Source organism: Pogona vitticeps, chromosome 4, assembly GCF_051106095.1.
Source record: "Pogona vitticeps strain Pit_001003342236 chromosome 4, PviZW2.1, whole genome shotgun sequence".
Lineage (NCBI taxonomy): Eukaryota > Metazoa > Chordata > Lepidosauria > Squamata > Agamidae > Pogona > Pogona vitticeps.
Window position 1 is genome coordinate 43,668,160 of NC_135786.1, and position 72,089 is coordinate 43,740,248.

The window sequence follows — 72,089 nt, forward strand, 5'->3', positions numbered from 1 at the left end:
AAAGTAACCAAAATCAGTTAATACATTAAAATGAAATAATTCTGAGGTACACACTTCTAGGATTCCCTTGTTTGAGTCAGATGAACCCCTGAAATTCAGTCTCATCTGTGACCTGCAAGAGACCCACACATTGGGATCATGTGTGACATCTGCTAGAAGCTTAAAAAGGAGATGGGAAGCTTCAAAATGTTGCTGAAAGGATTTGCTCCATATACAACAAGTGCATTGCATTTTGGTGTATCACACAATCATCAGAGGCAAGATCTTATTCTACTTATTATCCTGTAATAGGAAGAAATTCCTATTCTCCTTATCATAGCAAGGAAGGAAATATGCTGAAATGTATCAGGCAAATTCACTGAGAATAAATACATTGAAAGTTATTTTGCATTCTGCAGCCTACATTGCCTACAGTCATTTTGGTGACCTCCTTCTCTTGCTCAGCTACAGGTCTTGGACTAACAGTGGGTAGAAAGATTATCATTTCTTCTTCTGTTACTATGATTTCAGTGTCATGGAAGCACTCATTTGATGTTTTTCATCTCATATTTCCAGCTCCCATGCATGTTTGTCTTTCTCTTTGTGCCCCTGATCTCATTATCCCTTTTCTCCTTCTAGGGATCTATGGACGATGAGCACAACATCAGCAAAGCCACTTCTCTCATTGAAAGTCAGCATCACCATCTGCTGCACTGCTTGGAAAAAACAACTGTAAGTAGCAACCGGGAAACATCTCACTTTGAATCTCACCCTCTGTATGGATGGATGGGCTTCAGTGGAAGAAGACAGAGGGATGCTGCTGAGTATACCAAGTAGTCAGAGAGATTTATATATCCTTTAAAGACATAAATGTAGATACTATGGTATACATGGCCTTATGAAGCAAACTGTGTTGCTCCAAGAAAATAGGTTTTTCAAAATAACTCAGTTCAGCCAGCCAGTTGTTATGCTAAGGCCTGATATAATTAACCTGTCCTGATGATCTATATTCAATCTACATTTTGGTTATTATTATCATCTTACAAAAGTACTGTATAAAATTACCATTACAAGATTAATGACCCAAAAAAGAAAAAGAATATCAGATCAAATTTTAAAAAAAACTATTTGAGATACATAAAGCTACAACTCAGTTATAAGACCATAACGCCATCCATGTTCCATCACTTGTTAGACTTCTGGTGTGCCAGTTCATAGCATCCCGGGTATATGCTACATTTTGTTCACTTCTCCGAACAACAGAGTTAAACTCACACATTTCATTCTGCTTGCACAACAATCTCAGTTCTAGTCTGTGACAATGATTATTTTTCCAGTTCTCAAGGTGTCTTTTGGGCATGTGATTTTCAGACTCTTGCCTTAAAGCAAAACAAACACACAAACAAAAACCCATTAGCTATAATGTTTAATGTCTAAGGGAATATTGCTACTGAGAATTAAAGGAAGAGATGTGAATTTGTCTTGACTGCCAGTGTGTTTTGGGTCAGCATCAATTCGAGATGCTGACCTGTATTTGCTACAAGATATTAGAGAACACTGGAATCAGAGCAGTGTGCTCTGCTCAACCTGAAGACTATACCAAATAGTACAGGGACAAGCAACTTTCAAGAGCTGTGGGGTCCCTCTCGAATATGTCTAATGTGCAGACCTACCCAAAATATTTTATAGGCCATCAAATTGCAAAACCCATCCTCCATGAACTTCTGGGAAGGTATAATTTGAATTGCAAACAGTTTCACACCCACCCACTCACCTGTGCCCTTGACCTGTTTCAGCACTTAAAAACAGAAACAAAATGTGTAGGAAGAATCATTTTTGTAGGGGGACAAAATCCTGGCCATGGAGGCTTTCGGGACTGCAATGATTTTTTTGCTATTTTTTTGAGAGCCACATTTTGTTCAAGGTTCAGAAGGGCTCCTTTGTCAACTCCTAATCTAGAAGATCAACTCCTCTATTTCTGGTTACTCTGCTGCAGGGAATAGAATTTTTTAAAAATGAAAAACTTGAGCTTGGTGAAGCCCCAAAAGATCTGCCTGTGGATCAGACTTTCCTGCACAGAGCCTGTGGAAATACACCTCTCACTGCTAAACATACTGATCCCCACTCAACTGTCTAGCTGTGTCATCAAGATGCATATCTCCATCCAGAATCCCTGATTGTTGCCCATGACTGCTTGCTCAAAAACTATCTTAGTTATCATGTCTCCAAACCCCCACCCTCCTCTTGCTTGAAAATATGAAATTATTATTGTCTGTTTGCTGCCTGTGCTTCTGTTTGTGCAGTGCAGCATAATGCCCTAAGCAAAAAGCAACATACTTGAAGACAGCCCACTTCAACTCAATGGTGGGTGCAGAAAACACAGTTTATTGTTATCATTACTACCACCTATAGCAACAGGTAGAAGGCCACAATAGCCAGAAGGCATGGCACATGAGGACTGCAGAGACTGATATGTTGCATGAGCATGTTCAAACCTCCTGAAATAAGGACTGCAGATATGCCTTGAATATCATCTCCCCAATGAGACGTAACAAATTTCAGGAGACATTTCTTCATAAACAAAGTTGAATGGTGCAGTTGAAATAATGTATGTGAAGTCACTTGAACACAATGTCAATGCTTTAATTCATTGATTTTAAAATAGGTAAACTATGCTAGCATATCATGCAAAAACAATAGAAAAAGCATACAATAACATTGTGGCACCTTAAAAACTATTATATTTTAATGTGAGCTTTAGTGGACATGTCCACTTCCTCAGATATAAGAGTGAGAATTTAATAGACCATTTATATCCTGCCTAACTCTAATGAGTCCAGTGCAGTTCATCTCCTCCTCCTCATTTTATTCTCATGACAGTCCTATGAGGATGGCAAGGCTACCTGGTCAAAGTGGCCTAGGAGGTTCTGTGATGCAGTGGGATGTAGAACCTGGCTCTCCCAAGTCCAGCACCTTAAAACTATGCCACATTGGCTCTGAGTTTACACTGAATTTTGAAAAACTAGTATCCAGCAAATAAGCAAAAAAATATATTGTATTTCTCATTGCATTCATGATATTTATATCAGCATTTCGCATGAAAATGTAAATGGGCTATTCCCCAGGTTTTGCTGTTGTTGTAGAGAATAGAGCTCAAATTCTCCTCCAGCCATTAATATTGCTAGCTGACCTTGTACAAATCATCCACCTGGCAGCGTCATTGTGGGGATTAATTGGAATGTCTTCATGCATGCGCTTCTGAACACAACGAGACAAAGATGGGAATAAAATGCTGATAAAGAAAGGGGAATCTTGTTCATATAAGCACTTTGTAGATAACGAACATATGCATGTGATCTTTCCCCAGCTTCTAGTCATTGACCAGGACTTCTGAACTTAGATGACCATGCACTCTGTTCCAAAACCTTGACCGTTGGTTAAAGTTAGCAAGTGAGGCCAGTGGGCAGAGTATTCCTCATCACTCTACTTCAATTCTGTTTCTATTTGATGTCTAAAAAGAATATATTCTCAAAGCACTGTGAAACTATTTAACACATTAAAAAGGATTCAAATAATTATCTGTTGGATCAGTTTCACTATAAGAAATAAGAGGAGTACTGAGGAAAATTTCTAGTGGCTTTTAAAACTGATTGGTTGAAGAACTAATTGATACCAAGGTGTACAGTATATGGCACAAGTTGATTAGGAAATTTTCTGCCATTTATCTGGAATCCAAAGAGAAGCAAAATTAAAAAGAATGCTACATCACAAATTTGGAAACTTGGGATGGGTTAGAGTGTGGAATTGGATTTGGCTCACTGCAACCTCAACCAGCAACAAATGGCTGTTTGGCTATTGGAAAGGGTGTGCTGCTGACCTAAACTCATCTCAACAGAGAGGCTGTCAATTCCTGGACTGACACGCAGCATGCTCACTGTGGGCTTTTCAGTGCACCCATCACAACAGTTTAATCAGCATTTTTGCTGGAAGTGCATGTATTTCCATCATATTTAACCAACTAACAAATGCATCATACTAACAAAAAAAAAAACTTCTCACCATAGCTTATGAAATCTTGAAATACCAAAGAGTCATTTTGCAAACTCACAGCATTGCCAGTGGAATGAAGAAATGAGCCATACATAAGTTACCCACAGATTTCAATGGGCAAGTCACCTTTCTGTAAACCAGAAACTATTTTCACAGTATCACCTATGTCAGTTGAAATTCAAGGTTAAAATGTGACAAATCCTATCCAGATTTAGCAAATTAACTAAAGCAAAGCTGGGATGGATTGGTTGCTGACTAATAAATAAATAATCATATCCATCCAAAGTTTGTTTAATTCTCTATTCCATACTAATATGCATGCCGCTTTTTCTTTAGCTTCTCCAATTGGTTATACCAACTGATTAAAACAATTATACAGATTGCTCAGGTGCCTTCTTTTGAGAGAATCTCAGTTGAACAACTAACCGTTTGTTTTCCCCTGGGCCTCATATCTCTCAAAATAAAGCCACTGACACTTCCAATAACTTTGGGATTGTGCCCTTGTTTGAAGAGATAGTACACTGTGAAATCAGTTAAAGGAAAGGCTTCATTGCCCATTCAAATTTGTGTGGTGCCAGGTGAAATGTTGGAGCTGAATTTTGGAATGCTGGAATGGACAATCAATGGTGTTTTTATCTTTTGTTGACCTGTTGTCCTTTAGGGGTTGTCCTATCTTGTGGATGATCCCCTGTTATCTGTACGAACTTCCACATTCAAGGTATTTCCTTCTTAATTCAATCCGTTTACTGCAGCCTCTGTGCCATGTCCTGAGTGTTGTTTTCCTCCTTGTCAGTGACCCTCTCCTTAGCAAACTGTGCATGTCAGAGCTCTTTGGCTACCTAGTGGCGTTGAGTGCTTTAAGACTGTTGGATAACAAAGAGTAACTGGTTTATGTATTTCTAAAACACTTTCTTGCTCAAAAAGGAAGATGCTAAATGTGAATTTCAAAGTATCTGCAGTGTTTCTGGGGTCTTGGCTCTTCTGTGTATGCTGAGGTTTTATCCCCTTTAGCTACTTCTATGAGTACAAAGTACTAAATAACACAAAACTGTGATTCTAGTCTAGAGTATTCTTCATATGCCACTGCTGTACATGAAACAGTAGTGGCATATGAGCCACTTATTCCAGTGTCAGTTTTACTTTGTATAGTATTTTTGGGCATTCCCAATGTCAACTTCTCTTTGGGACTATAGCTCTCACCAGCCCCAGTTTGCAAGGCTAATAGCCATGAAAAGGTAATCCAAAATTCAAAAGGGAGCACCATAGGATGGAAGACATTTGGAAGCCATTCCATCAGATTGGCACCTTTTGTTCTTGAGGGGATTCTTGCACAGGAAGGACTTAACAGATCCCAAAGATGTTTAAACATTGTGGTGGCACTATATGGTGAAGTCACAAATTAGAATTTGCTACAACGTATAAAGGACACTGGTTACCTAGCATATGAACGCTAGGCTGAATTTTCTTTTTCACTATTTGTCTGTTTCATGCTTCACTGTAAAATATCTGTATCTTCCTTTTCCTGACCATGTTATTTTCACTTACATCCACCATTTTAACCACAATAACACCCTGCTTAGACCTCATCCTGCCTCATACTCTTAAACCAGTTGCATCATAGTACATTAAATAACCAAGGTACTCGTGTTGCAGGAGCTGAATTTTCCAACTGGGTGACTGAATTCCCTCACACAATGTACCATGTTACAGCCTACTCAAGCTGGAGGCAGCTTTGCACTTTCAAAAGAGCAGTAACAGAGAAAGCATGGGTGACTCAGGCTTCCCCTTTCTGCGCTTCCCAGTCCAAGAGGCAAAGTGGAGAGATATATCCACTCCACATATCTCCATAGTTCATGAGCTCTATATATATCTATAATTCCCCCATCACACCATGCAGAAAATATAGCAGATTTACTTGTTACAGAGGAAATGCAGTAAAAGGAAGCACTACTTGCTCATGATTTCTCTATCCTCACCATTCTCTGACTATGTAAATCCTCCTTGAGTGAAAAACAAAAATGAGATGTGAGTTGCACTGCAAAATGCTTAGTTTGTATCATCACTGTTGCGTTTCTTTCATTTCACAAGGATTTCAACCTGTGTAACAGCTTTTGTGTTGCAGAGTCCACATCTATCAGTTTCTATTGCACTTCCTGGGAAAAATTCTCAGGCTGTCCCTTTTCCCACTCCTTAATTTACTCATTTGCCCTTTGTTAGCCTCTCTTTCCCTTTCTTCTGACAAATTTATCATCATTTTCTTTGTTCCTAGATATTATCAGTTGATTTAATACCCCACCTCTGCACTATGTAAAGTGGACAGGACACTTCAGTGATTTGCCTATTACTGTGTCCTTATTTTAAAATGGAACCTAAATAGAATAATTGCACTCGTTTCTCAAAATTCTTCTTTTCTTATTTTGGGAAAAGCACCTCAAATGTACAGGTGCTACAGTGCACTCTGTGTTTATTCACATTTGAATCCCATAATACTCTGATGTGCATGTTTTTGTCTTAAAGATATGCAAAAAGATTGTTTGGATCTATAAAGGACAGAAATGAAATGAAATGTAATAAGAGTGTTCTCCCAGGGAAAGCTGCTCATCTCTCACTACTGTACTTATTTTCACACATTTCCACACATAAGTACTTCCCCATCTCCCTTAGGACTGGAAAAGTCACAGACCATCCCCCCCTCCATCTTAAAAAAACACAATAGGGGGTGGAGAGAGATAGCAAGGAACCTTTGGTTAATGTGCACCAAACAAACAAAACAAAGACAAAATACTAACTGATTTCTCCCTCAATTGGGATGACAGTGATTTCTTCAAATTTCTTACGGAAAGCTCGGTAACTCTTTTAAAAAGGACTTATTTCATGGACCAGGACAGGGGTAGCCTTCTCCAAAAATTTGTGAGAAAAACTCCCCATTCCCCACACAGGAGCTGCCTACACAGATAAGAAAACCTCAGGGCCTGTTTATAGGGTCATCCAAGGACACCTTATCCTCTCCTTAAGGTGAGGGGGGTGGTGAATAACAGTCTTCAAAATAAGGAAATCACAGCTCCTGTTGAGCATGCAAACAAGGGATCGGGTGAATAGCAGTGCAGAGAATGGTCACTGGTGGATGAAAACATAGAAGCTCAAATGTTTTGAGGCAAAACAAGGGGCATTCTCGTAACCATAAATAGCTAGTCCAGGAAGAGGAACAAATAATCCCAACTTTGGTTGTTGTGGGTTTTTCGGGCTTCTTGGCTGTGTTCTGAAGGTGGTTTTTCCTAACGTTTCACCAGTCTCTGTGGCCGGCATCTTCAGAGGACAGCAAACTGTGCCCGAAAAACCCACAACAACCATTAGATCCCAGCCGTGAAAGCCTTCATGAATACAAATCCCAATTTTCTTCACTGTGTGTGTCATGCCACAATCAGATGTTCTTTTCTCAGAAAAACTAGTCCGTGTAGTCTTTGGCAAGCTATGCAAAGAGCATCCCCAAAAGAGGAGAAAGCTAAACCACTTCTGAGTATTCTGTATGTAGAAAACACTAGAAAAGAGTTGCTATAAGTCTGAATTAATGGCATGTTATTATTCTGATGTACGAATTATGATGTATTTTACAAAATTACTGTTTGAAGCTTTGATGTTCTCTATTTTCAGACTGTGAAGTACCTTTCCATGTTATTTTTCTACCAAAAGTTTTTTGACAAATCTAGTAGTCTGAAGCTTTGAGAAAATGGCTTCACAGAAAACCATAAACGGATGAACAGAGGCAAGACCAGAGGAAGGAAGGAAAGGGGGCTGTGGGCTGGAATGCAACATGTTACATCCAGTATGAATGGTGGACTCCCAAAACAATCCACAATCCCTGTGTGAGCACTGATTGTGATTTCAAATGTAACACAGTCTGCAAATCAAATTCAGTGTAGTCACATCTCTAGAGAGGAAAAACTAGATCATTTCCTCACCATTGTTCCTTTCTCCATGTGAAGAAAGATGGGTCTGAAGAGGAGAAACTCCTCCTCATTTGTAGGCTCTACATGAGGACAGGAATACCAGTCTTTCAAGATGTGGCACATATTGTATCTATTTCCAGAACTGTCTAGTAAAGAAGCAGTTCTGGCATCCCTTCCAACCTTTGTATGCTCCACTTTAACAACACCACAAGACCCCTCCCCCTGTTTCAGGTTTTGACCCTAAAATCTCAAGGAGTCAGATGTTGATGACCTGGTAACCTTAGAAGATACTGACATTTATTGATGTTCTCCCTGGCAGAACCATGAATTCATTGACGAACAGCTGTTTGAGCAGAACTGTTTGGAGAGTTCAATGCAGAACTATCCATCCACTCGCAGCCCTTCCCTTTCAAGTCACCATGGGTTGACCACATCCTGTTGTTCGCGACGCAGCAAGAAGACGACACACCTTCCTAATTCCAGTGTGCCAGCAACCCGGCTACGGAGCATGCAGGAGCTCAGCACCATACACATCCAGTGCAGTGAGCAGCCCTCACTCACAACCAGGTACAGTGGCAGTCATCTGGACAAGAGGACTTTAGCATATGTGCTACTAGCAAGGATGGGAACATTTGTCAGATTCATTTTCCTCTGCATTTGAATCTTTTAAGCCTCCTATTTTGTCTGCAAATGCTTGCCAATCTATAAAAAACAAACTGAAATAGAAATTCCTCCCGTTTCCATAGGCCAGATTCCATAGGTACAGCTATTTTTGGCTTAGGAAGGAGCATGTTGCACTTTCATGCCATGCATGTGTAAAAAGATTGTGAATCCTTCTGGGGTGAAAAATTAAGAGGGGGAGCAAACATAATTCTAATCTAACATGGTTTTGAATACAAAGAGATTCAAGTCCAGATTTTTACGAATCAATATCCAAAGTCCAGCATCTATAGAGACTAATCATCAAACAGTACAAGCCAATCTACATAACCCCAGAAATAAGAAAAGCTTGTGACATTCACATTAGTTAGGCATGTTCCTTTTCCATTCATAGGCTATCTCTAATGTCTGTTTCTGGCTAACTAACACATTAGATAAAATGTCAGAAGCAACTCTAGGATTTGTATAGTTTTTGCTGCATTGCCCAATCAGGAGTGGAGTTGTCCATCTAGATGTGCATTTCTTGCAGGTCTCCTCTGTAAAATGTGAATAGTAATATGGTCCTAATTTAACATTGTGACATGTCCCATCGCTTACTCTGGACATTGAGGTTGCTGTCATCCCTCAAATCTGCATCTAGGAATGGAAAAGAAGCTTGGTGGGTTCAATAGCCTGAGCAAAAGTAGCATTTTCACACCTCTCAAGGCTTGTTGCAAGAGGAGACACACCTTGCCTTGAGAATTTTCACACTTCTACGCTTTACACAGCATTTTGAAGGAAAAAGTAGGCATAAAACAATATGCTTACTTTAAAATGCAAATCATTAAAAAACATACTTTTCAAAAATAAGCACAAACATGTTTCAATCTGTGAGAGGAATATACAAATTAGATAAAATGCATAATAAATGCCTACATTAGGTAAAATGTGTAAATAAATGATTTATTTAGGTAAAGTACAAAAAGGGGGAAATGCATACAAATTTCAGTATAGGAAGGAAGAGCAAACTCCTGCAATCCTGTATGAGACTTTGGTGAGATGTGAAGAAATACAACAAAATCAGAGATTTTTTTTAAAAAAAAATTATTCCTAGCTGCACCTATTCTAGAGAACCACAGAGGATCCTACCAGTATGCCTAGATTGGTTCTGATTTGGGTGAGGGGGCTCTTTATGAGTCATGTTCTAAGATTACAGTCAGGATTTCAACTTTAGTAAAGGCCAATGCTATGCACTGAAATGCTGGACTCCAGCAGCCAGGTAGTTCCCTGGAGAGTAACCCTGTCATTCCCGCCAGCACCACCCCATTATTAATTATAGGATGCAACTGGTGCTAATCTAATAGAAATGATTCTGGCTACCAAGTTCTCAAAACCAGTACTGAAAAGCTGGTTGATGAGTTAATGTAAAGAAGAAGAGAAAGCTACAGTGAAGTAGCCTAGGCTGATCTGTGGGTAAGCATATTACAGAAACACAAGGATTTCTAATGCTGAACAGATTATCAGGGTAAGTGTTCAAGCAGTAGACTTAATAGGACTTGATTGGTTGCTGTGGTTTAACTCCCAAAGCAGAAAGAATCTGTGTTGCTATCTGTTTAGATCTCCCTTTATCACAGGAATGGGAACCTCCAGCATTAGTTTGAATCTCTTCCTCCTGGGACCCCAGAATAGCCTCTGAGATTCTAGAGGCTCAGGGCCCCTTCCACATGACACCTTCATTTGATGGCTTTCCAGCTTTTGTAGACATTTCAGAAACTGCCTCCCCACTCCCCGACATTTTAGCATGCGTATTTTCCATTCTAAAATGTTGAATGCCACTAAATGGCCAGGAGCCTATTGTTGTTCAAATAAAGTTTCCATGGCTAATTGCAGCTAATTGACAAGGTGCCCAGATTCCTTTTAGCTGCACAGTCAGATGTCTGACCAGGCACATGACAGAGATATGCCCCGGCATCTGATCAATTAGCTTCAGTTAGCCGTGGCACATTATGCAAATCTTATACAAGCACCCGCAGGATTATAGCCAATTATTCTCATGCAAGGCTTTAATGTAAAATATGCTGGGGTGGTTTTTTTATTCTATCTTTTCTCCTTTTTCCTTACCCATCAATTGAACATGGTAATTGAATTTGAAAGTGAATTCAGCCTTCAGTCTGAAATAATGTTCCCTGCTCTTACCTTTAGAGTATTTCTTCAGGACACTTATGTGTCCTTGAATAGTCCTCACTTAAACGAAAACACAGTCACTTATTTTACAGTACAGGAATTTAGGCTGTCCATTTTTCCCCTTGTGTCTTTTATACTTTTCTGACCAGCAGAAACACATTCAGTGCTACTTCTCCCAGAACAGGCTTTTCCAGTCTCCAGCCTGAAATCAGAGAACAGAAAGGAGAGGAAGACCCTGAGATGTTGGTTGTTATAATTGACATCTGACTTCTGAATGCCTGAAACCTTCTACTGCCAGTTTATTAAAACACGAAGGAAGCTTTGCCACCTGAGTAGCCTATATTCCAGGGATGATGAACATTTACCTGGCCAGATGCTTCAGCCTAAAACTCCCAGGGGTAGGAATACGGGGAGGGGAGGGACAAGGAAATGTGGGATTTGCAGTTCAAACATTAGGAGGACAAAAACATTTCCTGTTCTTGATATATTCCTGTGTGGCTCACTGCTAGAACTGAGAAAAAAGTAACACTTCCCCTCTCTGTTGGCCTGTTCAGATTAGCATATAGATAGGTATATGGATCACTGCTGGTATGGTTTGGTTCAAACCAAATGTTGGCTTCCACACATTTCTACTTAGATTGGTCCATCCTGCCCCTTTAAGAGACGTCCTACTCCTTTCTGGCACAGTGCTAGAGCAGTGGTTCTTAACTTTGGGTTACTCTGGTGTTTTTGGACTACAACTCCCGGAAGCCTTCACCACCAGCTGTGCTGGCTGGAGTTTATTTATTTATTGGACTTATATACCGCCCCATAGCGCTATAAGCACTCTCCGGGCGATTTTACAATTTAATTATACAGGCTACACATTGCCCCCACAGCAAGCTGGGTACTCATTTTACCGACCTCGGAAGGATGGAAGGCTGAGTCAACCTTGAGCCGGCTACCTGGGATTTGAACCCCAGGTCGTGAGCACAGTTTTAGCTGCAGTACAGCGTTTTAACCACTGCGCCACGAGTTTCTTAGAGTTGCAATTCAAAAACACCTGACTAACCCAAGGTTAAGAACCACTGTGCTAGAGCATATATTCTTTTTGTCAGGATTCAGCATGATTTAAATTAGGTAAACATACTCTTGAGTAAACTGGGTGCACATACACACAAGTAAACCAGCAATGCAAAGACTTATGTGGAGCGTTCTCAGGGGAAAATTAACATCTCCAGTATGAACAGAAGGATTGCCCAAATGAGAGATAAAATAGGTTGCACTGAAGATAAGAACCTTCTAAAGTGTGAACCACTCCAAATTCCCCCCTCTGGACAGGTGCTAATTAATTTCGTTTGTACAAAGGCATATATTCGAATATCCAGACTTTAGTATGAACAGCCACTCTTGTCTTTTCATTTCTGCTCCTTTCATATTTGAAAACAAACCAAGATTTATGTTTGTTTATTTGGTCTTCTAGTCGCTCCAGCCTAAATATGAAATCAGATGATGGTCTGAGACCGAACTGCAAAGCCTCCCAAATAACGACAGCAATCATCAGCATCCCAACACCACCGGCGTTGACCCCAGAAGGCGAAAGCAGGCCTGCCCCATCCAGCCCCAGCCACTCCACGAACATTACAAGCAGCAACATTGTCAAGGTTTCAGCTTTGTAAGGCTCTATTATTAGTGAAAAGAGGTGGCATGAAAGGTCCGCATTTCTCTCCCTTTCCCCACCTCAGTGTTCCTTCTTTGCTGCAAATTGTGCCTAGTTGGATGGTTGGAAGGGCAGCTGAAGCAACCTGACCTTCGTCTAAGAATTAACAGTGGGAGCCTAGTAGAGGCTGCTTCCCTCAGACTCATGTTCATGCTGCAGAGTGAGCTCAGAAGAACTGGGAAGCTGAGTACGTGTGTATGGAGGGGGAGTGGAAGGAACTGTGTTTGTCCATGAAGAAAGGCCTTGTTTGTTCCATGATATGGGCAAATAGAATAGTTTCCCGAAAGCGGAAAAGAAGTCCTGTCATAAGCTACAAGTTTGAAGTCAATAACGAAGCAGAATTATAACACTGTGTATCTCAGCACCTTTAAAAAGTTTTTTAATGGATAATATTTATTCATGAGGAAATGACTGAAAAAAAGGTGATAAAAATGGATTTTGTGATTTTTTTTCCTTCATGCAGCAGCATCTTTAATCAACCAAAACTACACTTTCCCACCCACGCCCTTTCGTTTATGGCTGAAGGTTGAAATGAAGAAACCATCTTGTCACAGGAATTTAACTTTGATCCTTGTGTGCATGTGTGTGTGAGGGTGAATGAGTGGGAGAATCACAGAAACTGCTACACATAAACTACAAAAGACCTGAGCACACTTTCCTATTCCCAGGCTCAACCCTGCAAAGATGTACTGCCTGCATGGGCCACAACATGCTTCTAGTAACGCCTGCTGGAACCGATGGTTCTGCTCACTGTGCATCTTTTTTTGCATGAGTCTGTCTTTGCAGGCTTCAGCCTTTTATAGTGCACAGTAGCAAAGAAAAAAGAGACAGCTGCATGCAATCACACACAAACACACATGCACACACCCAAGAAAACTTCCATTGTGGATGGCATTTATTTTCTTAAGATGGTTTTTGTAATTGCCTTTAATTCAACACAATTTGCAGCTGCAAACAGTGTATTTGTCTGCTAATTATTGTCTGTAGGGAAAAATCATATTTGTAGTGGAAAGACAGGCTTTGGTAGTCAACCACAAATTTTTTGTTGCTTTTTTAAGAAATTATTTTATTATCACAGGCTTGTATAGAGTGTGACTAGATTAACCAGTTCTATACTTTTAAAAGTCTAACAAAGTGAGCCTAGGGGAAATTTTAATTTTTTTTAATCCTGTAAACACAAATTTCAAAGAGAACAAATTCAAACTGTTCATAAATATACAATAATCTAGGCCCATGCTTCTGTTTTCTGCTTTATATGTGTTTCTTTAATAGTATGGAAGAGTCTCCCATTGTATATAGTAGCCAGATAGTCAGTGGATCTGTCCTTGATAGGATTACTTCAGGAGCCAACCATTTTCCATGGACTGATTGTGTATCTCATTTTTAAATACAGTCCTGTGGCTCATAGTGACAGTCTCTCCGGTTACATTGACTTGATGGATAAAGCAATTTAGTAATATTTGACTTTCCCTTGTTAAAGCATAATCTCCTGTAAAAGAGGAGGATTGCATCTAGATTTTGGGGAGGGGTCTACTTTATATTAGAGTAACATTTCTAATCAATTTATAAAACACTGTTAATAGATGGTTTAATAATGTGTACGTTTCAGAATAGCTCACCAACTGTTAAATATTGTTATACTGTTTAGGAAACATAGAACTATAAGTTGCAACCATCTATAAGGTTTTATACCAATGTTCTCCTAGTGTTACCTCCCTTGGGTACAAACCTGTGGGATCTCCATCTATGTCAATAAGACTTACACTAATACTAACTCTGTAGGACTGTGCCCTTCTCTTGTCATAAAGTTTGCACAATTTCAAAACCTGTTCTGACTCATTTAAACCTTAACACATTTATGTCTTCCATCTCAACTCGTTTTATATTCTACACACCATACTCTCTTCTGAAGCTTTCCTTCTCTTTCAAAAAAGTGTCAACCATGTATAACTCAGACCACTTAACTGGGCATTGTGCTGGGGTTTTTTTTAAGATACTCTTTATAATTTTTTTTGGAAAATAAGCTGCTTAACTAAAAATGAACTCTTATTTCAGGCACCCATTTTTCACTTTTTACAGTAAAGGGTTGAGCAAATAGTTGTTAGAAGCCACCAGAGTGCGAAAAGGAAAAGTTAGCCCATTCTAAATCTACAAACTAGCCTCGTGGCGCAGTGGTTAAAACGCTGTACTGCAGCTAAAACTGTGCTCACGACCTGGGGTTCAAATCCCAGGTAGCCGGCTCAAGGTTGACTCAGCCTTCCATCCTTCCGAGGTCGGTAAAATGAGTACCCAGCTTGCTGGGGGGGGGGCAATGTGTAGCCTGTATAATTAAAATTGTAAACCGCCCGGAGAGTGCTTGTAGCGCTATGGGGCGGTATATAAGTCCAATAAATAAATAAATAAATGTTGAAGCAACAGTTTAGCCAATCCAGACCTAAAACTTTGAGTAGCAATTTTACCACAATCCCGTTTATTATTTGTTCTTTCCTGTTTTCTCTGAATTCTCATGCCAAGATGTTTCTTGAACTTCCTATTTTCTAAGAACCTAGTCCATTTTGAACTATTGAACAGGAAATTCCTGCATTGCCCACAGAATCCCCTGTGCATTGACTGAGATACAATATCAATTTGTGCAAGGTAGCAATTAAGCTGGCTGAGATAACCAAAATAATTGAGCACTATTTAAAGAAAACTCACCTGTATCACTGTCTTGTGGTAATGTTTGGTAATGGTGGCAATAACTTGCTTCTCATAATCAGTATACCCATTCATGAAACTCTGCATGGAAGATCTGCAAGAGTTCATGGAACAGAGTTTAAAAAACAAACAAACATGGTCCTAGGAAGATCAGATAGGCCTTAATTTATCCCCTTGCTTTGGTTCAAGTAGCATATTTCAGTGTTTCAGACTGTCTTAAAACAAATGAGGTACCACTGAGAAAAGGTATATTTCTGAGTCTCTGCAAACACTCCCCTTGCTGCCAAGTACCAGATGCTTAAGATTAGGGGTAAGATGTCTGAACAGGAGATACAACCAGGCCAGAACCCAGAATTCCAACACTTCTGATTTTAGAAATTATGCACCCCATCATTCTTGAATGCATACCTGTCATAATGGCACCAGTGCCCCTTAAGTGAGTTGTGTTGCATACACATCTTAAGTGACAGTAAGCCACTGCTATGTATCCTGTGATGTTGGTGCACATTCTTAAAAGACTGACCATTAAACTCTCTGTGATGCCTAATTTAAATTGTTATTGCTTCATTAAACTTTATTACATCTCATTATACCTAACTGATCAGCTCCTGCCCAGTCAATTTGAAGCTTGATCATCTGCTGCCCTCAACATATTGTGTCAGCTTTTTACTTCTGTGCAAAGGAAGAGTAAAGAAACAGATTCCACACACACACACACACACACACAGAGTACACTGCTCACCATGTATAGCAACCTACTTGGTGTGGTTTAAGATGGTGGCTTACGTCAAACACTGAGAAAAAAAGCTTGAGCTTATTCCATCACAGTTCAATCTTGCTGCATCCGGCATTTCCATAGAAAACCTTTCATCCAACTTTCCTGCAGGCCTTCCAGGAATGTTACCATAGCAAATGTGTTACCTTTTGCCTCTTTAGAATCCCATTGTTCAGAAAAGTTCTCACTAAACACAGCTTTGCACAAATGGTACATAGTCTGGCTTGGGCAATGCTCAGTGCTATTGTCCAATATTTGTGAAGACATCACCCAATGCATGAGCTTCTTTATCAGCATAACAACCTAGAGTATACCCACAGAACCATAGCTGTCCATCACCAATCTAAAATATACCAGGTAGGCTTGGTATTGAATTGTAGCTAGGTTAGCCAAAGGGAAATTTGACAGTGGCCCTGTATCTTTCATAGTTCTGTAGCAAAATAACAGTGAACCCAGATTTCTTTTTCATCTTGGTATCCTAAAGATGAAGTGTGTTGTTACTTCAAGAGTTGCATATGTCTTCCTTTTTTGTATTACTCTGACAAGTTAGAAGACCAGAATGTGCAAATATTTACTTCAATTTGCAAAGCTGAAAGTTATAATTTGGCTCACATTTACGGGTGCTTTATTTTCAACGGCCAGACCTGCTGATATTTGCATAGGTTGGTGTAACTTTCCATGGCTAATTGCAGTCAAGTGATGAAGCATTTTATACATTCATTCATTTATATTATTTATATGCTGCCTTTCTCCCCATGGGGATCCAAGGTAGCTCACAACAATTAAAACTGTGCAATAACAACAAGTTTAAAATACTATACAAAACTATATTTTTAAAAAATGAAATGTTAATCAAAATTAACTGCTATTTTACAACTTTTAAGAATCTAAATGTCATAGATAAGAGTGTTTCCTATATTCCCAGTTATTGTTTAAAAGTCTGCCTTGAAAAGGGGGGGGGTCTGTGCCTGATGATGGAAGGGTAAGAGGGAGGGGGCCAACCTGGCTTGCTTAGGACAGTATATAGAAAGCCTGGGAGCAGCCACAAGGAAGACCTTTTCTCATGTCTTCACCAAAAGAGTTTTGGAAGGTGGTGAAAATGAGAGAAGGGCATCCCCAGAAATTATTAAAAGCCGAGTAGGCTCATAAGAGGTGATATGATCCTTCAAATAGCCTGAACCCAAGCCATATCGATCTTTATAGTTCAGCATTTCAAATTGGGCCTGGAAACAAACGGGGAGCCAGCAAAGCTGTTGTAATAAGGAGTTACATGCTTCATGTAACCAATGCCTGTCAATATTCTGGCTGCAATATTTTGAACCAGATGAAGTTTCCAAGCATTCATCAAAGGCAGCCCCACATAGAATGCATTGGAGTAGTCCAGATATGATATAACTAAGGTGTGCGTCTCTGAAAACAGATCAGACATCTCAAGATACAGGAACAGATGATGCACCAGTTTTAACTGCAAATGCACTTCTGGCCACCCCAGAGACTTACGCATCCAGGTTAGAATTGAATCCAGAGGCTCACCCAAACTGCAAACCTGATTTTTCAAGGGGAGTGTGACCCCAAGCAGTACAGGCTGGATCCGTATCCAGCATTTGAGTTGCACATCTGACCATGCATACAATTGCACAACCAAGATGCACCACAGCACTTTGTCAGTTAGCCACAATTAACCATGGCAAGTTATTTGAACTATGCAAATGCCTATAGTATGTCTCCTGATATTCTTTGGCATTTTCTTTCAGGCCTTCAAAACTGATTTTTGGGAACCATAAACACATTTAAATACAAATTCTTAATGACTGTTTGAGTATTTGTTTCATTCCCGGTACTGACTAACAGCTCTTTCTTAGGACTTGACTATAACATAATCTTTGCCCATGCAATGGCAAAAGCACTTAGGCTGGAATCCAATGTTCTTCTTCTTGGTCTCTGTGAATGCACACTAATGGGTTTAATCTGCACCTGCGCAGAGATCTCCGGAATATTCTAGAGCTCAAACACGCATTTGCCAGGACCGCCCCCCCAACACGTGGTCCGCCCATCCTGGCAATTGCCTCGGTTTCTTTTTGCCACCGCTGAGGTCTCATCTCTTGACGAGCTCTCCATTCACGTTTCTTGGTTCTTTTCTCTAGAGAAATAAATGACAAAAATGATTCTATAGAAGAATAGACTTCAATACATCAAATCTGTAAGAGACTTGATCCCATTTTTATTTGTAGAGACTTGATCCCATTTTTTCCTACCACCCCTTTTCTGCCCTTTATGGCCCTCCACAGGACTGTTTAAGAGGTGCATTTCTTGCCCTAACAAACTGCCTCTCACAGACGGCCACAGTTCTTGTTTGTTTTGTTTGGGAGAATCTCACCAACCAATTACTTGCTCCTTCTGTAAAAAATTCACTAAACAAGCCATCAAACTTCGTCAGCAGCGACTTAAGTCAATTCCTCTTCTCTTATGAACCATCATCAAGCTACAGCAGGATCGCGCAAATGCCATCCTCATAGCCCCATGGTGGCCAAGACAGCCATGGTTCACCATGCTTCAGTCGATGGCATCCATCACCGTTCATCTCCCGCTCATACCCTGCCTTCTCATTCAACACCAGGGACAGGCTTACCATCCCGACCTTCAATCACTCCACCCTACAGCCTGGAGGATCTACCCTCCCTAAACAGTATTCTGGCTCATGAGAGGAAACCTTCTACTCAACACCTTTATGAGTATAAATGGTCTGCATTTGTTAAATTTGCACATTAGAAGAACCTTCTTATGAACCCAACTACTCTTTCTGCAGTACTGGCTTTCCTTTCTCATCTTTTTGACTGTCACCTTTCATTATCTACGCTTAAGGTTTACCTATCAGCAATTGTAGCACACCAACCCAGGGACTCAGGATGCTGCCTCGTTATTCAAACATCTGACCTTAAAACAATTTCTACGAGGTGTGGTAACTTGCAACTGATCAGGCATGTTCCACTGCCACAATGGTCTTTACATACCGTTCTCCAACACCTTACACTACCACCCTTTGAACTTCTTCCAACCTCATCTGAACGACTTTTCTTGTTTAAAGTTTAATTCTTGGTAGCTATCACATCAGCACGTAGAGCATCCAAACTTGCAGCTCTTCGAGTGGATCCTCATTCTTGCAATTTCACCCAGACAAAGTCATGCTCTACCCCGATATTTCTCCTCCCAAACTATCTCATGTTGGATTGTCCACATCATACATATTGCTTATGAACTTGCAAAAAACCCGCTACATCCTGACATTAAGGCACACTCTGCCAAAGCAGTGGGTACTTCTGCTGCCTTTCTCAAAGGTGTACCTGTTCCTGACATATGCAAGGCTGCTACTTGGTCCACTCCGTCAACTTTTGCATCCCACTATCGATTGGATGTGCGTGCCAAGTTGGATGCTGCCTTCGGACAAGCAGTTTTATCTTCTGTTCTTCCGTGACGTCCCTCCCCTGTAAGGTAAGCTTGCTAATCACCCATTAGTATGCATTCACAGAGACCACAAAGAAGAAAAAGAGGTTGCCTGTAACTCTGGTTCTTCAAGTGGTCATCTGTGAATTCACACTTCCCGCCCATCCTCCCCTCTGTCCGTCACGCCTTTTTATTTTATCCAGTGGCGGGCTGTTTGGGAACTGAAGCAATCATCAGGACGTGTGGACCGCGTGTGTTAGGGGGCAGTGGTAAACACATGTTTGAGCTCTAGAATATTCCGGAGATCTCTGCGCAGGTGCAGATTAAACCTATCAGTATGGATTCTCAAATGGCCACTCGAAGAACCAGTTACAGGTAAGTAACCTCTCTTTTCTGTAACATTTGCCAAAACTAATGGCAGACAATGGATGACTTTGGGGGGGGGGTGTCTCAGTTGTGTGCCTCATCACTACCTGATTGTGTAACTGAGATGTACCCTCAGTTACACAATCAGTATATTCATCACTACCTGATTGTATAACTGAGATGTGACATACCAAGTTCTTCTCTGTAATCAGAAGAAACTTCCTTTCACAGAATAATTGCTGTTAAACCAAGGGATCTGTATTTCTCCACCCATGAATGCAAGCTCCTTCCATTCAGGGAGCAAAAACATTGGCTACCAGTCAATATCCAGCTACTGGAGCTCCATAATGAAAAACAAAAAACAGCCACAATTCTAAAATCTGCTGGTTGTGGAAAGAAGTGTGCATTCCCTGCTACCCACCATTTTGGATCATATATTTAGTTAGAGTGAACATGCTTTCTTGCTTTCCATAGGCATTGGCTTGTAAGGCTAATGAACCTATGCATCTTCCATCCAAAACACATTCTGAAACATTGATTTCTTCATATCCCTTGGAACCATACCACTCTTATTCTTCATAAGGAAACTTGCACAAAAAGAAAATAACTGGATTGGATCCAAAGTCAGCCATCCTTAGTTTCTTTAATATCAGTCTGAATTAAAGGTGAAGACTACATAAAACTAAAGAGTAAAAAACAGTGTTGCACTTTAAAGACTAACTTTTACATTCTTTAATGTGAGCTTTCATGGACACATTTTGTTTTCACCTATAATGCTTACAATTTGACCCAACTCCGGGAGGCAATGGAAGACAGGAGGGCCTGGAGTGCTCTGGTCCATGGAGTCACAAAGAGCCGGACACGACTTAACAACTAAACAGCAACAACATAATGCTTACACAGACTAACACGGCTACCCCTTCTACAATTACTCATGATAATTGTTAGTCATTATTAGCTTGAGTCTAATAGATTTCAGTAGTAGAGGCCACCAGACTTAATCTGGATCCAAACTATTGTCCATAAAATAACTGTGGTAGAAGCTATTACCTGGTGTATATTTCATCCGAGGCTAATAATGTAACACTAAAAGCCAAATATTAATACATTACTGATTCTAAAATAATCTCACTGAGGTTAAGATCCAAAGCTTCATTTCACTTCTATAAAGACACAAAAGTACATGTAATTCCATTTTGCAGGAATAAAGTGACTCTCTTCTGCCAACAGAGAGAAGATATCCTTGAAAAATATCTGGGATTGATGGGTTAGAAACAATGAGCACAGTCCAAGCACTTTAAATCCTATTGATTTAAATAGGATAGATTTAGATAGGTGGTCATTTCTGATTGAAATCAAGCATACTTAACTTTGTGTCATTTGGAAACTGGATGACTACTGAGCATTCTCTCCCTAGAAGATCACTGTTGCACATGATGTCTTAGAATCTGGGGGATGTAATTTAAGTCTTACCTAAATCAAGAACTGTAACTCTTTTAACAATATTTGAAGCTGTTTGTGCTACCAGGAAATAGTGAAATAGATAAGATTTTAATTTGACCTACAGTCAGACACGACTTAACGACTAAACAACAACAACAGTTCTGCTGCAAGTCTGTTCTGTATCTTTTATTGCACTAAACGAATATAATTATTATAACCAGTTAATCTGACACAACAGAGTAGAGCAGACCCCAACAAATTAATCTTCTCCATGAAAATAAAATAAAAACTGTACATTGTGTGTTAAGATTTCCAACAAAATTTCCCTTTTCTCTGTTTTAAAAGAATGCAGTTCTATATGTGCAGGTTACGTATCACTGCATTCAATGGTGTTTAATGTCCAAATAAATGTGTGTATAGGACTGCACCCTAAAGGAACAACAGTTAGGATGGGATCACCAAAAAGAGCAAAGCAATAAAAAGAGCTGGAATTAAAGTTCTGATAAGTATTTTTTTTTAAGTACAAACTTTTTCTATAGGAAGGTGTGTCTTCTCCCCCCCAGTGGTTTTAACTGTGTATAAATTCTTGGTTGGTTTCACCTTCTTGTAGGAAAATGAAATCTTTTTAAACAAGTGAATAATTGACTTATTGCTCTTTTGTCTTACGAAATCTGGTTAGTCACAGAAAATTGAGCTGCCCTCTTGTAACTCAGGTTTTCAGCCATACACAGATGTCACCTCCAATGGAGAATTCTAAGATTCATTGCTAGGGCTACAGATCCTCTACACGCTTATGTAGAAGAACCCACTGGACTCTGTGGGCTTTCCTTCTAACTAAAGATAATTAAGACAGTGTTGTAAATCTATTAGCCAGAGCTCTCTTGAGTCCTGCTCACAACTCACTGTGTCTTCTGGAACAATCCACTGTGACTTTTTAATATCCCAGTTTACATACCTGTAAATCACCAGTTCAGCTGCTACATCCATAAATATTTAGTGAATCAATGAAAACTCATAATGAAGACACAAAGAAAATTTTGCAAGCCAGAAATGAAAACCATGGTTCATCATGCAAAGTGATCATGAAATTATTATTTTTTTAAAGGAGCTAGGGTTTTTTTGGTTTTGTTTTTTTGAAATATAGAAATGGCTGATATCTAAAATGGCCAGCATCAGCAGTCTGAAGGATGACAAATATATAGTTCAAACAGGGAGGAACACAGGATTTTATTGTTATTCTATCTTGAGATGGTAGCAAGGAAGCATTGCTCTTCCAGCCATTAGGGTCAATGGTAGGGGATTTTACACACAGTAGTCCAAAACATTTTGACTCAAAAGTTTCCCCACCTTTCCTTGAGAGTGTGTAGCTGGGATCTCTAGCAAGGTACTGGAATAAATTATCATTCCTTAAGGCTAGATTGGGGACTGTTGATTTCATGGTCATGGGGAGGATTGTTCCTCTGGATGTCACAAATTCATGCAGGTGAAAAAACAGGGGACATGTAGGTCAATGAATCTTTCTGGCCCAGTTCAAGCTGAGTGACTTGGAAATGGAATTCTATGGACAAGTTACACATTCAAGAACCCCACCGAATTAGATTTAATGTTGACCTACCCTATCAAAGTATTTCTTTTGTTCTTGTCTTACTGATTGTAGAGTCATCAGTCATGGGACCAAACAACAAATATTGGTCTTCTAGTCTTGCTTTCAGTCAATGGTTTCTTAATTTTTGCGTGTGTGTGCATCTGTATGTATTGCTCTTCATTCCCTTGGCAAACTAAATAGTCGTGCAGGTACAACATCGAGGCCCATACTGTACCCTTTTCTCAGATCTCTGTTGTGATTGCAGCTGGAGTTTTGGCTGGCTCCACAGACCAATGAAATATATTAACAGAACATGTGTGATGGTATATTTTTGATAAATCAGTGAGACATTCCAATGCAATGGTGTTTGTGTTAGAGATTTTATGTTGTTACCAAGATTTTCTCTCAATTGTATTATTTTCTATTTTCATACTTTAAATGGGCTTTGCTTACAAAACATCACAACTGACCAAGACAAAAAAATGTACTGTACAAAACTGCAGGTAGATTCGTTTGAGAAAACTTTCTAAAGAATCCTAAGTTTCCTGTTGTCTTCTTTTGAAACTGTAGTGCATATGTTGAAACCTGTATATCATTTACAGTACTGCGTCTTGTGCCACTGCTGTACCTGATGTATCCAATCTGGATTAAATGGAATTATGTGCCACAAAGCACCGAATGCTTGCTGCAGATTTCTTTAATGGGTAACATTATAAACATTAAACCAACCACTCACCAAAATCCTGAACCATGCTAGACGTCACCAAAGGTCCATTTTTGTCTAGCATCTTGAGATTTATCCAAATGTGGGCCTCAACTATAATTCACCTATCAAATCAAAGCAATTTATAAGTTCTCTTAAGAAGCTTTATTTATTCAATTGTTCTACTATGGATGAGACTAACACTAGGATGTAGGTTCTTGCTTCAGTGGCCTGTCTCAATGGTGCTGGGAAGTTTGGAAGGTCTGCGGGAATTCATCTTCTCCCTCTTTTTCCCCTCAGCAAGTGCTGCTCAGTGGTAGACTGTCGCTGCTGTATAGCGAAGCTTCATGTAGCTATTACGACTTATAGCCATTGGTAGAATGTCATTACCTACTGCCCTTCTAAATACTTGTAAAAGGTAATTCCAGGAATCAAACCATGATTAGCCTTTTCCTTTGTCCATCCTAAATGTACTGCCCGTTCATTTCTTTGGTGGCCCTGAATTCTAGGATTACGAATAGTGCAGTTCTCTACTTCTTTCACACCATGCAGTTTTAAAACCTTCTTAAACTGCAGAAATGGGTTTCTATAAAATTCTGTAGGATTAACTGCCATAGACCATGTGTAAATTTCAACATTCATGTAAATCACTCCCAACTATGTATCTACTAATTCCGTATATCCGTTCAGCAGTTGGTTCCAGTGTAGTTTTTAAAAATATTAAAACAATAAACAACATTATTAACCAAAAAATGAACAGGATTAAAACAGCAATGTGAAAGAAGCAGAAAATGGTGAATTTTTAGCTTCCATATGTTTGGAAGTGCGATTCCAAGAGTCCCTTACCACTGTCTGTGGTAAACGTTTGCCACCCTTATATCTCTTCTGTATGGTTCTTCAGCATATTGCTTCCATCTTCTCTTTATTTTACCCTTGTTAGAAGCTATGTTCCTCTGTTGGTCTTTCAGAATCCCTAATCCAGGTTTAAACTTCCCTTTGGTTTCTACGTTGTTATGGAAAAGATCCCTTGGTTTTTCTGATTTGTTGTTCTCTTTTCTTTTCTTTTTCTTTTTCTGCACTGAAGTACTGCAATACTGGGACTTGGTGGCGCTGCGGGTTAAACCAGCATTCATAAAATTGAATCCATGCAACGGAGTGAGCTCCCGTCGCTTGTCCCAGCTCCTGCCAACCTAACCATTCGAAAGCATGTAAATGCGAGTCGATAAATAGGTACCACCATGGTGGGAAGGTAACGGCGTTCCATGTCTAGTCGCGCTGGCCACGTGACCACGGAAACTGACTTCGGACAAACGCTGGCTCTACTGCTTGGAAACGAGGATGAGCACGGTGCCCTAGAGTTGGACATGACTGGACTAAATGTCAAGGGGAACATTTACCTTTGCCTTACTGTAATACTTCTCTTTGTCTCTGTCTGATAGTCACTCAAAGGTTTCATTCAGGATTCTGACTTTATTTCTGTTACATTTTACTTTTGATTCTCACCTGTCTTTAACAATTTTAATTGTTTCTTCCATCATCCATCTGGGCTTTTCTTTCATTTTGATAACAGAACTCCCTTTTTGCATCCTTTCCTAACAGTACCTTTAATTTCAATCCATAGTTCTGGTTCACATTCAGTTGAATTTAGTAATGCAAACCTATTCTTCATATGGCTAGTCAATTCATCAAATTTTATCTTGGCACTAAGATTCTTTTAATGTACTTTTTCAGCTTCTAATTTTTTTATATTAATTATTCGTGGTCAGTACTACAATCTCCTCCTGGTCTTGTTTTGACAGAGAGAATATAGCTCCTCCATCTATAGCTTCCAGTTATGTACTCCATTCGCTTTCTGTATTGGTCATTGGTTAGGTAACATGCATAGTCATCTGTGAAGCATATATTTGTAGCAGACAGATCATTGGAATCACAGACTTCCATGAGTCATTCTACTACTTCATTTCTGAATCCAAGACCAAATTCTCCCAACAACATCTGGTTTGGCTTTGTTTCCTACTTTTACAGTCCAGTCATCTATGATTATGTTAATAGGTTTTAACATTCAATCTGATTTTGTGTTATAACTCCTGACTGCTTATACCACACCATTTGTTCTGGGGTGGCCGTTTATACTTTGCAGTTGTCCAACTGAAAATGCCCTATTCCAGTTCACTCACAAGTACTACAATGTTTAAACATTCAATTCAGCTACCCTAAACATCCCGATTTAAAATAGCTCACATAAATTGAAAACTAAACATGCATATCTTAAAAGGGAATACCTGGCCACTCCTTTAAAACAAAAAAAGAGAATAGTCCAAACTGTAGGGGCTGAAATACTGGTCCTCAAAAAAGACTTTTCAAATGAGAGATAGTGATTTCATATCATATTGAGGGTCATTTTGGCACGTATCTCCAGGGAAACAGCACAAAATTTTGTTAAGGCCAATTTTCCCTCTAAGATCCATGTGTATTCGCATGTGCAGCCCTGAGTGCTTTCAATAAATATTCTCTCAGGATTTCTGAGACCAGACTCCTGACAAAAGTTTTCAAAGGGGAAATCAGCTCCAGATCTGTGGCAATCTGAACTTGTGAACCTGTCAAGCACGACCCAATTGAAGGAATAAAGAACAAATATTTAGAAGTTCATTTAAGCTGTGAAACTGTTTGCTTTGTGACTGAGGATGGTATCTCTTGATGTTAGCAGAGCTTTGGTGCTTATATCCTGTCATAACCCCAACCATTCCACCTGTCTTGTCACTATACAATTGTTTGGTATTTAAGGGGAACAGCTCTAAATATACAATGTGCCATCAAGTCCCTTTTGATGTACAGTGACTATATGAGTTAATGAACTCATTAACACCTCTGCTCACAAATTGAGAACATTCCATTTAATTGAGAAAAAATCTGTCTCATGTTAGGTCTTCCTCTCTTCCCACTGCACCTCTCCTTTTCCCAGCAGTATTGTCTTTTCTGGTCAGTTCTGTATTCTATATATGTACATGGTAGTATAGCCTGTTTACTCATTTTTGCTTGCTCTTTCTAGTGAGAATTCAAGCTTGACTTGAGTGAGCACCCACTTTTCTGACTTTCTGGTTGTCTGTAGTATATATGTAAAGCTCACTACAACATCACATTTCAAATGAGTTGATTTTCCCCATTTTTCTTCAATATCTTTCCTTCATATAGTATGGATGACTTTGGCCTTGGTTTCCAGTTACAGCTTTTGCTAACTCCAAGTCCTCCCTCTTTTATTATTTCAAAAGATGTGGGGACATCTTTAGAAAAACATGTACACAACATGTTTGTATGTAGAGCTTTTGGTCCTATATAGTTATTCTTCCTCAGGTTGCCTATCTCAAGGAAAGGGTTAAGAAATCGGAACATAGCTTTCTAGTCTGGAAAGGGCACGGCAACATTACCTGAGATGTTAAAGGATATGTGTATTTTTCTGTTGTATGTGTTACACTTACTCACATTTTTGTGTCACCATTTCATTAAGTTCAAAACAGCCCTTCCAAATATTTTGGAACAGAGAAGCTTTCTCACTTCTGTCTTCTCCCAGTAACCAAAGTACAACATATGCTCGTCTTCTGGAATCCTCTAGCACTAGATAATTCTGAATGAGGGAAGTTTTTGATTGAATTTGTGGATAGCATATGTATATTTAAACTCCCATTTTAAAAAGCCAGGAAATTCAATTCTTGAAAAAAAAAATCCTGGATGCTTCTGTATCCACAGTTCAGAATGCCAGAACATAGCCTGCTATTGCAACACAAATATTGACAACACCAATGGCATTTGCAAGCATACCAAGGGCCCCCTGGGGCCAATACAAATGCTTAATATGGTAATAAATAGCATATGTACAGCTATAGCCATAAGTAATTCTGATGTTATGCTGTTAGTTGCAACATACTATTGCTCCCTTCCCTATTACAGCCCTCTATCATTCCAAGAACCAGGATGGGGGGGAGCACAGCTCCTCCAAAGATATTTGGCTTAGAGTAAGGGAGAGAGGAATCATACCCTTCTGCCGTTCTACTGGAGGATCTCACTGTTGGATCTTGCCAAGTATTTCTAAATTACAGTGGTGCCTCGCTTGACGATTACCTTGTTAGACAAGCAAATCGCTTGACGATTAGATTTTTGTGATCGCTATTGCGATCGCTAAACGATGATTCAATTGGGTTTTTCAAAATGGTTGCCCGCTGTGCAAAATGGCTCCCCACTGTGCTTTAGGACGGATTCCTCGCATTACAGGCACCGGAAAATGGCCGCCCTATGGAGGACGCTGGACGCTGAGGTATTTCGCCCACTGGAATGCATTGAACCGATTTTCAATGCATTTCAATGGGCTTTTTCATTTCGTTTGACGAGGATTTCACTTAACAGCGATTTGAACAGAACGAATTATCGTCGTCAAGCGAGGCACCACTGTACCCATAAACAACCAACCAGGTCTAAACTTCAGGAGAAAAATGTGAGACTGTGGACAAAGATATGGGATTTTTTTTCAACACAGAGAAAACTGTAGCACACGTGATTAACTCCCCCCCCCCTTTCTATTGGCCACAACTGAAATATATACCACATGCTGCAAACAGGGAAGCCTAACATTTCAATACAAAGCATATTCAGTAGTTTTACACCAGACAGTTTTTAAATCATTTTGACACCATTATTCCGTTCAGGTAACATTAGAAACTGGTTCCATGAGAAGGTTGATTTAGCAACAGCACGGATACTAACATTCATTTTGCATGCCATAAGTCATATATTCCACTAGATGGCATCACATTTCTGTTGTCCATTTTGAAAGGTGTAGATGGGCAAGATAAAAAAGCTGCTTTTAAGACAGACAACTGCTACGTTCAGGCCTGCCTTACTACTTCAGTTAATTTACTAGCATAGCTACTCTGTTGAAAATTTTGCCTGGTTTCATGAGAACAAGGATAAATCTAGCTCAGCATTTGTGCATGGAGGCATTCAAAAGAAAATTACCGTAGACAACCATCCGTCAGATCCATTGATTTGGATTCCAGCATTCAGGAGGGGCCCTAGAGTTGAACACAACTGGACAAAAATTGTCAAGGGGAACCTTTACCTTTATTCAGGGAGTTGGACTCGGTAGCCTCATAGGCTCCTTCCATTATTCTATGATTCTACTGTATGAGTGGCTTCCTGTTTCCCCAAGCCTCTAGTACTAACAAACACCCAATTTAACAACAGTGGTCCTCTCTGTTCACCATCCGTGCCTCAACTAGCACTTAGAAAGTTAAACATGTCACCAGAGCTCCTTTCAAGGGCTAGCAAGCAGAGACATCACTTTTGTGTAAGAGTCTACAGTGGTGCCCCGCATAGCGAGGTTAATCCGTTCCGGATTAACCCTTGCTATGCGAAATCGTCGCTAAACGGGGTAGGGAAAATGTATTGAAACGCATTAAACTTAGTTTAATGTGTTCCAATACCTTTCTTACCCGTTCAGCGAGGATTCCAATTGCCGGCAGCCATTTTCGCGCCTTCGCTAAGCGAGGGCACGGCGTGAAAATGGCTGCCGGCAGCCATTTCCGGGCTTCCGGCGGCCATTTTGGAGCCGCCGAACAGTTGTTCAGCGGCTCCAAAATGGCCGCCGCAATACCCGATCTTCGCAATGCGGGTTTTCCCCATTGCGACGATCGGGTATGTTTCTGTATAGCGATCCCGAAAAAGGGATCGCTATACGGAAACATCGCTATACGGTGCACTCGTTAAGCGAGGCACCACTGTATTTGTTTCTTTCTCTTCTTCCTCCTTCCCCAGCAGCAATTTACACAATCAGTTGCGCTGATTTTTAATACCAGCAGCTCTAAAAAGAGATGTTGTTCTGATTTCAGGCTCCTGGGTCCTTCTCCTTCCTGGACATATTTTCCCATTTATTTTACTCTTGAGTGAGCAGCTGTAACAATTTGTACTTTTCATTTCTCCTTACACAACCAAGCTTTTTCTAGTTTTCTGGTTTCTCTTCAGATCGCATAAATCTTTCGCCTTTAAGCATCATGTGATAAATCCACATTTCTTGTTTCCCATTTATATTAGCCTTGGTCCAAATAATTGAATGACATGCAGTATAACAAAAAAAACAACCTCACACAATACATGCATTCTAAAACTCAATTTTAAGTTTGCATTATTACTTTTTTTATGTTAAGAAAGTGGCTGTGGACAATCCCCGTTCTGACTTTTACTGCATCTTTGTGCTCCCACATTTCATTGAACCAAATTCCAAGGGTAACCGTATTTATCAATCCTTTAAGGTTCCCCTTGACAATTTGTCCAGTCATCTCCAACTCTAGGGGGTGGTGCTCATCCCCGTTTCCGAGCCATTGAGCCAGCGTTTGTCCAAAGACAGTTTCCGTGGTCATGTGGCCACACGGAACGCCATTACCTTCCCACCATGGTGTTACCTATTTATCTACTCGCATTTGCATGCTTTCGAACTGCTAGGTTGGCAGGAGCTGGGACAAGCAATGGGAGCTCACTCCGTCATGTGGATTTGATCTTACGACTGCTGATCTTCCTACCTTACAGCATAGAGGCTTCTGTGGTTTAAACCGCAGCACCACCATGTCCCATGTCAATCCTTTGCATTCCTTTACAGTGGTGCCTCGCACAACGGGCTCCTCGTAGAGCGATGAATTCACTCTATGAGGCTGGTTTTGCGATCGCAAATGCGATCGCATACTGATGCCTCAATAGGGAAAAAATCGCCCAGCGAAGGTCGGTAAGCGGTTCGCTTACTGACCTTCGTTTGTGACCCGCCGATCAGCTGTTCAGCGGCTACAAAATGGCAGCCGGAAGCCGCAAAATGGCCATGCGCAGCGTTTTTGCACCCTCGTTGAGCGAGGGGAGGGTGCGAAAATGGCTGCCGGCCATTGGAGAAACATCGCTGAACGGTGAGTACAGCAGCCGATTAAACACTGTTTAATGCGTTCCAATGGGCTTTTCTGCCCCGCTCAGCGATGTTTTCACACAGCGAGGGTTAATCCGGAATGGATTAACCTCGCTGTATGAGGCACCACTGTATTTCCATATTTCACTCTTTGTGGTTTGTTTGCAGTTTTCTGATTACAATTAACTTGTTTTCTAAAGCTCTTTTAAGGCCATTGTCAAGCATTTTAGACAGTTGTTTATAATTCCCTGGTCACCATTATCCTTGATCCCTAGAACAAAAAAAGGAACACAGAAATAAAACCCTTAAAATACCTTGCAATAATCAAATCCTTTTTGGTATATTAGTCACAAGTTACAGTACTTTGCCCTCACTGCATTTGTTACATTTTACAAGGTTTTTAACTCAAACATCAAGCAGCAAGTATATAAGGATCTTTTTTACTTATTCTGAGCTCTAGCTGTACACTAGGAATATACTCCCCGTATGAAAACAAATTCAAGATTCTGATCCTTCTCCTTCAAGTGGTCTACTATCATCTACATATCTAAAATCCTGCTATGTGGAAAAGAATTCCATATGGGCTGTATGGCTGCAAGACTCTTGAGCAGGGGCCTCCAAACTATGGCTCAGGTCCGTTCCCTTCAGCCCATGCGGGAATGTGTGTGGGCATGTGTATGCACGCATGTGTTCCTTTGGCCTTTGAAAATGTGGAACATATATGATGTGGCCCACATGCTGAAAAGTTTGGAAACTCCTGTTTTAGAGCACAAAACCTTACAAATCTAAGGGCTAAGCTCCATTTCATTTATGGCTATCCTAAAGCTCCAAAGATTCAGGATGCCTGGGTTGCCAAGTGGACATACTGTACCCTGTGCTAAATGAGTACCACTTGTTCCTTATTTCCTACTAGATCAGGTTTAAGGTTTTACTGTTAGTTTATAACACCCTAAACTACTTGGCACCTGAAACAATACCTAATGGACTCATCTAGTCCTTGAAACCTTCTAATGGTGCCAAATTCTCCTGAGGTCTTCCCTTTGATTGTTGAAAGCAGAGCATTTAGTGTAACAGCACACATTATGTGGAATAGTCCCTACCACCACCATTGGAGATTGGAGATGCACCAATTCTTTTTTCCCCAGACACATCAATACTGTTGCAAGCATTCTCAGTATACTTCAGGACACCATACACTGTACAGTGGTTCCCCGCTTAATGATTACCCCACTCCACGATGAATCCGCTTAACAATGAGGTTTTTGCGATTGGGAAAAATATGCTTGATGACGATCGGTTCCCTGCTTCAGGAACCGATTTTTCGCTAAACGATAATCTAAAAACAGCTGATCGGCGGCTCTCAAAATGGCTCCCCACTGTGTTAAGGACAGATTCCTCGCTAAACAGGCACCAGAAAATGGCCGCCCTATGGAGGATCTTCGCTGGACGGTGAGGTATTTCGCCCATTGGAATGCACTGAACCATTTTCAATGTATTTCAATGGGCTTTTTACTTTCGCTTGACAACGATTTCGTTCTACAGCGATTTTGCTGGAATGGATTATCGTCGTCAATCAAGGCACCACTGTATTCCTCTGGATATACATATGGTATCTCTTGATTTATGCAAGTTTTGAGTTACACTGTAAACTTTGATTTGCATACCATGACTGGCTGATCAGTTCTGGCTGTGAAAGCAAGTAGAAGGGGATGAACTCTTGAGAATGCCCTCCTCTGCTACAGAAAAAGCAAGAGCCTTTGCACATCATTACCCATATCATGTAATGATTTGCAAGGTATATACAGCGGCTGGAACAAAGCAGGGTAATTAGTTTCAGAGTTAATAGGTAATTTCATTTCTAATTAAAATTTTCCCTTATGCATGGCAGTCTGATATTGGCTCCCCTCTAGAGAATGGTCCTATTACAATAGCTTCACAGGATGTACACGCACACAGACAAATAATTAAAAATCTTTCCTAACACATGGCCAACCCAATCTAGCTCTGGAAGTGGTAGTTACACAGTTTTAATTAAATTTTATTTAAATCAGCAATGTGCATTAATTGAGATATGCCTATTTATTTATGCTACTGCTAAACAGAAGAAACCACAACAGCTGTAGCTTGGTAGGAGCCACTGCACAGAAAATAGCAACCGATAAATAAGTGGGAGCCACAGAAGCTACTTACTTCCAGTACAACACATTCTTTGCATAGAGAAGAATTCATCAGGGGCTGTCCACACTTTTTTTCACACAGAACATTTTCAATGTTATTACAGCTAAATATGATAATCAGTGTGGTTGGGTGTCTAAACCTCTCCCCAGGCACAGTTCTTTTAAGAAAGATAAAAATAATAAACATGTAATACAGCCTCTACATGCTAAATTGTATACAATCAAAAAAAATTACCACCATCTATGATGTAATATAACGATTTGATAATGCATTATCAAGAACAGAGTTTATACTTGGGAACACATTTCTTACATTCTAAAGATTTGTGATTCCACAGCAAGGTGGACAATGTATTTTAAAAGAGAAATTAGCATTTTTGACTGTGGCCACCAAGGTAAAAACTAGGGTTCTTCATTGGGAAATTTTGTTGGAGAGCAGAGCATCTTCAATATGGACCATCAGTTCCCAAGGCTTCTGAAAGTGCACACTGAACCTGTATGATATAGCACAGAAAATACAAGAAACGGCCATATGTTTTAGTGGGTAATCTACTTCACTTTTGGGGCCACAACTGTGTTAGACCTTCCAGAATAATAGTTGACCATAATGCTATGAAAACATTTGTTCTAAAACTACATAAAGGAAGTGGGAACATTATTTTTCAACTATTTATTTGCAGTAGTATTGAAGTATTCCATGCTATCGAGTATACAAAACAGTCCACAAATGAAATACAAAGCAATATGAAGGACATGAATCAATAACAGTATGTTCAGGAAGAGGCAAAAATCTCACCACTTTCACATTACCAATTCCCTCTCAACTCCTCAAAATAGACAGCATTTGCATGGTAAGCAGTCAGCATATTCATTGGTCTCTGGTACATTCTGTAGTAGGAACGAGAAGCTTCTGTATAATAGTCCCGCCATGCTCTGTAATATATTCTCCAATATTCCTCAGAACTCTGATTCTCACGAGAGAAAGGAAGACATTTCTCCTGGGGAGCATCTTCTATAGTATCTCCCTTGGAAGGCTTAGTAATGGGAACATATTGGGTATGACTACTTGGTTTGCTCCGCTTCACATTCTGTTTCAACTCCTTCTGAAGAGAAGGCTCTTGTAACTGCTCTGGTTTAGGGATACTACTGAACTGCTGAGTGTGTATCCGAACAGTTTGATTTGTTGGCAGCATGACATCATCTCTTTCTTGTGCATCTGAAGATGCTTTAAGAGACAACTGATCCTCCTGGCTATAGATAGATGATCTAGAACTGCAAGAGCTAGTATCGCTATCAGACTCTCCAGTCAATACTCCAGCTGCTGTGGCAATATATGAGCTAGATTCCATTCCTGTAGAATTGAAGGTATCGCCATCTGTATGTTTATAGTGCTCTCCAGGTGCTGTGTAGCTTCTGACTATCTCCACCTCTCTCTCTAACCCTTCCTTAATGAAATATTCATAATCCTTAACATATTCAGTCATGCTCCATGCACCGGTGGACTGCTGGTTCTTAAAAGATGACAAGCAGGGGATCTTTGGAAGCATATTTTGTAAGGTTTCTCTATCAGCCTCCTTGTTCTGCTTCCCCACATTGACACCAGGTTCCCTCTGGTGTTTCTGCTTCAAGATACTAGAAGGTGACTGTGAATTCCTGGTTAATTTTGCCCTGGTATGTTCCGTTCTGCTTTTACGCAGCCGGTTTTGTTTCAAAGCTTGTTTTGGCTTGGTTGCAAGACTTTCACAAGCAACAGCAGGGGGAATCTCTGCACTGGTGCTTATTGTTGTGTGTTGTATTTCCCCCTCAATTTTTTTAGGAGGCAACAGAGATGTAGACAGCAAAGCGTTGGGATACGGGACAGCTGTGACTTCTACATCCCATCCTTCAAACTGTTCCATCAGTTCTGGAGTTACAGGTTCTTTATAAAAGAAAAATGTCAACAATCAGGAGCAATATATAATAGTTCTTCCAAAAAAACTAAAAGACATCTATATACCAGCTACGGCCCTACTTGGATGAGCAGAGTCTCATGACAGTTACACATGCACTGGTAACATCTCATATAGATTACTGCAATGCACCCTATGTGGGGCTGCCTTTGAAGACGGTCCGGCGACTGCACCTGGTCCAGAATCAAGCTGTGCGGTCGTGAATGGTGGGGCTGCTAAGGGACACATCAAGCTGATTCTGTTTAAATCACATTGGCTACCAGTTGCTGCCCGGGCCCAATTCAAAGTGCTTGTTTTGACATATAAAGCCCTAAACAGCTTGGACCCTGGATACCTGAAGGACCGCCTCCTTCCATATGAACCTACCCGGCAGTTAAGATCTAGCCAGGGGGGCCTTTTGAAAGAGCCGTCCCTCAAGGAGATAAAAGGGATGGCTTGTAGAGAAAGGGCCTTTTCGTTAGCTGCCCCCAGACTAAGGAACGCCATCCCAACTGAGATTCGTCTGGCTCGTTGATGACGTGTTGGCGCCAGGTCAAAACCTTCTTGTTTTTAATTGAAATAATATCAACTGTGGGTCCTGATGGCAATTTTTAGAGTATATATTTTAATTGTACTTTTTTACGGTATTTAAATTGTTGTAAGCTGCCCAGAGACCTTTGGGTAGTGTGGGCAGCATATAAGTTAATTAATTAATTAATTAATTAATTTTTAAAAGCAGCCTTGTTCAGAGTTCAGGTTTATTTTCTGTCTTTAGCTGGTAAGCCAAAATATGCATTCTTCTGCAAAGGAAATGCTTTTTCAACTTTTCTAGAGTATTTATATCTGTAGGTGAATTGCTTGGCAATTAGATTTAGGAAGACTGCTTGAAACCACTGTTTCTTGACCGACCCTTTACTGCTGAAAGGAACCAGTTTTCAGCAATTAATACTGTAAAAACAAAGCAAAGAATGCTGTTTTATATACAGTGGTGCCCCGCATAGCGACGTTAACGTCGCTATACGGAAACATCGCTAAACGGAAAGAAAATCCCCATAGGAACGCATTAAACTCCATTTAATGCGTTCCTATGGCGGATAAACTCACCATTCAGCGAAGTTCCTCCATACCGCCGCCATTTTCGCGCCCTCGGTAAGCGAGGCGCGAAACAGGCGGCCATTTTGGAACCGCCGATCAGCTGGGTGGCGGGCTCTTGCGAAGGACAGCGGGGACCTCCACCTCCCTCCTTCGCAAGAGCCGGGCGGAGTTTCTACCCAGCTGGGCAGCGGGCTCTTGCGAAGGAGAGAGTGGGTACCTCCACCTCCCTCCTTTGCAAGAGCCGGCCGGCGTTTCTACCCAGCTGGGCAGCGGGTTCTTGCGAAGGAGAGCGGGGACCTCCACCTCCCTCCTTCGCAAGAGCCGGCCGGCATTTCTACCCAGCTGGGCAGTGGGCTCTTGCGGAGGGGGGAGGTGGAGGTCCCGCTCTCTCCTTCGCAAGAGCCGGCCGGCGTTTCTACCCAGCCGGGCATCCAGGGCTTGGATCCGCCCCGCGCTCGGCTGAGCGCAGGGCGGATCCAAGCAGCGGTGGCGGCGGCAGCGGCGGGGGGTCTGGAAGACTTCCAGGCAAAGCACTGGAAGCCTTCCGGACCCCCTACCCTGCCCCGCTGCCCCACCCTGCCTATCCCAGCCATGCTCGGACTGCCGGGAGTCCGACCATTGCTGGGGTAGCCAGGCACGGCGCGGATCCCGGCGGCAGGGGCAGGGTGGGAGGGATCCGGATGCCTTTCAGGCATCCCAGGCTTAGATCCGCACCGCGCTTGGCTGAGCGCGGGGCGGATCCAAGCGGCGGCGGCAGGGTGGGGTGGGGGGGTCCAGAAGGCTTCCAGGAAAAGCACTGGAAGCCTTCCAGACCCCCTTACCCTGTCCCCGCCGCTGGGAGCCGCCCCGCCCTGCCTACCCCAGCCATGCTCGGACTCCTGGGAGTTCGAGCATGGTTGGGATAAGGCAGCACGGGGCGGCTTCAAGTGGAGGTGGCAGGGTGGGTGGGGGTCCATCGCTATGCAAATTCAACGTTAAAGGGGGCGCTCGTTATATGAGGCACCACTGTACCTCCCCGTAGCACATAAAGCACTCTCTGGGTAGTTTACAAGTTAATTATGCAGGCTACACATTCCACCCACCCACCCTCAGGAACTGGGTACTCGTTTTACCAACCTTGGAAGGATAGAAGGTTCAGCCAACCTCGAGCCGGGTACTGAACCTCGGACTGTGAGCACAGTTTTGGCTGCAGTACAGCAGTTTAACCACTATGCCACGAGGTTCCTCCAAATGTGGAAGTCTCAGAAGTGTTATCACAAAGTTTCCATTAATGTGCATTTAATAAGCCTGGTTCTTTATTGCCTCGGTTGTTCTTACTTATAAAAACAATGGTTTTAAGTTTATAATTTTTTTAAATATGAAGAACCAAAACTATGAACACAGAACTTTATAGAAATAATTCAACAAACTCCTTCAGAAAAAAAAAACTAACAATTCTTTAACCACTAAGGATTCAGAATAATCGGACTGCAGCTTCTACTTGCCTAGTCAAAAGGAAGCCCCATTGAGTTCAATGGTACTTTCAGGTCAGCAACAACAGGACTACAGACTGTTCTATTAATTCTGGCACATTGGTCAGGATGCATTCAAAATTCAAGTGCTGGGTTACCAAACACCTTAAAACACTCATACCTGGTAAAGGAAGAAGCCGAAGGTTACATTTCTGTGCAATTGTCATCATTTTGTTTTCTTCCTCTCCATGGCAGCAATATGTCACAGCCAGTCCTAATGTTCCTGCAACAAATCAAAGAAGGAAATTAGTGGGCTGCTGTTACAGATCACTCACCTGCTATTACATAACTTAGTGCAGTGTTTACCAAAGCGTCCTGCTCTACCAATCCGATGCATGTATGTTTCCCAGTCCAAAGGCACATCTAAGTTAACGACTAGATTCACCTTCTCAGCATCAATTCCACGGGACGTCTGAGAGGGGAAATCAAAGGGAGAAAAGAGTGGAAGGCAGTTTATTAATTTACACCTCCTTCTCTATATTCTAGTGTGTTTTAAGCAGGACACCATAGATTGTCAGATAGTTCAGGAAAAATGAAAACGCAGGAATAATACAATCAGAAAAAAGATCTTGTTGCTCTAAATTTGCAAGCCGATATTTTCAGTGCAGACCTGTATTTCAGATAGATCCATTAACATCAGAAAAAACTAGGCAGGAAAATTTAAAAAACAAACAAAAGCCAATTGTATTCAAGATGTTCCTTTCACTGGGAGCTAGAATTTTAACTTTGCAGTTTGAATGCCATCATTTCCCTATATTAAACACATGAAACTTACACATGAGATCATTCTAAATACTGGGTATGTCAGGAGTCTAAACATTTTTAGCTTAAAGTCTTGGTCAGAATACTTGTACAACTCCCAGTATAAAAGATATTTACATATGTGCCTGGAATAGACAGTGCACGTTCAGAGAGGCAATCAAGAAAACACATGACAGGCATTGTATAAAGGTGATACTTTACTCTCATAAAAGGTAAAACTATGGTATACAGTTTAAGGAACACATACTTGTAAACTAACAAAGTAAGCACAGTATTGAGTTTAAATAATAACAACTCACTAAATCAGTTGAAATCAAAACTCTGCAGTGGAACTGCTTAAGTTTAGCCATAGCATCAAGTCGCTGATTCTGATTCATGCTGCCTAAAGAAATAAAGACAAATAAATAAAGGGTGGATAGCGAAGGACTAACAAGCATATTAGCAGGACAACTTGCTGCACGTTGTTTAAAGTAATACAACTAATAGCTGAAGAATCATAAATGTGATCAAAACTAAAAACCAGTGAATTTGTTTCTACTCTTTAAGCCCTGCTAATTTAGCCCCAAGGCATGCTGAAAGTTGAATACAATCTGAATACCAGAACTACATCTCACAAATAAGTAACAGTAAGAATGTCTTTCAACACAAGAAAATATTCTGTTCATAGTATTTTAGACTAACAGATTTATTCCTGTGTAAGTGCATATAAAATTCCAGCCTAAACTATCCCCACCTAACAGGTATAGTTACACATACATAATTTTCATGTAAGATTCTTCATCTGCACAAAAGTAACACAGGAGGCTTAAAGACTCACCTGAAATGCACTCAGCAGGAAAGCCTTTCCATGTCAGTAAGTCAGCCAAGTGTTGAGCTCTTAGGGGAAAAGAAAGAGATTAGACCAAAAAAAATGTATGACTTCCCTCTTTATCAGCTTCCCAAACTGCCTGACAACAGTGAGTGACAGTTTCCCTAACAACTTCATTCACTATGTATGTCAGGAACTTCTGACTTGTTTTTACCTTTTAACTGGAAAAAAGAACTGAGCTTCAGGCACAGTTTGATTCTAATATTCCGATTACATTCAGCCTGATAACAGTTGTTCTAAGAGTAGACGGCCAATCTTACAAGCTGCTGATAGCCTTGCTCATAATTTCTCTCTCCCAGTATCATACACACATGGATTCTCATTTAATGAAACAAGAGCACTGTACGAAATAATCTGATCTGTTCTTTTAGCTATCATACATTTAAGAAACAAATTTTAAAAAAATACCGGCTATGTAGATTTGAGAAGACCAGGGCCTGGTTGAAAGGAATCTTGCTGAATAGCTCCTGTAAATGTTCAACCTTCTCCTCAAAGGTCTTATGAGGTAATGGGTGGGAATTCACAACTTTGTAGTACTGCTTCAACCCTAACCAAGACAGAATACACTTATACATAATACAGAAAAACAAAACGCTCTGCAGAAAATGACATAAATTACACAATTAATAAATGTTTACACTAATATGTCCAGCTGAAACTTCATTGTATAGTGTGCTGGTTTAGCAATCTATGTACAACCAGTTCAAGATACTTTTTTAAATGCTATTGCTGTAAGTTTAGAAACAAATACAGGTACTGAGGTGTGGGTGATCAGAAGGTAAATGTGGATCTACTGGTAAATTGCCAATAGTCCCATAAGGATTTTTGACTTGCAACTATTTAACACCACAGTAGCCACTCTAAATTATAATGAAAACAGTGCATAGAACATTTGCTAACAAAGATAAAATGTTATGTCTAAACACTGGAGTCCTCTAAGCTCCACACTGTGGATTGTGGGTGTTGCAATGAAAACCACTGTAGATCCTATAAGCCTGAAATCTGCTCACCACAGTAGAGAATACAGAAACAGAAAACCAATACATACCTATGAGGCTTGGGTCAGTGGCATTCAATCTCACAAACGTAGGATCTCTCATGTATCTAGTCAAAGTATTAGCCAAGGATTCAGGATAAGTGGCTGACACAGCCAACATCTGCTTGTTAGCTGGCAGAGAAGAATAAATCCAGCTGGGAAAGAGAAGTACAGGGAAGAAACATTCAGAGCAAATGCTTCAAATTAATGTATTTATACTTAGGGCTTTACTTTCCAAAACAGAAATGAAAGACAGAGAGTACTATTTTGGGTGGGAAAGAGACAAAGAGGCATATAATCAACATATTGATGAAATCACATGTCAAATTTCTCCCACAGATTCTAGAATAATATGGTGCACTATTTTATTTTTTGTTTAAAGGCTCTGACATGGAAGGAAAATCACTCAGTACTACTTTCTGAAACCAGTCAGAAGTACCATGCCTTTTAAGCCCATGCCAGTCAATCAGGACAGAAGAATACCATGATGAGAATCAATAAATCTGTCAGGGCCTGAGCCCCTTTTGAGGGTTTTTTGGACCTTGGAGGGACGCACATTTCCTTGCATGCTCTAGGGGGGGAAGGAATGGAACCAATATGACAAACTACATCGCCAGAAATATATGGAGAGTGTCATTTGCCATTTGATGGGAAACAGGGCTATCTAAGACTAGAAAAAACACATTTTCAAAATAGGAAAATGGAGACAACACACATTTAAATGTCAAATACTGTCTCCTCCACCCATTACTGGCTGCCTCTAATATTAACCTTATACAGACTGTGGCAATAACAATGCCAATATAAGCAACATTTTCACAGAATTAATTGCATATTAGGCATAATGGGTTGAAAACTCCAATATAGTTACAAAAACATTTATTTCAGAAACAGATTTTAGAAAAGTAAAAAAGTGGTATTTTAAAAATTATCAAAGTCCATGGAAACATACCATCTATCACCTGTCATTCTTTAAAATGAAACAAGACTATCTGCCTAAGAAGGCATTTTTCTTATAATCTATTGTGCTTACTTGACCTGCTCCTGGAAACTTCCTTCCTCCAAAAGCTTATCTGCTTCATCAAGAATGAAGAGACGGATGCTAGCTGTATTCAGATAGTCCAGCTCTATGAGCTGCTTTATGCGACCTGTCAAGGAGAAAAGCAGTTACATGCAAAACTATTTTTAACACATTTGCACTGCCTGTATTAAATATTCTTCTGCCACATGTTCATGCTAGTTTGCTAGCTCAGCAAGTTGGAGCAGGTGGCTACAGAACCAAGAGTCTGATTCCTTACTGTGTCTCCCAGAAGCCCCAGACTGTGTAGGCTTGGGCAAACCACACAGTCCTAGAGTGTCATGATAACAACGGATTAGTAAAACAGTTCTGGTGTTTTATACCTAGAAAACCCTGGCAAGGGTTGCCACAAGTTGGATTTTACTTGAAGGCACATACAGTAATTAACACGTCTGCAGAGGCTAACATCTACCAGTTCTTAAATGTTGTCGATACTATATTTTCTTACCAGGGGAGCCAACTGCTATATGACATTTTTTCAGTCTTAGTTTATCTTGGTTTAAAGGAGTCCCTCCGATGAAGACATGGCATTCCAAACCTTCCATTTTGATCCCTATAGTTGTAATAACTGCATGTATTTGTACAGCAATCTCTCGGGTAGGAGCCAAGATCAAAATCTGAAATAAAGAAGAGCAAACTCTAATAGACTATATGAACAAGAAAAATTCAAATATATAAACTTTCCTTCCAGATTAGATGTGCTTCCTCCTCTGACTGTTTTTGTAACCACTACAGCCATTGCTGTAGTACCACATTCTGCAGCGCCACAGAATGGAAAAACCTGCCATCACATAAAAACGAACAGTATCGGAGAATATGTGTAATGTCCCAGAGAAAAATCATGCCCCACAAAAAATCCAGGAAGCTCATTTTCTTATAAACTAAGATATATACTGTACTCTCGACATGTGTCCCAATCCAGCTGAGATCTCGAAACAACTTTTTTCCTGAATTTTGCCAGTAAATAGCTACAAGGAGGAAATTGTAGCCCAGAGATGTATCTGATGGGCTAAATTGGGCACCCAGACTCACTGCAGTTGCTGACACCTTTTCCAGATTATCAACCATGGATCTGATCTGATCATCAATGACAGATAGCCCTTTAGTGAAATTTATACAGTCAGAGGACTTCTCATTTTTTGTCACATAATCCTTAAATACATACAGTTGTTCCCAACACTGTGTCCCCAGATATCAGTTTCAAAAGTCCATTGGTTCTGAAGTGACAACTAGCTATGGGTGTTTTTACAATTAGTAAAACAGATCCATATGTACAAGCAGACAAACAAAAATGTTAGTGAACTAATATTACATAGATTTATTTGCAAATGTGCTTCTAACAGTTAAGAACACATAGATGTTCCTCTAAAATTTTACACAAGATTTTCTGTACTTGCCTGTGTAACTGGACTTTCTAGGATAAGAGAGTCGAGTGCAATAGTAGCGAACACACAGGTTTTACCAGTGCCAGATTTCGCTTGCACAATGAGATCTGAAAAATAAAGAAAGGGTGTACATCACAAAGCAGTCAAAAGAAGAAACCAGGGCAAGGATGTTCCATAAATTAGGTCAGTTTTTCCAATGGCTGCCTGAGGGAAACTCAAGACGCCCTTAAAAACTCTTAGGAGGTTCCTTAACAAAAAGACATATCACAGTAGACAATTTACCCTCAAGGCCAAGTGTGGACATCACTAATTGCCCAAAGCACATGCAGCCACACACAAATGGTGGACACATCATCAGATTGTTGTTTTCCCATGTGAATCAGGGAATCTGGTGACAATTCACAGCAGCATCAAAGTGATTCTGTTGCATTAAAAGCTGGCAAACCTCCGGGCATCTTAAAAATTAAAACACTTTTAGTACAGCGTGTGCTTCGATGAACGACAGTCTGCTTCATGAAAGACTTTCCGTGTTACCCGATGTTTATAGCGAGGAACTAAATTACCTCCAAGTGCAGATACCAAGGAATGCATTACATTTTAAATAACGGAAAGCCACTGCGTGGGACTAAGCGTGGCACACCAGGTAAGACGGAGAACGTAAAACAGTACTTTCTGCTCCATCGCCAGCACGGCTGGGGTCCACCTCAGGAGCTAACTTCGGACGCTCGACCCTCCTCCCTCCATGGCCAGCGGGGGCTCCGCCCGCGGACCCCTGAACGCCGCTCCTCACCTAGACCACACCGACCCAACGGGATGGCTTTGAGCTGCACCGGAGAAGGCCGAAGGAACCCAGCAGCTTTGAGCCCTTCCAACACGGGGGCCGACAACAACAGCGACCCAAAATCCTCGGGGCCGTCCTGCACGTGGGCATCCCGTGTACGTAGCCAACGCTCGGCTAGAGCCCCCGCCGCTTCGGGAGCCGCCATTTCAGAAAAAGCGCTGCGGCAAATATCGCGAGAAGTCGACGCACCGCGAGAAACAACCGGCGGCCCCTTTATCGTAGTTAAGGAAACTATTGGCTGTGACCAGAAGAAACTATTTGGGAAACGGGATGAGGGGGGAGAGAAATAGTGACGCGTTGCCGAAAGGGAGGGAGGAGGAGGTGGATTGGACGAGGCACGCGAGACAAAACCATTGAAATCAGCCGGGGAGGGGGGTTCGTTTTGCAGCAGGCTGGGAGCGCGCGATGTTCCTAATAGGAAATGGCAGGTTCTTGGAAGGGCATAACGGAGGGACGTTTAAAATTGGTAGCGAGGGCCGGAAGAGGGCGATTTAGAAGGGCGCTGTCCCCCTCTTATTCGGAGGGAGCTAGGAGGAATAAGCCGTTCGATCTACTGTACTGTACTCGCAGAACCGAAGTGCAGGGTGGCCCGTGTGCAATTCTTTTTACCGGATCATTAAAAAGATGCCAGGCGTGCTTTAGAACGTTTTATCAGGCAAAGCTGGTATAAATTTTTGGCTTCCTCAGGCGCTCTTCCCAGCCCCAACAAACATAAAATAATATTTGCCAGAGCTGTGGAAAACTCAAGGTCGCACCTTGATTGCAGTTTTTTCAGCGAACCAGGAAAGGAGATGCTCAACTCACCACTTTGTTTCATTACAGCTGGATGTCATGCATTTATAGTAGGGGGTGACTGGACTCCAAAAAAATAATAATGATGATAAATAAAATGAAAAGACAAAACTTCGTTTTGCTGACCAAGAGGAAGGAAGAAACAGAATGCCAGATTTTATATATCTTTATTAGTCCCTTGAAAACGGCCCAACATATTTTGTAAGGTTTAGAATTTTACACAAACATCAAAAGAAAAAAAGGTATGGCTGATATTGAATCCTCAGTGTTTGCACTTAGAAGCCAAGTTGTGCATCCAACAGCAACAAAGTCGGAATAAGACTGCATGCTTCACGTGGGAATGAATTCCATGGAACTCGATTGAATTTATTTCTCTATACACATGGATTGATTGCATATAACTGCAATAATAATAACATTGGTTGTTGTGAGTTTTTCGGGCTCTTTGGCCGTGTTCTGAAGGTTGTTCTTCCTAATGTTTCACCAGTTAGGAAGAACAACCTTCAGAACACAGCCAAGGAGCCCGAAAAACCCACAACAGCCATTAGATCCAGGCCGCGAAAGCCTTCGCAAATACAATAATAACATTGTTCTACCCATTGTTGCTTCCACAGAAACTCATTGTTTCTTTATATTTGTTTCTAGATGGCAATTGTCTTGAAGCAGAAACTTGTCCTTTTCAGTTTTCTGTAAATCTCTGTCTAGGGGGATGAGAATATAATTCTTATTACTAGTAATGTGGGGGTCCTCAGAACATCCGAGTGATTACGGGTAGAGGGAGATATGGTGATGACACAGTTCCTACTCGTTGCAGAAGAACGATGAACAGATATTTAAACGCTGTTCACTGTCTTGGCACTGTGACCAACCGTCAGACTCAAGTTAGTCAGATCAGCCATCCCTCCACGCTAAATCTGGTGTTGTTGAACACCAGGTCTGTATCCAACATAGATTATTCAAGATCTTATTCTGGAAGAGAATGCAGACCTGGCATGCATAACTGAGACTTGGATGGGCGGGGAAGGGGGTGTTCTCTTGACTCTTGCCTGTCCTCCAGGTTATGCAGTCCAACACCAGGGTAGACTAGCGGGGGGGGGGCGTAGCCGTTTTCTATAAAAACACTCTAGAGGTTGTTTGGTGCTCTGCAGCGGCAACGCTGGGTCATGAGGCCCTCCATGTATCGATTGGGGCCAGGAATGGTATTGGGATTTTGCTGGGTTACTGCGCTCCATGACCCAGCCATTTCCTTATCGGAGCCCAGCTTGGCTAATCAAAGCAGCCAGGCCCATAACAACTGAATGGGCGACTGCAATAATTTATGGGTCTCTCAAGGAGACACTCATTAGGCCCATTAGGAAGAAACTAAGTTGGGCGGTTGGACAACACTGGCAATTATAGGCCTGTCGCCAATGTTTCATTTCTCAGCAAGGTGGTAGAGAGGGTGGTGGCTGATGAGCTTGAGAAGCTTTTGGATGAAACCAATGCTCTGGATCCATTTTTAGTCGGTCTTCATGCCATGGCATGGAAATGGCATTGGTTGCCCTGTTTGAGGACCTGTTGAGGGAGGCTGACGGGCAAAATGACTCTGTTGGTCCTTCTCAATATCTCAGTGGCCTTTGATACCGTCGACCACCGTATCCTCCTGGGGAGGCTCTCCAAGTGGGAATCGGTGGTCTGGTGCTTGCCTGGCTCCAATCCTTCTTGGAGGACCATCCTCAGAGTACAGCTTGGGGAGAATGTATCAGCCCCATAGAGTCAAATGTGGGGTTCCACAGGGCTCGATTATCTCCCCAATGTTGTTTAATATCTATATGAGGCTGCTGGGTGAGGTCATCAGGGGATGTGGGGCTTCATGTCATCAGCATGCTGATGACACCCAGCTCTACATCTCCTTTTTCCCAACAACAGTGTTGTTTCATCCCTTCAGCGCTGCCTGGAAGCTGTATTGCAATGGATGCAGATGAATGGAATGAGGCTGAATCTGGACAAGACGGAGGTCCTGTGGGTGGATGGCTCCACCATTGGTGGTTTAGGAAACTCCCTCACTTTCGGTGGAGTGACTCTCAGCACAAAGACTGAGGTTTGCAGCTTAGGGGTGGGGGTGGGTGGGGGTGGGTGGGGGTGTGGTAGGGGCAGGTCCGCCACCCCCCCCGCCCCCCACCCCCACCATCCCACCCCACCCCAGCGCCGCTTTCGAAGCCTCCTGGGGCTTTTTTCAGCAGTGAAAATGCACCTCTGAAAGCCCCACTTTGCCACGGGGGGCACGCGGGGGGTGGCCGGGGGTGGCGGGCCTGTCCCTGCCACACCCCGACCCACCCCCACCCCAGCAAAGCAGGGCTTTCAGAGGCTTCCCCACGGCATTTTCCCTGCCTATTTAGCTGCTGCGGAAGCTTCAAAGAGGCACAGCGGATCAGCTGTAAGGCGGGGAGGGGGAGGGGCTGGAGCAGGGAAGCTGGTGCCCAGCTCTTTTCTCGGACGATCCTTCCCCCTCCCTCATCGCAAGCTGTGCAAAAATGGGGCATTTGCAATGGGGGGGGGGAAGCCATCATCGCAAAGCGATTTTTCCCTATAGGGAACATCGCAATGTGATGGAAAAAGCGATGGCAAAATCTTCATCGCTATACGGATTCGTCGTTAAACGGGGCACCCGTTAAGCGAGGTACCACTGTACTGTTATTGTTTTATGAATTTGTTGTTAGCCGCCCAGAGTAGACTTCGGTCTAGATGGACGGAATATAAATAAAATAAAATAAAGCAAAAGCAAAAGGAAAGCAAAGCGTGCTGCTTATATACCACCCCATAGTGCTTCAAGCACTCTCTGGGCGGTTTACAAATTAATTATGCAGGCTACACATAAATTTGAACTTACAATTTTATACTGAGTTTGGGAATGTTCTACAAAGTCCCTTGTTGTTATGAAATTTACTTTTGAGCAAAGACAAATCTGATCTGGCACCAAACCTGTCTGAGAGTAATGACATGGAAATCCTAGCTGTATCTGTAAAATATTTCCATCCCACCTTTCTCCCCCAAAAGGATCCAAGGTCTTAAGAAACTGCCATTTTTTTATTATATTGTACTTTGCCTTGCAAATATTTGTAAAAAACAACAAGTTGCATTTTTTACATTGTGATTAAAACGTTTATTATTGTTCATGTAGGAATATACAGTAATAACTTGAAGCCAGCCAGCAAGTTTTCCATTTGAAGTTGTACCTTGTCTTAATAAAAAAAGACAAAATGCATTATTATTATTATTATTATTATTATTTGTCATTCATTAATGGGAATCAGTAGAGTTCTTCGTTGGCAAATATAGTTTGCACATTAATTTTATTTTTGGAAACCATTTGAAACACAGTACTGTTTTTTGCCAGAAGAGGGAGCAACCTCCATAAAAATGTTTCTTTTAAATTTATCTTTGCATTATACATGTGATATAATTTTTTTAAAAGTTACCCTGAAGAATTTTACTTGGTGTGCTAATTTTCTTTTCTTTTTATAAGATACAGTAATATGACAGAAGCAGCCCTGAAATTAAAAGGCGCCTTCTTCTTGGGAGGAAAGCGATGACAAATCTTGACAGCATCTTGAAAAGCAGAGACATCACCTTGCCAACAAAAGTCCGAATAGTCAAAGCTATGGTTTTTCCTGTCATGATGTATGGAAGTGAGAGCTGGACCATAAAGAAAGCAGACCGCCGAAGAATTGATGCCTTTGAATTGTGGTGCTGGAGGAGGCTCATGAGAATCCCCTGGACTGCAAGGAGAACAAACTTATCAGTTCTAAAGGAAATCAACCCTGAATGCTCACTTGAAGGACAGATCCTGAAGCTGAGGCTCCAGTACTTTGGCCATCTCATGAGAAGAAAAGAGTCCTTGGAAAAAACCTTGATGTTAGGAAGGTGTGATGGCAAGAGGAGAAGGGGACGACCGAGGATGAGATGGCTGGACAGTGTCTGCGAAGCAACCAGCATGAACCTGACACAACTCCGGGAGGCAGTAGAAGACAGGAGGGCCTGGCGTGCTCTGGTCCATGGGGTCACGAAGAGTCGGACACGACTAAACGACTAAACACACACACAATATGACAGAAACAAACAGCATCTTAAAAAGCCCAGTCCGTTGTTTAAATCAAAGTTTTGAAAATAAGCCCAAGTGAAGAACATAGTCTGGCAAAAACTGAATACACTAGGTCAAAAGATGGGGGGCAGGTATCATGTTTGTGTGGATTTAGATTATAATAAATAATCATATGCCATCAAATCAATTCTGGTTCATGGCAACTCTTTTCAGGGTTTTCCAAGTAGACAATACTCAGAAGTGGCTTACCATGCCTTTCTTCCAGGACTATTCAACCTGTCCAAGGCCACACAGGCTGGCTCTTCTCCTAAGAGGCACAGTGGGGAATTGAACTCCCAAACTTTGCAGTGGCGGAAACCCAGTACCAAGACGTAACTAGAGTAGGCTTGCTGAATCAGTGGAACATACAGAGGAGCTGAGTCACCAAATGCCTACTGATTCAATTAGCCTACTTAGTTGTAACTTACTATCAGATTGCAACCAGTGTGTTTGCTTTTTCTTTATGAGATTAAACAAGAAACAAAAACATTGTGACACCTTAAGGACTAACTGCTATATATTAAAGTGAGAGCTCATGGATCAAGTCCACTTCATCAGACATAAGAGACTATATTACTGTTATGTTTATAAATGGCTTCACAACCAGGTGGATATACAGATAATGGACAAAGTGGTATGGCAGATTGTTCATTAGTAAACATTATCAGGCTATAGTGCTAAGACACAAGAAATTACTATTTTGGACTACAGCTCACAAAGTACCCCAGCAAACATGACCACTAGTTGTGTTGGCTAGGAGATTTTGGGAGCTGTGATGCAGAAAAGTAATTTTGCCCATCTCTGTGTTAAAACATGTTTTACCATTACATGAACAAATTTCTGGCCAAGATCCAACAGTATAAATATTCTATACCAGTGGAATTGGGGATTTCTTCTTCTCCAGATGCAATCCTTCAAATACCTGTTCCAGAAAATGTCCCACTGCTTCAGAGCATGTTTTTAGGGAGCATGGAGAGAAGGAGATAACTGCTTCTGGGAGGAGCATCTGATCTAGCAGAAGTGCATCAGTGTATTCCAAGCTTAGCAATTGTCAGGCTTGTGTGTTTCCCTGTCTTCTGGCATGGATATAATAAAGCATCTGTTTCTGCCTTTAAGGATCTCCATATTCAAAAGCAAGTAACTGCCGAGTTTTTAAAAAAGAGCGCATTGTGGTTTAAGATCATTGCTTGTTGTCAAACAATAGTGTAAACCCGTCAGGATTCCCAGACTTCAGATGAAACAAGGAACTTGATGACCTTACAAGTTGAGACAGCTAGCTGTATCTAGAAGCAATCCTCCATGAAATGATGAAAGGGGGTAATTGGTAAAGCTCATCAAAAGCAGAAGCAAATGTTATTGGAATAATAACTGGAATGGAAACCACCACCTCCTTTTTATCTATAGTTGTGGTAATACACATAACAAAGAAAATCGTATAATTTAAATATATATATATAACAGCAGGAAAGTTGGGATCAGCATGTTGTCAGCACATTGATATATACTTAAATTATATGGTGAAATTAACATACTATGGACTATGGTTTGGTTTGGTTTATTTCATTATGAGAAATATTGTTGTTATGTCCTGTCAAGTTGGCTTTCAAGGTAAGTGAGATGTTTAAGGAGTGGTTTTAACAGTTCCTCTCCTCTGATGAGTTTCCATGCCCAAATGGGGATTTAAAACCTGTTATCCAGAGCCGTAGTCCATCACTCTATCCGCTACACATATATACCTCATCAAATATACCTCAGACATCCATGTAGCATTTATGATACCTTGATAATGCCTTTCTCCAGTAGTTAATCCCCCCTGCATTATTCACAGTATCTTCTCCAAATGGTATAAGCCCTTTATATTAGACAAGCATAAATGACTGTGACAAGAAAGAGGTCCTTTCAATAGTCTTTTAAAATACAGTATACTATATAATTTCCTTTACAAGTTTGTTGCCTATATTGAACGTATGAACTGAGATAAGATTGCATGTCCATATTTAAGTTTTGGTCTCCCCTCCCCTTAAAATGTACATGCCTTGTGTAGTAGAAATTAGCTGAAATTCTGTTGCTTCATGTGGTAAATCACAACTAGAGTAGACCCAGTGAATCAATAGAGATTTGATGAACCTTCTGGAAGTTCCATTGATTCAAGGGGCCTAAGTGTAGTTGTAATTTACTACACAAAATGTCAACCAGTGAATTATAAGTATATTGCTGGGAAGTACAGTAATGCCTGTCCTTGACCATAAACCATTAAATATTTCAAATTGAAAAGTCTGAAACCGCTGTTTTGAGGAGTTTGCTGGATCTCTCCTATAATAGCTGATATTATGAGAGCCAGTCGGTGAGGCCAGCCCAAATCTGAAGTATTCAAGATGGAGTGAAACATTAAAGAAAAAAATCTTAGGTTTTGCCAGGCATGATGTTTGTGCCTTGGAGTTAACAATATACCAAGGCAAGGACCAAATGTAATTTTACTCCCATCACAGGCAGGCCTATTGAAATGAATGGGACTTGTTAGTCAATGCTGCTTTAAGTTCCATTGACTTCGGTGGGCCTGCTGTAATTGGGAAAATTCACAGTTTGTTTTCCTTCCAGGAACCCACTGCGAAAGTACATGTCCATTTGCTGCTGAGAAAACATTGTTTATTCATTCATTTTGCTCCTGTCAGTTTTCAGTTTGGCATAATACCAGTATTTACTTGGATCAGGTGAAAGAGTTCCTTTAGAATCCTCTTCCTGTTCTGCAGCATCTGCTCCCAAAGGGTCAAACACACACATCTATTCAGTAATCTAGAATGAACAGTCATACAATTGATGACAAATATTCTTGGTCAAAAAGTGTAGCCGCTGAAGACTGGAACGTTAAAAGCACCTCCCTGTAATTGAAATCCCACAAATGAGGCAGGGCAAGAAAACCGCCTATGTGCAACTGAAATGATTAGTTATTCCTTTTTAGCAACAGGGTTCTTCAGGGCAGCATCCTGGATTTATGTTGCTCTTTATGAAATAAATTTCTATTTATTACTGTCCAAAATAGTGCAATGAGTAATTGCTTCTTTTTCGTACAGTTTTTTGCAGCCTGTGACAATTTTATCAGTGATGTATTTGCTGAGGAAATTGTGGTGTGCTTTTGAAGACAATTCGGGGCTTTTAATTGACAACGTGATTGTTTCCTAAATGTAGTCTTATTAACAAGTATTGGGGGGGGGGGGGAATTCCTTTGCTCATACAGTTATCAGGAAAGTGGTCCTGCAAGAATATTTATGGTATTGAGTTCAGGGTTCCAGTAAGCAGGTTATAACCCTTTAACAGGATGCAGTGGTACCTTGCATTACGATGTTAATTCGTTCCAGCGAAATCGCTGTAGAACGAAAACATCGTAAAGTGAAATTTAAAAGCCCATATAAACGCATTAAAACCCTATTAATCCATTCCTATGGGCTTGAAACTCACTGTCCAGCGAAGATCCTCCATAGCACGGCCATTTTCGCTGCCCGTGCAGCGAGGAATCCATCCCAGAAAACAGCGGGCTGCCATTTTTTTTAACCGGGCGGCCATTTTGAATCCGCCAATCAGTTGTAGGAAAATCGTCATTTTGCGAGAATCGGTTACTGAAGCAGGGAACCGATCATCACAAAGCAAAATTCCCCCATAGGAAACATCGTTTTGCGATTCCTTTTCCCATAAGAAACCCTTAGCATTCCATGGCTGTCCCTTTTGGGGTGTTTGGGAATCTGTGGGTTTTGTTTTGTTTTTTACACCTAACTATTTTTGTACTTCAGTAATTTCTGGAGTACCTTCAAGTTTGTTTGAAGAATGGGATATACGGGCACTCACATATTGAGAATGAGTACACCCGTGATATATAGCAGTTCTCAAATGCTACTCTGCAAACGCAACATAGTCTACAAAATGTATTTATTTTTCTGATAATGGAGACAAAAGCCATTTGGACTAGACTCTGAGTAACCCTGAGTATTGGACACCTTAATAAGACACTTGGGTAGTATAAAGGCCTTTTGTAATATGCATCTTGTGAAGTTTAGTCCTTTGTCCCTAAAAACTGCTGAATCATGCCTCAACACTTTGGAAGAACTGTGGATTCAGTCTGTATATTGTATTTGCATATGGTGTCAAGTCGGAACTGACTTATAGGGATCCTAATAGGACATTCAAGGTAAATGAGATCCTTAAGGATTGATTTTACCATTTACACCTGGCCAGTGAGTTTCCATGTCTGAGTAGAGATTCAAACCGAGATCTTCTAGCTTATTACTCATCATACTGGGTATTCATTAGATCTACTATAATTGCAACTATTGACTCAATTTAATCCAATTAAAGAGGACAGGACCATAAATGCCTTTGTCGGTGAGCCGTTGCATTCCAACTAAGACCCAAGTCTCCTGCCCTGTCCACCACAATGTCTTCCAAGGGGTCCCACCATTCTGAGCAGGAAGATGGTGGCACTGAGATTTGACATTTGTGCAAGAGCGGGACCCAGGCCCTTGTGGTAATGCCAGCTCTGGGGATCAAGGGATGACCCCTAGAGGAAAGGAAGGAACTGGTCTATCCATGATGCATGATAGCTATAAACATCACCTTGCCCACCAGTGGAGGCAGAACCCAACTAAGGGAAAGGCTGACTGTCAAATCAAGGAAATGAGGGGACAGCAATGAGGGAACAGCAACCAGAAGCGTCGGGGAATTGTGAAGGCATGGTGAAGGAATGGGAACCAGAGTCCTCTAGAGAAGGAGAGGAAGACCTTCGCAAAGGAATTTGGGGGGAGGCCAGGAGGTATGGCCCAAGATATTCTTGGGAAAGAACTCCCCAGAAGAGGAACCTGAACCCCCCAGAGGAGTAAAAGTTCATGTATAAGGAAGACCCCCTGGAGGGGGATAGATTCAGCTCCAGATCCCTGAGGGGGGAGAAACAAGTCCAAACTTGCTCCGCAACAACCCTACTGGAGAGAGAGAAAGGGAACAATGGATGACATTGGGAGAGCCACCACCAACCCAGAGCCAGTGCTGGCAGAGGAAATGGCAGTGTGGGCATCACATTAGGAAGGGCAGGAGGCGAGGAGACTGGGAAGCTGGAGCATGCATGGCTCTCAGCAAAGAGGATTTCTATTATTATTATTATTATTATTATTATTATTATTATTATTATTATTATTATTATTATTATTATTATTATTATTAGTAGTAGTAGTAGTAGTAGTAGTAGTAGTAGTAGTAGTAGTAGTAGTAGTAGTAGTAGTAGTATTTTATTTTATTTTATTTATTTATTTATTTATTTATTTATTTATTTATTTATTTATTTATTTATTTATTTATTTATTTATTTATTTATTACATTTCTACATATCCACACTCAGTGTAGGCATACCAGCCCTCTTTTTTAAAGAGCAATGTGATGGTGGAGGAACTCCATCTCTGGGGCCACAGCAACTGAAATACAGTAGGTGGAGTAGGACCCTGGGCTCACAGATGGACTGAAGCCCCTCACTATGAAGGGAACTGGAGAACAAGATACAAAGACTTATGATTATGGACTAATGATTCTAACTAGGAACAAGGACTCTGACCAAGTTGTCCATCAATACAACACCCCCCCCCCTTCAACTTAATCCTAAATAATGGAAGAGGGACACCCCAAGGAAACAGAGCTGCCGAGACTCGCATGAATACACAGCTGGTTTGTTAGAACTGACAACTGTGTTTGTAGCAGCAGTAATAATCTGTTGAGTAGTAACAATGGTAATTGTTTTTACTGTTCATTCTGATGCTTTAAAAGAGCATCAGTAGAAATTCTGGCTTTGGAGAAAGAAAGGGACAGGATAGAAAGAGGCTGCAATGGATTCTGTCTATCCCAAAGCATATATGCTTTAGGCTAAACTTGTTCTAGAAAATAGTTCTGAAAATATTAATGCAGATCTATCTGCCTACTGATTACCATTTGCAGTGGAAATAGAAAACTGGCAGCTGAAGCAAGCACTGAAAAAGATAATCATTGCCGCTTTGACATGTAATATTATAGTGATACTCCCCTGGAGGTGTCAGTGACGTCAGCTTGGCAAGCCTGCAAACTTCCTAGAGAGGGTTGTTCAAGTAATTGCTTTCTCCTTAAACAAAGTTTGCCAGATCCTAACCCCTCAAATTCAGTTGACATCATTTGCATAATCTACACGCCAGCGTCCTAATCATGCAAATTATATGAACAAAATTAATCTGTCTGATTAGCATAACTTATTCATTCCACTCTCATTAAATGTGACAAGCCTTGAGGAAAGCAACAATGCACGTTGTTTTCGTCTGGGTAAATTTCTGTTGCATGCTTATGCTTGTAGTCAGCCTGAGAGTTTTAGAAATGGAACAGAAAGTTTCCTTCTTTACCAAAAACGGGAGTTATAAATCACATCTGTACTGTAAGTACATTGAAATGCTCCTCAAACAGAGGCTGGAGCAGTCTGCCCAAATGTTACTACTGGCCTCATTTTCTGCTTCCATGTTTGTCAGCATTGTGCATGATCTGAGAGATGCACTGGAAAATCCCCTTAAGTACTGTAGTCTCATTTCCATAATTGTTGATCCATAAGCTTGAGTGTTCCTGCTATCTGGATGGATAGCTTGGTGAGTCTATACCTGGAAAGAGTTGCCGTAAAATGGATTGAACCTGACAGCACCTCATTATTATAGGCCTGTGAGGACTGGGACTGGTTTTAAAACTGCAGTAATAGGAACACAGGGCGTTGTCCCTTAAACCCTTGGCTCTTCTAGTCAACCAGCCTTGCCACTGATGGCCAGCAGAATTCCAGGTTTGGCAGTTTTCTAAAGATGTCCTGGGTTCACCCTAGGTACATTTGCAAGCAAAGCATGTGCTCCATCACTGAGTTACACAGTTTGTTGGGAGTAAATTCAGTTTTATTCAGCAGGATATACAGTATTTTGAAGTAAATATGAAGACGACTGGGCTACATATTGCTACATATATCTTTAGTAGTAAAGAACAAACCATTTTTTCTAATCATATACAGTGGTGCCTTGACTTCGAACTTAATCTGTTCTGGAAGATAGTCGTAACTCGAAATAGTCATAAGTCGAAGCACTATTCCCCATTGAAATACATTTAATCCATTCTAGCTGAAGAAAAAAATCACCAAAAAAAACCCACCACTGCAAGACTGATCGGAAACACAATTAATGTGTTTCAGCTGAAGGAGGAAAAGAAAAGAAAAGCAAGCCAAGCGTGCAAGACACATTGGAAATGGGGGGGAAAGCAAAGCAGAAAGCAAGTGAAGCATACAAGACACATTGGAAATGGGGAAAAAGTAAAGAAGAAAGCAAGTGAAGCATGCAAGACTCATCGGAAATGGGGGGAAAACAAAGAAGAAAGCAAGTGAAACATGCAAGACACATTGGAAATGGGGGAAAGGCAAAGCAGAAAACAAGTGAAGCATACAAGACACATCAGAAATGAAGGGGGGAAAGCCCAAAAAACAACCCCCCCAAGACCCATCAGAAATGGGGGAAAAATACCAAACAAACAAACAACCCCCCCCAAGATCCATCACAGTACAGAAACATAACCCCCCCAGCCCAAAACCACGCTGCAAAACCCACCCAGAACAGTTTTTAAAAGCAGAAAGCAGCACTTTACCTTACCAGGCAGTCCAAAGCCTCCTCTGATTGCACTCACTCTAACCGTTGGGGCAAAAGAGCTACAAAGAAGCAGCCTCTTCACCTACCAACGGTTAGCAATTTGAATTTCCTGCCTTTTCCCTGCCTTTTTTTGATCATAACCTAAAGCTCCGGCCACAAGTTGAAGCAAAATTTTGCGGCCGGAGCTGGTTATAACTCGAAATGGTTGTAGGTCAAGATGTTTGTAAGTCGAGGCACCACTGTAGTAAGGAAAGCATTATACCAGGTGTGGCAAAGATTTTGGGAGCAAATGTATGAAAGAATACTGATCTGGGTAGCATCGCTGGAAGCCTTTACCCAAACCTCCTTAATGACAAAATAATGGAGATATACATATAAAGAATTATTAACAAAAAAAATCAATTAAAAATACACAAGAATGAAAGAATTGGGTTTACAAATAGACTGGTGGACAATGTTAAAATTAGAATCAAGATTTTAAAAAGATAAAGTACTGTAGTGGACTTTGTGACAAACCCAGACCTACTGGGATATGCCACACGTTAACTAAGCTGCCACCAACCATTCCCTGTAAGAAGTCACACAGACCAGGGATGGATTTTTAACAAATAAAAGAATAAGGTTTATTTAAATACAACAAACAGGGAAAATAAAATGATCAGGTGAATAAGATCTAGTAACGTGGCTTAGTCTCATTCATACATGCATACAGTTTGGTTCACACAGAACCCTTAACTTGAAGCACAGACCCTGAACCTATCAGTTCTGGCTAACCAACAGACACCTGAACCTATCAGGTTGGTACTCTGACACACAGTAGTACCCTGTCTGACACACAGACTCCCACACCAGCTTCTTCTTCCCAGCTGCTGCTTCGTCTTCTCCTAGCGTCTCAACTTCTCCACACAGGCATCACATATATATACAGTACAGCCCCTCCTCCTGATGTCCCGCCTTCCACTCCCCATAGGATGGAACTTTCCCTCCAAACCCATGACAGACAGGTAACATCAGTGCTGTATGTAACACCTCCCCTCTTTATAAGTTGTTTTGTAGGGGGAAAGCTAAGGTGCTTTTTCCCAAAAAAACAACCTGGATAAAACACACAACAACAGTTATACATACCATATCATACTTACTTATACTTGCATTCTAAGTTAACCATAGCAATTAGGCATTTAAACATTTACCATATACATTACATCAATTTACCTTTATTCATACAAACCAAATTCAAAAAACAGGTACATTTAACTTTTTGTTCACCAAAATATATACATAGTCCATGTTTCTTTCGCCGTCTTCATTCTTCAGGTCTTCTTGACAAGGCGTCAGCAACACAGTTCACTGACCCTCTGACCACTTTCACTTCAAAGTCATAGTCCTGCAGATTTAAAGCCCACCTCATAAGTTTACTATGGTGGGTTTTCCTTGTCTTTAACCATTGCAGTGGTGAATGGTCAGTGCACAGAACAAAATGTCTTCCCCAGATGTAAGGCTTGGCCTTCTGGATCGCGTAGACTATGGCCAAACACTCCTTCTCCACGGTTGCCAAATGTCTCTCACCTTTTTGAAGTTTCCTACTCAGGTAGGACACTGGATGCTGGTCACCATTCTCATCCTCCTGGCACAGAACTGCTCCTACCCCGCTGTTAGACGCATCGGTGTAGATGATGAACTCCCTGTCGAAGTCTGGAGCACGCAGCACTGGATACTTGATGAGCGCCTGCTTCAACCTCTGGAACGCCGCCTCACAGTCGCTGGTCCACGGGATGCGGTCATCAGCCTTCTTCCTCGTCAGATCGGTCAGCGGAGCCGCAATCTCGCTAAACCTCGGGATGAACTTTCTGTAGTAGCCCACCAACCCAAGAAATGATTTGACTTTTTTCTTGGTGGTGGGTCTGGGCCAATCACGAACTGCTTCTATTTTGGCCTCTAGGGGTTTTATCACTCCTCCCCCTACCATGTGACCCAAGTATTTTCTTTCTGGGCTACCCAGCTGCAGTTTGTTTTCTTTGCAGGGCCTAGGCCAAAGCACTTCCTCCCCTGGATTAAAGCGCCTCTCCCTGCCTTCCTGGTCATCCCAAGCTTTCTTTCTGACCTTTTGAGCTTGCAGGGTCTCTGCTAGCTCTAGGTTTCTCTTTAGGTCTTTCCTTAAAGAGTCTCTATATGTCACAACGTCTTGTGGGTCATCCTGGGTGATCTGCTCCCAATTTTGTTTGATCAAATCAAGGGGCCCTTTCACCCTTCTCCCAAATAAAAGTTCAAATGGACTGAACCCGGTACTGGCTTGTGGCACTGATCGATAAGCAAACAAAAGGGATTGCAGCTTCTGGTCCCAATTGTTTGGATTCTCTGCCAAGTAAGCCCTAATCATGTGCATTAGAGTCCCATTGAACTTCTCAGTTAACCCATTACTTTCAGGATGATAGGCAGTGGTTTCCTTGTGCTTAATTCCACAGATTTGCCATAAGCGTTTCATGAGCTTTGATGTGAACGATGCACCCAAATCTGTGATTATTTCTGAGGCAAATCCCATCCTGGACATATACCCCACCAAGGCATCTGCCACTGTGTTAGTTTCAATGTTAGTCAAGGGTATGGCTTCAGGGTACCTCGTGGCATGGTCCACAATGGTGAGAATGAACCTGTTCCCCCTCTTTGTGGCCTTGGGCAAAGGTCCCACAATATCCACCCCTATGCATTTGAACGGAGTGTCAATCACAGGCAAAGGGCACAACTTTGCTTTGGTCCTGTCACGGCTATTCCCCTGCCTTTGACACACATCACATTGTTTACAGAACTCCCTGATCTGCTTCCCTATGTCAGGCCAGTAGAAATTCTGTGTGATTCTCTGCTGTGTTTTGTTCACCCCTAAGTGTGCAGCAAACATGTCAGAGTGCCCCCTTTGTAAGATCATGGGGCGATACTTTTCAGGTACCACCAGCTGACTTCTGATCCCATCTCCCCCTTTTGAGACATTCCTCAGGGTCTCTCTATATAAAATCCCCTTTTTCTCCAGAAATCTCACTGGGGTTTCAGGTGTTAGCTGGGCGTCAGTCACCTGTTCAAAACACTTTTGGAGAGTGGCGTCTGCCTTTTGCTCCTGTCCAAATCTGCTGTCTGTGGTTAAGGTTTCCACCGCAGCTTCTGAACTCCCCCCACCTGCTTCCGTCTCTGGCTCATCATTACCCCCCTGAACTGTCCCCGTGGTGGCTTGTGAGCGTGTAATCACTAGCACCCGTTTCACATGTTCAGCCAGGTCATTTCCCACGAGCACGGCTGCTGGCAGAGTCGATGAAATCGCTAGCCGCCAAACTCCCCTCCAGCCTTGAAAGTTCACAGGTACCTCCGCTACTGGCAGAGAGATCACCTGCCCCTCAATCCCTGCCACCTTCATGCTCTCATTTGGGATTACATACTCCCTAGGAATAATATCTGGATGGCACAGGGTCACCTGAGAACAAGTGTCCCGCAGCCCCCGATACTGACGGTCAAGTATTCCTACGTCCACCCCTGCTGTTTCAAACAACTGGGAATCTGTTCTCACCAGCAGGCAGCGCCTGACCTCTACAAGAGGACCATTTTCCTCAGCCTGATCAGCAGATGTAGCTGTTCCAGATTGAGTAGCCATGGCAACAGGCTCCCTCAGTGACAATGAGCCTTGCTCTTTCTGGACACAGAACACAGCTTTTGGCTTGGTTCCACTCGAATCCTGAGGCACAATTCCTTTTAGCTGCTTTAATTTCTCACACTCTGAGATTAGATGGCCCTTTCCCTGACAGAAATAACATTTTCTGCTATATTTTGAGTCTTTCTCATCTTGTTTTGGTTTTCCCTCCAGAATCTGATTTCTGGACTGGCTCTGCCCAGAAGTTTTATCAACAAAATGGCCTCCCATTTTTGGCGGGCTCTGAACTAACCCTTTGGAGTACTTAGGGTCCCATGTTTCCCTCATGTTTTCTTCAGAATAATTCAGGTTTTGTTGTGCCTTAACCTGTGTGCCTTCTTTTGGTTTCTTTTCTAGCTCCTTTTGCTTAGCCTCAAACTCAGCCCTGATCTGTAAAATTTCTTCCTCAGCCCTAGCTTTTATCTCTTTCACTTTTTCTTCAGTCTTATCTCTGATTTCTTTTAATTTAATATCTTTTTGCTGATTATATTTTTCAAGATCTTGCTCACTTTGTCTGGCCTGAGCCTCATACTTTTCTTTCTTTGACATTTCTTCCACTGATAAATTGTTAATAAACTTATTTAGGAACTTCAATTCTAATTGTACCATTCTAATTTGGAGTTTCAGTTCCATCTGTTTGATCCTCATGTCCATTCCCCTTTTCTTGGCATCTGCCTCTGCCTGACTGATTTCAGCTCTTTCTTTTCTTCTGATTTCCATTTCCCTCACCCTCAGTTCATGCTGTTGGGCTAGGAGCATTTTTCTGAGTTCTGGGTTCTGCTCTCCCGTGCTCTCATCCTGCACTGAGCCAAATTCCTCCTCAGAACCTTGGTCCACCTGTGGGTCTTTCACTTCACCCATTTCTGCCATTTGGCTTCGAGTCAAGGGCATACTTCCCCCCAGAACAGGCTGCTTTAAAAAGTCAAGCCTCAAAATAAAACGACCACTTTTTTTTTCTCTTGCCTCAGAACCAGCTTTCCCTATAGATTGCTGCTGTCCTTCAGCACTACTTGCAACTGTAGCGAGTTAGAGTCTACCCCCCTCTGCTGGGCCTCTCAGCAGGCAGGCTAAATCACTTCTACTTTACAGTTTTGCCTCAGCTTTTTTCCCGCCAAAAACAGGCTGCCTCAGAGCACCCTAATCTAGTCTCCCCAGTTGGCACGTTCTTCCACTAGCGCACCTCCCCGTGAGGTACACCTAGAAGATTACCTACGCGCCTCAGATTGTCCCTGACTAGACCCCCCTTGCTCTGGGCACACTTGCCAAGGCTTTGCTGGACCGCTGGACAACTGGACCAGTCGTATCCCACCCGCTGGACACCAATCAATGTGACAAACCCAGACCTACTGGGATATGCCACACGTTAACTAAGCTGCCACCAACCATTCCCTGTAAGAAGTCACACAGACCAGGGATGGATTTTTAACAAATAAAAGAATAAGGTTTATTTAAATACAACAAACAGGGAAAATAAAATGATCAGGTGAATAAGATCTAGTAACGTGGCTTAGTCTCATTCATACATGCATACAGTTTGGTTCACACAGAACCCTTAACTTGAAGCACAGACCCTGAACCTATCAGTTCTGGCTAACCAACAGACACCTGAACCTATCAGGTTGGTACTCTGACACACAGTAGTACCCTGTCTGACACACAGACTCCCACACCAGCTTCTTCTTCCCAGCTGCTGCTTCGTCTTCTCCTAGCGTCTCAACTTCTCCACACAGGCATCACATATATATACAGTACAGCCCCTCCTCCTGATGTCCCGCCTTCCACTCCCCATAGGATGGAACTTTCCCTCCAAACCCATGACAGACAGGTAACATCAGTGCTGTATGTAACAGACTTTTATGAGGGGAAGGTACTAGGTGGAATGAATTATGGATTTACACTAGTGAGAAAAACATACAGAAAATGTATACTGTACTTTCTGTTAGAATATAATGTAAAAGACAAAAGGGTAAAAACTATGATGATTAAATGGGCACAAGACTTCGATTACACTATAGATATAGATGAGTGGACTCGAATGTGGAACGAGAATTATAGATAGCTCAAGCCACTAAACTTAAAGAGAAAATGTTTTAAAGATGTTTCATAGATGGTATTATACACCTGTAAAATTAGCAAAAATGGCATCGGGGCCAAATAATTTATGCTGGAAGTGTTCTCAGCAACCAGGAACTTTTTTTCATATGTGATGGACTTGCGATAAAGCAAAAAAGTTTTGGAGACAGATAAAAGATATAGCACAATAAATTATACACCAAGAAATAATGTTTAAACCAGAATGTTTTTATTGAATATAATTCCAGAAATTGTTGATTAAAAAATTAAATATATGCTGTTGCACGTATTTACAGCGGCAAGGCTGATCTGGGCCAGAAGTGGAAAAAGCAAGAAATTCCGAAGAAAGAGGGTTTACTTAAAAAGTTATTAGATATTGCCAAAATGGATAGCTTATCAGAGACACTAAGTGAGAACTCAAGAATATATATATTAAGGAAAGTTGGAAAATGTTTTACAACTGGGCCCAGAAACAGATATGAGTAGATAATGCAGTGGTCAGGGAACAGGGGTAAATTACCCCAAATGGGGTAAAAATGAAAATCCTGGGGGTAATGAGAGCACGACCCTAACCCCATCCCTCCTCCTCCTCCTCTTCTACCCGGAGGGGGGTCCCCAGCTGTCTGATCGCCCCCTTCCCGTCCACTTCTCCAGCCTGGCTGCAACCAAGCCACGGTGGATGGTGGCCAGTGACGGGCCCCAGTTGGCGGCATATGGCAGCCGAGGCAGCAGTGGCAGGGCCAGCCATGGTAGAGGGCGAGGCGGGGGTGAGTGGTCGGAGCACCCCGGCCAGGAGGAGCCTCTCCTTCCAATGCCTGGAAAGGCGGGTTGTGGCGGAGGGGGGCGGGCACGGCCACAACAGCGCCCCACACACCATCCCTGTGCCTGGAGGAGCCCGTCCGGCGGCAGTGGCACAGCTTCCTTGGGCGGCACTTCCATGTTGGCCTGGCGGAGCGTCTCTCCCTCTGTGCGGCAGCTGTCGTGGTGCTTCGACGGCAAGGCCTGCGGAAGCCCTGATGCCGAGGCCCGATGCAGCTGTGCTGGCGAGCAGCCACTGGAGCCTGTACCAGAGCGGGAAGCAGTGTTGGGCACCCCCCAGCAAGCAAGCTACCTGCTGCTCTTCTACGGCCACCCAGGAACTGCCTGCCGGCAGAGAAAGAGAGCTGCCCCCACAGGGCCAAGGACTGATCATGGCTCTGCCAGGTTGCAGCGGCGGAGGAGGAAGAGGCAGCCTGGGCGGTGGCGTTCAACTAGCCGCGCGTGACTGAGATCCTTCCTTTCAAATCAAGAGGGTAATGTCAGTGTATATAATTATTTTAGGGGGTAAAAGATAAAAAAGTTCCCTGACCCCTGAGATAATGTATTAGAGATTATCACATCACAGTCATGAACTCAAGAGCTTTTTAGATATTGCACGAAAGCGAATACACCCCTGTTTATATGTTTTGTGTTTTGTTAATCCCGTTGTTTTTCTTCCCTTGTTGTATTGTATAGTTGTTTGGTAATAGTTAATAAAATAAAATTAGCCAAAAAAAAAACCCAACAGTAGTAATTATCCTTATTATTGCTTTATTTTATTTTATAACCATAGACAGTACATCAGGTTTAGAGATGGACACAAACTACTTTGTGCCCCTTTGTCCTAAATCATATGTGTGGCAGCATAGCTGCCATGTGTTCCTTACCCCCTCCTCACTGGCACCTCCACTCACAAGCTGGCACACACTGTTCCGTCCCTCCCTGTCATGAGATCTTCCAGTCTAGGCAGGAGTCCAGATTCCCTTCTCCAGTTCCTCCAGCAGCTGGCCTGTCCCTGCCCCACCTCCTCATTTCTGAGTGGCCAACTGCTGGAGGAGGTGGAGAAGTGAAGTCTAGGCTCCTACCCAGACTGGAAGATTGCACAATGAGGAGGGGCACAGCAGTGTGCTCTGGCTGGTGAATGGAGGTGAGGGTGGGGTGGGGAAAAGGAATGTGTAGCAGCTGTGCTACTGTGTTGAAAACCTAAGACAAAGGAGCAGGAAATACTTCATGCCCATCTCTAATCAAGATCACTGAAGTATTCTTGCACTCCCATAGGATGAAAATTTGTCCTGGAACTGTGGAGTCTTGGTTATATCATTAGTTAAACCAAATTAATTGCTCCATCAACCCGCATACTTTTCTTCACTACCTTCTCATCCTTTCTTTACGGACTTTGTCTCCTGTCTTTGCTCCAGTGAGCTCAGAGGAATGTATGGCTTTCCTCTTCACATCTTCATCCTTGCAACAACCTTGTGAGGTAAATCCAGCTAAGAGAATGACTGGCCCAGGGCCATGGCTCAGTGGGGACTGGGATTTCCCAAAGCCCAGCCCAATACACCAGCCTACACCCTATAACATACTGATTCTCATATTGACATGTTGGTTGTAATAAATTGCAAGCAACAAGTCTTTAAGCATTAATTACTCTTTGATATGTTTCAAAAGCTCTGCAACTTTTAGACAAAGATACAGTGGTGCCCCGCATAGCGACGATAATCCATTCTGAAAAAGTCATCGCTATGTGGATTCGTCACTATGCGGGGCAAAAAAGCCCATAGGAATGCATTAAAACACATTTAATGCATTCCTATGGGCAAAAAACTCACTGTTCTGCAGAAAATCTCCATGCGGCCGCCGTTTTCGCTGCCCAGTAAGCGAGGAAAAGGCACGAAAACACAGCCAGCGGCCATTTTCTTCACCCAGTGGCCATTTTGGAACCGCCGATCAGCTGTTCTTAAAACATCGTTATGCGATAATCGGCCGATCATCGCAAAGTGATGTTTTACCATCTAAAACATTGTTATGCAATCGCTTTTGAGATCGCAAAAAACACATCGCTATGCGGATTCACCGTTAAACAAATTGCTCGTTATGTGGGGCACCACTGTACAAATAAATGTCAATAAAAACAAGCATTTGCTGAAATAGCTATGCAATGGGAGGTTCAATGTCCTCTCTTACATTAAAACAGTGATGCCGCCAAGTATGCAACCATGCCTTGATGGAGAACTTGAATCACTAAATTTATTGTTCAAGTTACTTACCTCATCCATACATGCCTAAAATAAGTGTATTCAATTCATAAATGGTACCTGTCTTCAGTCCAATTAGACTTTTCACATATTGGAGTAATTTAATTCCTGTCTGGTTTTAAAATGATCTTTACCAAATGTTTCTTTAGCGCACCACATTTTTGTTACATTTTTGTACTATAATATACAGGTTCCATTTAATCCTAAGCATAAATAAAATTAAAAAATACTTTTCCTGTACTGATATTGCTATATATTGCTGTATATGTTTTCTAAAGCATCAGAGAATAATGCCCTTTTATTCCTCTTACTCTAAAGGATGAGAAAGTGTCCAACTGAGAGATCATTACCAGTATTTAATCTTGGTGTCAACAGAGACAGGGAGACCTTTTAACTGCATCCACATGACAAATAGTTTATTTTAAACTAAATTGATATGAACCAAAAAGGCAAGGAAGGGCAGTGAGTAATGTGGATAATGTCTGGAGGAGGTGTAGAGAAGAGCAGATAAAGAGGTTTTGTGAATAACACTTGATTAGATCTCTTTTAAATTTCTTGAGCTATAACTCTTCTTAGCTAAAGGCAAAATAGATACTACAAGCAGCACAAAGATACTTCCTCTCTGTGTCTCTAGTCCCTTTCTCCTAATGTGTAATTTAATAATTAGAACTTGAGCACACACAATTTATTACCCATTTTATTGCAAATTTTAATTGGTATTGTTTAAATCTATGGTTATAAACATTTCGACCATTCTTTTAGTTATGGCGGTTTGTATTTTAAATCTTTGAAAAAGTGAAAACACAGTTTAATGCCATTGTGCAGTAAAAGACTGACTCCATGTCATTGACATCCAGTGGTGTGTGGTAGAAATAATATAAGATGGCTTCCACTATTTAGGGTCAAATCAAATGCTATAGTTGGTATAGTTGGAGAGAGAGATCTGTGGTCTGGATTTCTTTGCTTTCTGTGGTATAGATTTCAATGATAATGTTTTCCTTTTGACAGAAGGGTTATTCTATTTGAGAACAACTTTGTGTTGAAACTGGAATTTGGGAAACACAAGGGGAAATTGCAACAAAAAAAGCATCCGTCTTCCTCACATATGTAGTCTGGTTCACATTTCTGCCCAACTCATCTTGTCCAAGTATATTCTACCACTTCCTTCCCTGAATTTTTTTTTCTTTTTCAGCAGACAGTCAGCATTTCATAAGTACAGTGGACCCTCTACTTACGGAATTAATCCGTACTGGAATGGTGGCTGCAGGTCGAAAAGTCTGTAGGTTGAATTTCCATTGACCTACAATGCATTGAAAACCGATTAATCCGTAACCAGCCATTTTTGTTCCGTTTTGGTTCCATTTTGGTTTTTTTCCTGATCTGTAGGTTGATTCTCCGGCTGCAAGTTGAACCTAAATTTTGCGGCCAGAGAAGTCTGTAACTCGAAAAGTCTGTAAGTCGAGCCGTCTGTAAGTCGAGGGGCCACTGTACTAAGCACACACTCCATCCCTAATGAGCTATTTTGAGAAAGTGATGCATGCACAACTACATCAATGAACTCCTAAATCTCCTACACATATAGTTTTACAATCCAGAAAGGTGACGTCTATGAATCTGGGACTCTTCAGAGACTCAGATTTCATTATTGAAATGAAATATTTCTAATCAGCCAGGTTGGTTCTTGTAGACTGCATTAAAATCCAGCCACCAACACTGTAAGACTCTTCCATCCATGCAGACCATATGCAATAGAGAACAAACTCATCTGAAAGAAAAACATTGGTGTCATAGGCATCATGGAAATACATTATTCTCATCTTTTGCATTCTCCCTACAGCTATTTCCATTGCTACTCTATATTATTCTCCTCCAGCCCAAAAATCAGTCCTGAGGGTTGATGTGCACTTTTTAAAAATCTGCTTTAGAGCCTTTATCTTTTACAGACTTTACCCAGGGTGGTTTCAGCTGTTGGTCACCATGTTGTTGTTTAGTCATTAAGTCGTGTCCAACTCTTCGTGACCTCATGGACCAGAGCATGCCAGGCCTTCCTGCCTCCCAGAGTTTGATCAAATTCATGTTGGTAGCTTCAATGACATTGTCCAACCATCTCGTCCTCTGTCATCCCCTTCTCCTCTTGCCTTCACACTTACCCAACATCAGGGTCTTTTCCAGGGAGTCTTCTCTTCTCATGATGGTTGGTCACCATAGCAATGTATAATGCAGTTAAATCTCTCTCTGATTTTTCCACTATATGCAGATTTTAAGAATCTTCCATTTAATCCAACCCCAGCTATCTTGTTCTGTTTGTAATCATTGTACTTTGGTTTTATCCACTATCATACACTTTTTAAAAAAAGCTAATCCCTTTGCAAAGAAGTGTAGCAGTTCCCATTAACTGCTGCAACCATATTGCATTCACCTCTGGTCATCCGCTGTTCTTTTCATGGAACTAGTATGTGCCTGCTCTATGTTCCTGGACCCCCTACATTATTCATTCCATATAAAAAGGGGGCAGGACACAGCATTTGTGGACAATTTGTCATTTCTTCCTTTTTCTATTTATCAATTTAATAGGATTACACACATTAGATCAGAGCAACATATTTTTGACCAATGGAGCAGGGCAAAAAATGTCGGGCTTCTCAGACAGTAATTGATGAAGGCTGGTGTAAACACTGCTGAAGCAAACCAAAGAGATGACAGAAGACAGGATGGACACAATATGAAGCTGATCCAACTGCAGTATGGTACAGGTTTTTTTAAAAAGAATAAAAGGCAAAATGCATCAAACTTGGACATTAAATTCCTCATAGCTGTCTGTACCCCAGTGAAAAGAGACGTTGATAGGCTTATTGTTTGTTCTCTGCTGATTCTTCAAGCCCAGATTGTTGATCCATGCTTAGGCAAATCTACATGAACAAAGACAATTAAAGTCAATTAGACAATGTCTTAACACAAAGAAATTACAGTATAGGGAAGCACACAGAAGTTGGAGGATAGCAGGAAGGATAAATAAGTAGCTAAAATGGTAGCTTAGGATGTAGGTTGATTTTCCCACAGCTATCCGTGCCTCATGCAAGTAGAGCCAGCCTGTGTGGCTTTGGGCAAGCTGCACAATCCCAGGATACATCCAGAAGAAGGGAACAGTAAAGTACTTCTGAGTATCCTCTACCTAGAAAAACTTGAAAACAGTTGCTGTAAGTCAGAATTGACGTGACAGCCCTGTGTTATTTATCTTTGCTGCGACCTTCCTCATACTGCCAAGACCACCACCTTGAAAGTATTCCTTGAATAACAGTATCATCACCAATGTACAGGTATAGACATGTCTGGAATTGAGTTGAAGATGGCAAATGAAGTTTCACTATGCCTAATTTCTCTTCGTCAGGGTCATCCAAAATTCAGGATCTACAGACAGATTGTGAATGATTTATAGTACAGTTTAAATGGTCTAATAGCAATAAAAAACTTCCCCTGAATACACTTCTGTCACTGTAAAGGAATTCTGTCCACACTTCTTTCTAAGAATACTGTATGTATTTGTGTTTATTAGAGAAATATATTTGTGGAAGGAAATGTGACAGACGCCCTATTCTAACTAAGTTGGAGATGTCAGGAACAATAGTTGTCCCTTTCATCTTTGGAGACCAAAGGGAAGATGTCCCCTCTCCTTGGAAGGACAAGAGAAAAGTGTGAGAAGGAAAGAAGTAACATCAGTAACCCTAAGAATAGCAACTGAAGGCTTAAGGAATATCAGTAGAGATCAGAGCTAGTAAAGAACAGTCTAGTAAACAAGAAGAGGTCCTCTCTCTCTCTCTACCTTATGCAAAGCCGGGCATCTTCTTACATATAAATTGCACTCAGTCTCTTCCAACACCTTTAATGTGATGTGAACTAAAGAACTGTAGCTAAGACTTGTGGATCTTTCTTTCCTGTAGGAAAATGGTGAGTAAGATGGGCCCTTCGCCCTTGCAATGGACACGATAACCTCCCTTTCTTTCAGTTCCCCTCTGTCTTCACTCAGTGTAAGTAACACTGGATGCAATGGGAGGAAAGTTTGTCCAAGGGCTGCTACAATGCCAAATTGAAGTAACTGCACTTCTTGTGGTCTTCCACAGCACATCAGTCTCTTAGGCAGAGTGTCTGACCCACACTGGCAAAGTAGATTGTTATTTGAATTGCTTTAAGTTTAGGTGATGTTTGGTTTATAGTGCCCTCACACATTTTGACTTAGAGAAGGGGTTTTAAACCTTGAAGTCCAAGAGGACTACAACTCTCAGAAGCCTTCACCACTAGCTGTGCTAGCCAAGATTTCTGGGACTTGTAGTCCAAGAACATCTTGAGACCCAGGGCTGGAAACCATTGAATTAGAGCAATTGATCCCACCCATTTTTAGAGCTGCCTCACTCTTTCTTGGCACAGGGTTTTTGGCACAATTCAGAACACTCCTAATTAGCCCATTATGTAACCCGTGCGGATGGTTACTCTGTACCAAAAGAGAGGTTTCAGGCAGTGTTATCTGACATGACAATCCTGTGACAAATTTAGTGGACTCTGGTGCTGAAAGGGACAGTGGAGAATCCCCCTCCTCTTTTTTCATATATTCTGCCATTTAATTTTTCCCCCAATATATTTTCTTTTTGTTGCAGCACTATTCTAGAAAAATAAGATACTGTACATACTTTAGTGCTATGCTACGTATTATGCTAGGTAGATGCGTTACTGTTTCACTATGTCACTTTTTTAAAAAGTCACTGTGACCTGCTGAATGACAACTGTGGGAAGAGTTTGGGACGAGGGCAGCAAAGGAAGTGTCATTAATTGAAAGAGGGACATATTATGGTAATCCAAAGATCTGTCTGGACCTTTCTCCTGTGAGAAGATGATTGGACAACATCCTGTGAAACTGTGGTTTGGTTTTAGGAATTCTTTTGTTTTTCTCCCAGTTTAGGGAGTAAGTCTTAGAAGGACCTCATGTCAAACAGAGGAATGCCTTAGAGGCAAGATTTGTAGCCACCTCAAGAAATGTGGGGTCCTTGGGGGTGGAACCAGATTGTTATTTCATTATTCTGTTGCTATTTTGTTATTTACTGCTAGGCAGGGAGAGGAATGGTTGTAGGATTTTCATGAACCAAATCAACGTGACTGGCTTTGGGTAGACTTCACTTTGTTTCGGGTGGGACACCATTTGCTGTTATGTCTCAGGCAGTAAAATGCCCTGGCCTGCCTTTGCTTGCCAGTTTCTCCCATATGTGCTCTCCTCTGCTTAAAAAACAAGTGTTCCCCCTTTAGAATGTTCTTTTTCTTCATTTCTAAAAAATCAGCCAAAAGCTTTTTGAACACCTTTGACCTAGAATTTGTGAAAGCTCTTCCTGCTTGTATTTACAAAACCACCATGCTCAGGGGAGTCTCTTTGTCTTAAAATAGATAGCTTTCAGTTTCTGAGCTGTTAAGTTTCACTGGCTTGACAAGACTATTCCTCATGGAGTTTTTTTTTCCAGCTCAGCACAAATAGCTTTAACGAGGTCCCTCTTTTGTACCTCTTTGATTTACATTGATTTGATGGGCACATATATATATATATATATATATATATATATATATATATATATATATATATATTTAAGTGAGATAATTGCCACTGCCTCTTCCTTTTGAATATTAGTGTGAAAAGACAGATCCCTTTTCAGCAGACAGGTTTCATTAATGGGGCACTAGTATTTACTTGTGTTTTTATATCTCCATGGTGACTATTTTCACTCTCCAGAAGAGAAGTCCTAGAATAAAAAGAGGCTATTGACTTTGGCATGAGCACAGCCTCCATATTCATCATCAAAATGAGTGTCTCGGAGCATCTCTGGCATCCATTTTCTTTATGAGAAAGACACTGTAATTTACCCATCAGTTGACAAGGTTTTAGGGCAGCACTTAACATCCCACTTGCTCTGACAATTGGCAAAGTACCTCATTTTTCTCAGCAGGCCTGATGTAAGGAACTGCAATAGATGATGGTATAAATAGGGCCTGTGCATCGATTTACAATATGCTTCTTCCATTGACAGAAAAGATATGTGTGTGAGGATGAATTCCCAAGAGTGTACAAAAGTAAAGGTTTTATTGAATTAAAACTATTGAATTAAAATCTGGAGCAGCAGTGAACATCTTCAGAGGGACCATGAACATTACGTATATTTCAATACAATTACAACTTCTACAACATAAGGTAAAACTAAAAGCTTTAAAATATCGATAGAAAAATGCAGAAAATATCTTACAAAATGTCTGCTACATCCTTATGAATATTAAAAACATACAACTATTCCTCAATATAAATATGAACAGAACAAAATGAAATTTTTAAAACTGCACTAATAAATTAGACTGTGACTTTTAAAAGCATATAGTCTTGCAGCATAATGAGTTCTGTAATCGGACAATTTTGAGATCTGCTTACAGTGGTCAAAATCTTACCAATTATACTGGCTGGTGAGACAATTGGTGAAGATCTTGGTTGTTGTTGTTTAGTTGTTTAGTTGTGTCCGACTGTTCGTGACCCCATGGACCAGAGCACACCAGACCCTCCTGTCTTCCACTGCCTCCCAGAGTTGGAGGAACTCTCCACTATGACCTGTCCGTCTTGGGTGTCCCTGCACAGCATAGCCCGTAGCTTCTCGGAGTTACTCAAGCCCCTTCACCACAACAAGGCAGCAATCCACGAAGAGGGAAGATCTTGGTAGCACCTTGCTATAAATTAAGTTAGCCTAAGCATTCACATGACTTGGCACACAACAGCACATGCTAACTTCTTAACTTAGAACAATTCACTGGTAAGATTTACTCAGACTGTGTTACACTGGCACGAAAATACAATATGAGTTTGGCCAATGTGTCTTTGGGCAGAAACAGACATTACAGATAGCCCAGGTTTAAAGATGAAAGCACTTGATGTTCATGTTGCAGATACATAATTCAAGCTAATTTTCATGTCTGGGAAATCAGACTTCATTGAAATCAGGTACTTATGCCCTAAAGACCAAATATAAAACAAAGCAAGCTTGATTTGCAAATTATGTAGGGTGAGAAAACCTTCTCTTGAAAACCCAGATATTTTCAGCAGTTAAGGAAATCTCTCTTCTAATTACAGATTAATAATGCCTCTTTCTTCCCTGACATAATATGTTTTGGCACTAAACATCGTATTTTTGCAGACGTTTAAGATTTCTATCACATGAAATAATGTATAAATAACAAGACTGGAAAGTTTAGGAAAGTGAAAAATACACAAAATTCTCAAATGTGTGTGTAGAGTTTAACAGAAAGGGCAGAAATAAATGTAAAGCAACCAAAGAGAATCTAAACTTTGTTCAGATAGATGCATTTTATTTAGAGATAGGCATGAACCACTAGTTTGGCAGTTTGTGATGGTTCATTTTTTTGCTGATCAGATGTTTGGGGCTTCTGAGCCTCACCTCCTCCAGCTTGGAGGCAGCACTTGGAGGAGGCAGGAAAGGGAAGCCGGGGCATTGCCTCTGAGTAGACAGCCACCAGAGAAGACAGAGCTGGGAAGCGCTGAACACCTGTTTGGACCTGTCT

General features: G+C 41.4%; 2 protein-coding genes across 4 annotated transcripts in view; one reads left to right on the forward strand and one right to left on the reverse strand.

Annotated features, from left to right (window-relative positions):
- Positions 1-23,479, forward strand: part of KCND3 (potassium voltage-gated channel subfamily D member 3) — a 358,484-nt gene extending 335,005 nt beyond the window's left edge. For 2 of the 3 annotated variants that reach the window (XM_078393374.1, XM_020780620.3), the window contains exons 5-8: positions 619-711; positions 4,691-4,747; positions 8,296-8,543; positions 12,262-23,479. In XM_078393374.1, coding sequence (XP_078249500.1) covers positions 619-711; positions 4,691-4,747; positions 8,296-8,543; positions 12,262-12,457 — 594 coding nt within the window. In that variant the 3' untranslated portion in view covers positions 12,458-23,479. The remainder of the gene's footprint in view (positions 1-618; positions 712-4,690; positions 4,748-8,295; positions 8,544-12,261) is intronic. The other variant, XM_078393375.1, reaches the window with a different exon arrangement.
- A 9,023-nt stretch (positions 23,480-32,502) lies between these two features.
- DDX20 (DEAD-box helicase 20) lies at positions 32,503-43,303 on the reverse strand. Its single transcript, XM_020780623.3, has 11 exons — positions 43,073-43,303; positions 42,295-42,389; positions 41,346-41,514; positions 40,853-40,967; positions 39,832-39,974; positions 39,192-39,330; positions 38,733-38,791; positions 38,215-38,297; positions 37,460-37,565; positions 37,275-37,376; positions 32,503-34,537 (listed from the first exon to the last, which is right to left on the reverse strand). Exons 1-11 carry the CDS (start codon positions 43,266-43,268, stop codon positions 33,426-33,428), a joined length of 2,319 nt encoding a protein of 772 aa, XP_020636282.3. The 5' UTR covers positions 43,269-43,303; the 3' UTR covers positions 32,503-33,425.
- Between the last annotated feature and the right edge of the window lie 28,786 nt (positions 43,304-72,089).

What these genes read in the sequence shown, in the direction of transcription:
- DDX20 (XM_020780623.3), bottom strand. Translation starts at nt 43,268, where the DNA reads ATGGCGGCTCCCGAAGCGGCGGGGGCTCTAGCCGAGCGTTGGCTACGT. An exon ending in TAGAAAGTCCAGTTACACAG is followed by an intron (nt 41,515 to 42,294) that starts GCAAGTACAGAA and finishes TCTTTATTTCAG; the next exon opens with ATTTTGATCTTGGCTCCTAC. An exon ending in TCCTGCTGAGTGCATTTCAG is followed by an intron (nt 38,298 to 38,732) that starts GTGAGTCTTTAA and finishes TTATTTCTTTAG; the next exon opens with GCAGCATGAATCAGAATCAG.